Source organism: Malaclemys terrapin, chromosome 5 (genome assembly GCF_027887155.1).
Source record: "Malaclemys terrapin pileata isolate rMalTer1 chromosome 5, rMalTer1.hap1, whole genome shotgun sequence".
In the NCBI taxonomy this organism is placed as follows: domain Eukaryota; kingdom Metazoa; phylum Chordata; order Testudines; family Emydidae; genus Malaclemys; species Malaclemys terrapin.
The window spans coordinates 2,189,024-2,258,489 of record NC_071509.1 but is presented as its reverse complement, the minus strand read 5'-3'; the positions used below and the strand labels follow the sequence as shown (position 1 = coordinate 2,258,489).

The following is a 69,466-nucleotide window of genomic DNA, read 5'->3' as shown; positions in this document are numbered from 1 at the left end:
GCTGCCTTTGAGATGTGTGTGTGCGACTGCCTGCACGCGCGCGTGTGTGTGTGTGTGTGTGTTAGACTTGTGTGTGGATCTGTGTGTTTGTGCAGATATGTACGTGTGTGTGTGTGACTTGTGTGTGGATCTGTGTGTTTGTGCGGATATGTACGTGTGTGTTTGTGAGACTTGTGTGTGGATCTGTGTGTTTGTGCAGATATGTATGTGTGTGTGTGTGAGACTTGTGTGTGGATCTGTGTGTTTGTGCAGATATTTACGTGTGTTCGTGTGCATCGGAGGTTAGCCAGGGGCTCGTCAATCCTGCAGATAAAGATAGAGCAGGATCCCGTGGCTGGAAGTTGAAGCTAGCCCAATTCAGACTGGAAATAAGGTGTCATTTTTTTACCATTGGAACAATTTCCCCCGGTGGATTCTCCATCACCGGCGGTGTTTAAATCAAGACTGGCAGTTTGTCTAACAGCTCGGCTCTAGGGATTACTGTGGGGCTGGTCTCTGGCCGGGGCTAGGCAGGAGGTCGGACCAGATGATCACAATGGCCTTGGAATCTCGGAAGCTCTGGAGAAGTGCCCTGCTGGGGGGGAACACAGGAGAATCACGGCTTTTCATTTGAATTTCCTCCCCCTAAACACATCAGAGAGACTTAATTTTCTTCAGCTCCAACCCATCCCCCAGTTCCTGCTCACTGGTTGTGGCTGGCCTGAGTATGAATCCTTCCAAACATGGCTACAGATATGCCTGAGGCTTTGCCCTCCCTGTCTATCCTGGGCCGCTCTTTGCATGCCCCATATGTTTGCCCTCTCTGTGCTCTATGATGGAGGGATTCTTTCAGTCCGTCCCAATGGCACACCTGCCGTGGCAGACATACTGGCTTCATCCGTAACACAGCTCCAGATATTTCCATCTTCTTTTCTGGATCACGTTGGAGATAAGGGGTTGGTGAACTCCTTGATGAATCTCAGCATTTGTTATTCCATTTAATACCTACTATGTTCCTGTGGCATTTGCTTTTGAAGGCGTTTAGAGTCCGTCTGTACCTTTGGTGGACTTCCAGCTTTGTGTATTTGAAGGCTGAGTTGCAGATTCCTAGTTTGGGCTTCAGGCTGTAGGCTTTTGAGAACCAAATCTTGTTCCAGCTGGTGAATGCAGCTGCCACATTGCCTATTTTTGATGTTGTTTCCTTCTGGCCATCCCCACTGGCCAGCACGTCGGTGCCAACGAATGTGAATCGACTCCCATCTTGCATTCCTTGGCCTTCTAACGCAATGCTGGAGCTGGGAGCTGATGGGGTTCGTGTTAGATTTGTTTTTTCATAACTGATCATGAACCCCATCTTTTCTGTGAATCTGCCCCGTCTTTCTGTCTCTGCATCCATCATGGCAGAGCTGTCACTTAGATGAGCTATGTCCGTAGCGAAATCTAGATCTTCCGGGATACTGTTTGTTGAGCCATGCAATGCCTGTGTTGTATCCGACTGCACGTTTTCTCATAGCAAAGTCAAAGACCATGCCAAATAGGAGAGGTGAGAGGCTGCGTCCCTGTTTCACACCTGTTTCTATGTTAAACCATTTCTTGTTAAACCATGCTGAAACTTGATAGAAAGCTTTCATGATGTTTGGTGGCACCATAGCTCAGTGGTTTGAGCATTGGCCTGCTAAACCCAGGGTTGTGAGTTCAATCCTTGAGGGGGCCACTTAGGGATCTGGGGCAAAAATCTGTCTGGGGATTGGTCCTGCTTTGAGCAGGGGGTTGGACTAGATGACTTCTGAGGTCCCTTCCAACCCTGAGATTCTATTCTATGTCCCAGAGGGCCAGCTGCTAATGACACCTCTCCTCCTCTGGGCCATCTGTCAGAGAATCATCCCAAGTAAGGTGGACAAGACCTGATGAGTTCCATCCAGTGCATCCTCCAAGGGCTGGAGCAGACGTGTCCCCTACAGACCATTTTCCAGGGCTTTGCCCAGGCTGTTAATTGTCCCTAGCGCTGGAGCTCACGCCGCTCCCCTTGGGAGACAATCCACAGACATGAATTGATCTTTTGAGGCTTTTTTTCACCTTCTTCCTCGTGAGGCAATAAGTCCTTGATGGTTAGAAATGGCCCATGCCACCAATTCTCTATCTGGATTTTGAACACCCCAGGGTGGGAATGTTTGCATCTGGGGGTCTCATTTGACCCACTATAAAGTCAGGGTCCATTATTCAAATGACACTGTAAGATTTGAGAAGTGTCACTGTTAGGAGCCAGTTCTCTGCCCTGGTGCAAATGTCACCTTCTAAAACCTCCTTAGCAACAGGTTGATTCCAAGCCAACTCGGAGAACTAATTAGCCTGTTCATTCCTCCTTTGATGGGCACGTGCAGTGAAATACAGCGCAGGGAGCTTTTTAGTACTAGAAAATGTTGAGGCTTTAGTCTCTGTTCTGTGCCTGGTGGATTGAAACCTACAGCTAGCTCTGGCTGAATCTGCAAATGCACGTTTTTTTTAATCCAATGTCCCCCCCCTGTCCCCCATCCACCCCCAAAATCTTTACATTCCTTTAAGTGAGCAATTAACGTGATTCAGGATGTCAGCGTCTGAATGTGATGTGCAAATTCCTAGAATCAGTCAGTCCCAGATACCTGTTATTGAGGAACCATGTGGAGGCAGATGCATTGAAAACAGTAATTTGGGGAAAAGGCCTTACAGGTGTGCCTGAAACATCGGAATTATGTTTATTTACGTGTAGGGATTTGACATCTTAATATGCAGGGTCACTTACCTTGGAAAGGAACTAAATCCAAGAAGTAAACAGCTCTCGCTACGGTCGAGAGGTAGTTCCCCCCCACCCCCATCCCCTATTCCCTGCTTACGGCTAGAGCTGTGTGACGGAGCAGGGAGCGGGGCAGATTTAACCTGGGAATGTTGCAGGGGGGTTGCACTGGGGATGTGGGACTTCCCTTGAAGGAAGCTACCTGAGCTGTAACCTGAGCCAGGAACGGGGGTGGGGAGAATTAACACCTTCTGCCCGGGAGACTGAACAAAGGAGAGGAGGAGCTGGGGGGAGGGGGAAGAGAGGAGCTGCAGGAGGAGTTTTGGGTTGGTTTCAGTTTGGGCTGGGTGGTGCAAAGCAGGGAACCCCAAGCTGGGGTCTAAGCTCCCTGAACCTCCCAGAGGGACCTAATTGAGGGGGTCTGGTCGTACCTACACGCTCTGCTTGAGACTGTGTTCCTGTCCTTAAATAAACCTTCTGCTTTACTGGCTGGTTGAGAGTCGCAGTGAATCTCGGGAAGAGGGGTGCAGGGCCCTAACTCCCCCACACTCCGCGACAAGCTGGGATAAGAATTTACTGCAAAACCATAAAGCAAGTGAAACACACCTGGTATGGAATCGGCATGCTGCTCGAACCAGAGCTAAGGGAACCTGTCTGTCCTGTTGCCATTGTCCTAACTGAAGGAGGCACAAGATCTGACTCTAAGCCCAGACCCTCTCAGTGGAGTTGGTTAAAAACTTTCCAACAAAGCTTAAAAAGAAAAAAAGAAAGAAAATGCCTTTTTGACCAAAATAAAAATGTTCATTTTGGCCCAAAATTTTCAGTTTTCACCCAATTCTTTTCAAACAAGAAAGAAAACATTATCACACTAAAATGAATTTTTTGGATGTGTGAGAGGGGAAACCCTTTTTTGTTAATATATGTTTGTTTGTTTTTAATTTCCCACTGGAAAAGCAGGGAGGGGCATTAGAAAGTGGAGAAAAACACTCTCATTTTGCGCACAGACACACTTTTTTTCTGGAAAACTGTGTAGAAATAAGGGATTGAGGGATTTCCCTCTAATGAAATAGGACACACTTTTTTTAATGTAATTTTTCACTCTTTTGACAAAAAAAAACCCCACAGAAAGTTTTGAATAAAACAAAAACATGTTCATTTCTTTCTAAATCTTTGATGATCTATGCTGCCCTTTTCTCACTCTGCTCTTCCTCTCCCTTCACAAAGGTCAGAGCTTCAGGTGACCTTGGTTCAGACCCATCTCTCCAGATGCTCCTATACCTGGTGGATGTGTGAAGATTCAGTAGGAGCCAATTATCTTGCAATGGCAAAAGAAAGTGCATAATTACTGAGCCGTGCGTTGGGGCTGGATTCTCCAGTGGGGTCAATCAAAGTATGTTTTGGGAAGAAAATGGAGCTGAACCAAATGATGTCAGCAGAGGAACTGCTGTCTCCGTGCGCTTGTAACGTAAGTAAGGCATTTGTACTTGATAACTTGACAGTGTCTCTCTGAAGTGGGGCAGGGGGGCGGGGGGCACTGTGAAAGCACAGAGCAAAGGACAGAGCAAGTTAGCCAGTGTCAGGAAGAAACATGAAGTGAAGAACAGAAGCAGAGGATGCAGTCTAGCTCTTGTGTGCGCCTCCCCACCATAATAGCTGGGCCCCAATCAGCAAAGGATGCTAGCTTCACAACATTCCTCAGAGATGGGGAGCTATTATCCCCATTTTCCGGGGGGAGAGGGGAAACTGAGGCACGGGGTAGTTTAAATGGTGACTTGACCAGGATCAGGAAGTAAGTCTGTGGCAGAGCTGGGAAAGATCCTGCCCTTTCCTTTGAAGCGTCTGGTACTTGCTGCAGTTGCAACCAGAACACTGGACTAGATGGCTCAGGGTAGCAATCCTTATGTTCATCTGACAACATCCATCAGGCCTTTTCTCACAGTATTTCATAGAAACATAGAACTGGAAGGGACCTCGAGAGGTCATCTAGTTCAGTCCCCTGCACTCGTGGCAGGACTAATTATCTAGACCATCCCTGACAGGTGTTTGGCCAACCTGCTCTTAAAAATCCCCAATGATGGAGATTCCACAGCCTCCCTAGGCAATTTATTCCAGTGCTTAACCAGCTAGGAAGTTTTTCCTGATATCCAACCTAAACCACCCTTGCTGCAATTTAAGCCCATTGCTTCTTGTCCTGTCCTCAGAAGTTAAGAACAACAATTTTTCTCCCTCCTCCTTGAAACAATCTTTTATGTACTTGAAAACTGTTATCATGTCCCCTCTCAGTCTTCTCTTCTCCAGACTAAACAAACCCAATTTTTCAATCTTCCCTCCTAGGTCATGTTTTCTAGACCTTTCATCATTTTTGTTGCTTTTCTCTGGACTTTCTCCAATTTCTCCACATCTTTCCTGAAATGTGGCGCCCAGAACTGCATAGCTTTATGTGTAGCAGAGAGCAGGAAAGCACCTTGCCGCTCCTTGTCATTGCTAAGGTAACTGCAGGGAGCTTGGTTAGAATAGAAAGGCTTTTAGCAGGCAAGGCCCCCAGGGGGAAGCTGATATGACTGGTCTTTCATTCCTATGAGCCTCTCCCCGTATGGTGTCACTTTACGGTAACAGGGCCCAATGATTCTCATACTCACATGGGTTCAACACCCACAGCCTTCAGTGGGAACTGAGGGCAGAACTGAGCCTGTCCAGTCAATGGACCAGCCCTGCATGGTTTCTGCCATCACCAGAGATGTAGACCGGCCAAGAAGCCCAACCCACAGGAGAGAATAGGGCATGAGACGCCCTCCCACGAGGCACTGCGCCACTGCGTCACTGCGGGCAGATGCAGTTTAATGTCGCGCTGACACGAAAGGAAATATTTCCGTTTTCTCAGAAAGTTTGGGCAAAATCGACATCTTCCAATTGCGTATAAACTTCCTTTCCTGTCAAACAATCATTTCAGTGGAAAATTCCCAACCAGGTCGCTTTAATGAAGTTATGCCCTGTAGCGGGTGGTCACCCGCTCCTGCCCTGAAGGGCTTGAAGTCAGCCCTGGGGAAGGGCTAAGGCTGCGAGAGGGCTGCTGCTGGGGAAAGCAGCAAGCCTCGGCTGATTGGGGAACCAGCCACAGCTGCGGCCACGCCCCAATCAGACAGTAGCTGGCCTTATAAAGGCCAGGGAAGCCAGGAGCTAGGCGAGTCTCTCTCTAGCTTGCTGCGGGAGAAGGGCCTGGGGAGCTGAACAGAGTACCTAAAGTGGAGCAGGGCTGGGGGAAGGCTAGGGGAACTGGGGGAATGCCAGCCTGGAACCCCCCCCCCAGGCTGCAGGCCTTGTTAAAGGTCAGAAAGGGTACTGGGTTGCAGAGGGCAGCCCAAGGGTAGGCAGAGGGAGCAGGGCCAAACCCTCCTTCCCAGTGCTGAGTGGCATTTACACGGCAGTCTGCCCCAGTGAGCGGGGGCTAGATCGAGACTGGCAGTAGCCCACGACTGAGGTGGGGATAGAGGGTGGAGGTTCCCCGGGAAGGGGAGACCCAGATCTGTGGGGGTACTGCCAGGGGGCAGCACCCCAGCCTGAAAGGGGCCCCGGGGTCCAGGAGGGACTCGGGCCCAGAGGCAAGCAGGACACCAGCTTGCAGAGGGCGCTCCGGAGGCTGGAAACGCTAATTCCCTGGATGACCAGCAGGAGGCGCTGCAGGGGTGAGTCCCGCCCTGTGACATGCCCCATCCAAGCCGTAACACAGAACAACAGCTTTATGGAACCGACAGTGCGTCATATACCTGTCTGCCTGTATATGGCGCTCTTCGTTACGGAGGCGCTGGCGATCATGACTCCATGGTTAAGGCGGTGCAGGGTTTTCCACGTAAAGCAAGAATGCTAATTAAGAGCAGATCAAAACTTTTTTGAAACAAAAGGGATTTTGTTGAGTCTGAAAAGGCCTTTTTCAAAAGAAAAAAAACCAAACCTTTTTGCAAAAAAGTGTTGAAATTATTGATGTTTTTCCTTTTCTGAAATCTTTTGCAATACATTAAAATCACAATTATTATCAAAATTTCAAAGATGATTTTTTGACCAACAAAACATTTCAATACTTTTTTTTGAATTGTGAAATAAAAATTTAAAATAATTAATAAAAACAGGCCTCTTTTGAAAGGGAAACAACTTGGAAAATTTCATTTTTTTTTCCACAAAACCCTTTTTTCTCATTTATTGACCAGCTCTAATATTAATTAGCTACATACACAGCACATGGGCAGTTTTATTTTCAACTCCAAGAATTTAACATTCCTGCATCAGCCTGCCTAGCCCCACCCCGGAATCATGAGATTGGTTCAGAATTCACAGGATTTTATAAGATAAGGAATGCTGAGCACTTTTCATTTACCTGCTGGTTTTTGAGACTTTAGGGGTCACATTTGCAAGCTTTTTTCCTGCAGGATGGCTAGAGATATAGTCTTATTTTTAAATGCAAGCTGCTGTTCTCATGTCATCACATGACTCCAGGAACTGGGTCTTTAAGAAAAACACCCCAAATATTGTGAGATTCATGATAAAACAGCAAGAGTGGGCAAAATGCACATATTGCTGATATGTCGCACTGCTGTGACATGCACTAGCCCAGCTATAATCATGTTTAAAAAATTCTGCCCTCTGTTAACCCGAGGGGGAGCTCAGGGTGGTGGCACAGCACAGCAGGGATGGCAGGATGTCACGGAGTATTGGGGAACTCAGGGCCCTGCACCCCCGGCTTCCTGCGATTCACCATGACTCTCAGCCAGCCAGTAAAGCAGAAGGTTTATTTGGATGACAGGAATACAGTCCAAGACAGGTCTTGCAGGCACAGACAACAGGGACCCCCTCAGTTAGGTCCATCTTGGGGTCCCCGGGCATCCCAGCCCAGCCCCCCTTGGGAGGTCAGAGCCATCTCTGCCCCCAGCCCTCTCTCCCGCCTGCTTCCAGCACACTGCCTTCAGCGACCCCTCCCACAGCCTTTGTTCAGTTTCCCGGGCTAAGGAGTCACCTCGCCTTCAACCCCTTCCTGGGTTCTCATGTTACACACTCAGGTATGCGCCCTCGGGCGCCCTCGGGCAGATCCCATCCTCCAATGCAGACTATCCCAGCACACTCCCCTGTCAGCATTCACAGACCACAGTGAGAACAGGCCCAGTTCGTCACATCTCTCCCCCCTTCGAGACCGAACTGAGCAGGGTCACTTTAGCCAGTGACCCGGGGAAGTTCGAACCTACCCCCGTTCCCATGGATGCCCCCGCATCCCTCCCATTCCTTGGTGAGAATTACACCAGGACCCCCCAGTTTCACGCTCCCCCTTAGGTTGGGGGTGCTTGATGGCACTCACAGTTCGCATGTGGGAAGGTTTATGCGGCCTGCGCCCTTTTCCCACCCCCATATCTCTGGGGCTCCAACTGGGCTGTGGTCTTCTCCCAGCGCTCCAGTCTGGAGGTCTGTGCTTTGGGCTCTCTTGGTTTAGAGCCGCCCTTTTTACCTTGGCCACCCTCCGAAAAGGCTCCTCTATGCTGGGCAAGGGTCCTAAAGCTGTTTTCCCCTTGTCCCAGGCCTTCCTTCCCCTCTGACAGGGGTCACAGGATCGGCAGTACTGTCGGACAGTAACAAAGACCCCAGGCCAGTAAAAGCTCCGTAGCAGCCTCTGCTGGGTACGCCAGGTTCCCTGGTGCCCTGCGAGGGGAATGTCATGGGCCCGGCACAGCAGCTGGCGGCGATACTTCTGGGGTACCACCAGCTGCCTCCTGATCCCCCCTGACTCCATTTTCCCTGGGGGAGCCCATTCTCAGTACAGGAACCCCTTCTCCCACAGGAACCTTTTCCGGCCACCTCGTCCCAAGGCCAGGGCGCAGTGCCCCTCGCCGGCTCTGACCGCGGGTCACAACTAAGGCGGTCTGGGGGCTGCTTGGCCAGTCCTCAAGGTCCCCCCCCATCAACACCTCAGTGGGCAAATGGTGGTGCACTCCCACGTCCTTGGGGCCCTCCTTGGCCCCCCATTTCAGGTGTACCCTCGCTACGGGAACCTTGAATGGGGTCCCGCCCACCCCAGTCAGGGTCAGGAAGGTGTTGGGCACCACCCGATCTGGGGCCACCACCTCGGGCCGGGCCAGTGTCACCTCTGCGCCCGTGTCCCAGTAACCATAAACTTTCTTCCCATCCACCTCCAGGGGAACAAGGCACTCGCTCCGCAGGGACAGCCCCGCGCCAACCCTGTAAACGGAGAACTTTGAATCCGGAGCATCTGGCCCCCCAGAGAAGCTGGCCTGGGGCTCTCCTCCCTCCTTAGCAGGTGGTACTCTGCCAGCCCCCCTTCCCTGGGAATGCTGCCTTTCGCCGGGCTGGGTCTCTACCCAGTCAACCCTCTGTGGGTTCGGCCTGCTCAGTCTGTCCCTGAGCCTGGGGCACTGGGCCCGTATGTGGCCCTTTTGGCCACAGTGGTAGCAGCCCATGTCCCATGGGTCCCCTTGAGTGGGTCGGATGGTCCTGATGCCGGATGTTCCCCTCTGATGGGGTTTTTCTGTATTTTCCCACGGGGAGGTCCCATGGTGACTCTCTCTCTGCGTTGTGGTGGGATTGCTCCTTTGGGACTCCTCCCTTTTATCTCCTGACCGGCTCTTTACGAACTCATCGGCCAGCCGGCCTGCCTGTCGCGGGTTCTCTGGCTTTCTGTCCACCAACCACAGCCTCAGGTCAGATGGGCACCGCTCATACAGTTGCTCCAGTACCAGCAGTTTGACCAGGTCCTCCTTCGTCTGGGCCCCATCAGCCCACTTGCTGGCGTATCCTTCCATGCGGGCGGCTAGTTGCAGATATGAGATCTCAGGGGTTTTATCCTGACTCCGGAACCTTTCCCGGTACATCTCAGGAGTCAGCCCAAACTCACGTAGCAGGGCCTTTTTGAATAGTTCGTAGTCCCCTTTCTCTGCCTCTCCCAGTTGGCGGTACAATGCCACGGCTTTGGGGTCCAGTAAGGGGGTAAGGACCCGGAGTCTGTCCGCGGGATCAACCCGGTGCAGCTCGCAGGCCGTCTCAAAGGCCTCCAGGAAGTCATCCATGTCCTCCCCCTCCTTGTATGGGGCCATGATGCACTTATCAAAGCTCCGTGCAGTCCTGGGTCCCCCCTCACTCACCGCAGCCGGGGGTTCGCTGCCCTTCAATCTCGCCAGTTCCAGGTCATGCTGACGCTGTCTCTCATTCTCCTCCCGTTCATGCTGTCTCTGTCTCTCTTCACGCTGATGCTGTCTCTCTTTCTCCTCCCGTTCACGCTGATGCTGTCTCTCTTTCTCCTCCCGTTCATGCTGTCTCTGTCGTTCACGATCCTCCAGCTCTCTCAGTTTTAGCTCTTTCTCCCATTCCAGCCAATTCCGCTCCACGGATGCCGAACGTCGCCGGGAGGATCCTCTGCTGGCCGGCGAGCTTCGCCGGGAGGGTCCCCTGCTGGCCGGGGGGGTCACGGCGCCCTCGGTATTTGCTGGGCTCCTCCCCACCCTTCCCCTAGGCATAGGAAGGAGGGGTCTCGGGAAGCCCTCAGCAGCCGGCTGACCACTCCCAGCTGGGACAGACACTGGTGCCTGCGCTGCATTTGCCAGGCTGCTTCCCTGAGACACAGGGATCAGTTCATTCACGCGATCTTCCGCCTCCAGCTGGGCAATGAGCTGTTCTTTGGTGAGCCTCCCAATGCGCAGCCGCCTCTGCTTGCACAGCTCCACCAGGTCGCTCTTAAGCCGCTTGGCATACATCTTCCTGCTGGCCACTCACCGGCCTGTGTGCTCACAGGTCCCCACAGTTCCCAGGGGGACCCCTAGTGTGCCAGCCCTTCTCGAGGTCACCGCCTCTCTGCCAGGGTCAAGCTGCAGACTCCTCCGCCCCTGGGACCACTCGCTGCGATCCCCCCGGGGGACCCTGTTACTGCAAAAGTCCTTCTCGCTGGTCACACACTCCCAGGGGTAATAACCGTCTCTCTCCCACTCTTCAGCAGGCCTGGTCCCCGTCAATCCCCCTTCGTTTTACTGCTCCCCAGTCACTTACTGCAGGAAGCGCCGTCCACGGGGTGCAGTAGATCCCGCCGCTGCCACCAGTTGTCACGGAGTATTGGGGAACTCAGGGCCCTGCACCCCCGGCTTCCTGCGATTCACCATGACTCTCAGCCAGCCAGTAAAGCAGAAGGTTTATTTGGATGACAGGAATACAGTCCAAGACAGGTCTTGCAGGCACAGACAACAGGGACCCCCTCAGTTAGGTCCATCTTGGGGTCCCCGGGCATCCCAGCCCAGCCCCCCTTGGGAGGTCAGAGCCATCTCTGCCCCCAGCCCTCTCTCCCGCCTGCTTCCAGCACACTGCCTTCAGCGACCCCTCCCACAGCCTTTGTTCAGTTTCCCGGGCTAAGGAGTCGCCTCGCCTTCAACCCCTTCCTGGGTTCTCATGTTACACACTCAGGTATGCGCCCTCGGGCAGATCCCATCCTCCAATGCAGACTATCCCAGCACACTCCCCTGTCAGCATTCACAGACCACAGTGAGAACAGGCCCAGTTCGTCACACAGGATTAGAAATGGACCAGCACCAGAATGGTTTAGGTGGAGTTGGGAACCTCTTGGACCACAGATGGGACTGGAGTCTGCTGGGTTGGGTTTAGATTGGGAATCGGCTCCAAGGGGCCAAATTCAGATATGGGTCCAAATTGGGATGACACCCCCACCACCACCCCAAGAATTCAGGCTTGTTCAACCCCAGGGCTTGGGTTCAGCCCCCCCCCAGTAACTCGAAATGAATGGAGATTGACTGGCTCAGAGTGGGATAATCCAGCGTAGGGCTGAATGAGGTGAACGAGGGCGGGGGGATTGGACAAGATGCACTAGACTGGGGTTTGAGGGGGCTGGAGACGAATAGCATTGCCGCTGAAGAGAGGGGGCTGTTGCTGCAGCTGGCACGTTGCCCCAGGAAGACCCTGGGAGAATCCGTGAGCCTCCCCCCGAGCCCCAAGAGACAGGGGACCCAGCGAGGGCAGAGGATTCTCAGCCCAGCCCACAGGCCTCAGCGCGCCCCGCTGCTGTTTGGGGGGGGGGGGGGCTGCGGGGCCGCGAAAAGAGACTGTCTCAAAGGGGACCTCAAGAATCACCATAGCAACTGCTGGACCACAGCTGGCAGCAGCTGGGAGATGGCAGCCTGCAGGGCTGGTCCTGTGCTAGGGGAGGAGAACGCTCTGAGAAGGGTCCTCACCAGTCACCCCTCTGCCAGTGCCCCTCAATCCCAACCCACGCCCCCCCCACCTAATTATCCCAGCCCTGGGCTCCCCTCCCCCACTCTGCCAGTGCCCCTCAATCCCAACCCATGGCCCCACCTCTGCCATCCTTCTCATGTACACCTTGTATGTGGCAGATTGAATGTTATGTCTTTCAAGTACATTTCGATATACCTAGAAAAACAAAAAGAACAGGAGTACTTGTGGCACCTTAGAGACTAACAAATTTATTAGAGCATAAACTTTCGTGGACTACAGCCCACTAGTCCACGAAAGCTTATGCTCTAATAAATTTGTTAGTCTCTAAGGTGCCACAAGTACTCCTGTTCTTTTTGCGGATACAGACTAACATGGCTGCTACTCTGAAACCTAGAAAAACAGTACACAATGGACCAGGTGATGACGTCCTCTGACTCTGCATACATCTGCCGCTCCTCCCTGCCAAGGTCTGCCTGGTAGAGGTGTTATGAAAGGTTCTGTGCATTGTGTTGGTCTGTTAGTTCTGCAATGTTCACATGCAGATATTTTAGTCTTTACGTCCTTGTTGACGCCCGGCCCCCCACACTGACTGGTTGGGCCATTCGTGGCATTTAGTTGATCCTTGTTGTCCCTCTTGCATGAGGTTTAAGATTTCTCCTCTCATTCCGTTGGAATTACAATGAGTAGGCATAAGTCCATTTGACTCAATTGTCCACACACTGCAAAGTAGTCTCTTGTCACTTCCTTAGTGTCCTTTAGATACGTGGGCCAGCCGCCCCTGTGTAACTTAGAACTTCCGGAAGTGGCGTGTCTGTCAGGGATGCTTTTTGTAGCTGGTGTCGTCTCTTCTCTGACCCTGGTCTGTATGCGTCCACAGCATCCACGTACATCTTTACCCCATCTTCGAACTTACGGCTCCATGACAGAGTGTTTGCTACTGCAGGATTTTCCCCAGGAACACATTTAACAATTGGATTAAATCGCGTGACTTTAGCGGATCTCCGTGACTTCTTCCACTTCAGCCCCCACCGCAGCGGCAGGGCTGGAGCAGCGGCCGGGGCTGGAGCAGCGGTCGGGGCTGGAGCAGGGTTGGAGCAGCAGCTAGTGGTCGGCCCCCAGCAGGGCTTCGTATGCTTAGTCTTGGGTATAAGCCATAGACAGGTTGCAGGCTTCTGTGAATTTTTGTTTATTGCCCGTGACCTGTGTGTGACCTTTACTAAAATTACCCTCTACAAAATACAGACGTGGGCATCTCAGCAGTGCTTGATCCAGATCTTTTCTGTTGATGAGGGTCTCAAGTGGTTTATGTCCCTTATCAGCGTAAACGAATCCAGCCCACACAGATATCTAAAGTTCTCACAGGCCCAGATGCTTGCCAGGCTCCTTTTCACTCTCTGCAGATCATTTTTCTGCTTCTGTGAGTGTGAGAGCAAAATGCAGCTGGCTTCCACTCCGAACCCTGTTACTGCGACAAGACACCACCTAGGCCATAGCTGCTTGTATCGAACTGAGCATCATGGGTTTGTTCGCCTCGTAGTACCTGAGAACTGGAGCTGCTGAGATCATTTCTTTTACCATGGAAGGCAATGTCTTAATTTGGCCCCCATAGCCGAGATGTGTTGGACTTTAACAGTACATTCAATGGTTTGTCACTGCATAAGGAACTTGTAGGTATCAACCAAGGTAATTTACCAGCCCCAGTATGCATCTCAGTTCTGGTACGTTACTTGGTGCATTCAATTCTTGAATGGCTTTTACTTTCTCAGAGCTAGGACTGATTCCATCTCTGTATAGTGTATGTCCCAGGCGAGGGACCGACAATAGGGTCGCCTTAGGGTAGATTTGTGCCCCCCCCCTTCCCGGAATTCAGTAGGGCCCAGTGTAGGTGGAAAATGCACTTTTCCTTGTTTAGCTTCAGTCCAGACTTTCTTGAGGGTTTTGTTGTATTCTGCTATTGAAGATCCAATATCAAACTATTGTCTGTGAAAACTAAAACTCCCTTTGTGTTTGCCAACACTTCAGCCATCTTTCTTGGGGAAATGTCAGGGGCCGGGTACTCCCCAAAGGGAATCTTTGAAAGCAAAACCTCCCAAAAGATGTGATACCTGGAGTCAGTTTAGCGCTCTCTTTGGCTAAAGGAATTTGCTAATATCGGCTGTCGACATACAGCTTGGAGAATACCGTAGCTCCCTTCACTATGGGCAGGAAGGAACTCATCCAGTGTTGAGAGGATGTATTTATTTCTCACAACTGCTTCATTAAGTCTTTTAAGATCTACACAGATCTGTATTTTTTTTTCATTTTCCATTATAACCTCTAGCATTGTGGCTCACCATGCTGTTGGTTCAGAGATTTTCTCAATTAGGCTGTAGAGGTGTGGACTCACCCCTGCAGCGCCTCCTGCTGGTAGTCTCCGGGAATTAGCTCTCTCAGCCTTGGAGCGCCCTCTGCAGGCCGGTGATCCGCCTGTCCTCTGGCCCCGTGTCCCTCCTGGACCCCGGTGCCCTTTTGTCTGGGGTGCTGCCCCCTGGCAGTAACCCCACAGTCTTAGGGTCACCCCTCCCTGGGGAACCCCCACCCACTATCCCCACCTCACCTCAGAATAAGGCCACTGCCAGTCGCCAACTAGCCCCCGCTCCCTGGGGCAGACTGCGGTATAGGCCACTCATCACAGGCAAGGTTGGGTTTGGACCTGCTGCCTTGGCCTACCCCTGGGCTGCCCTCTGCACCCCCAGTACCCCTTGGCCTCCCACTAGGCCGCAGCCTGGGGCTATCCAGGCTGGAGCTCCCCAGCTCCTCAGCCTTTCCCCAGTACCCTGTGTCTAGCTCACTGCAGCCAGGCCCTTCTCCCTCTGGCTCCCAGCCTTTTTATACAGGCCAGCTGGGGCCTGATTGGGGCGTGGCCCTGATTGGGGCGTGGCTACTTTCCCCAATCAGCCCAGGTTTTAGCGCTGCAGCCTTCCCACAGCCCTCCTCCAGGGCAGTTTTAAGCCCTTCGGGGAAGGAGCGGGGTAACCACCCCGCTACTAGGCCAATAACTCAGCTTTTCAGTTTGGGGGGGATTTTTTTGCTCCATGCTCTGATTGACCAGCCACTTTTGCTCCGTTGATTGGCAGGCTGTTGGGGAAGAGGTTGGTTGTGGGGGGAGGGCGTTTGCTTGGCCGCTCGGGGTGGGGGGGCACCGGAAATGTTTTTTACTCTGATCAGCAAAATGTCTAAGACCACTGTTGCCTGCTAGACGGAGCTGCCATGGCAGACTGAGAGGCTGAGCTTAGGCCAGCCTGCAGGGACAGAACCTCTCCCGTAGGGTTACCATACGTCCGTATTTTCCCAGACATGTCCGGCTTTTCAGTTCTTAAATCGCCGTTCGGGAGGAATTGTTAAATATCTAAAAACCTCTGGGAAAATCCGGGCGTATGGTAACCCTAAGTCCAAAGTCCCGGGACTGGCAGCGCTCCCTGGGGCAGCTCCCAGCGCCCGCCTGCCGGCAGGAGCCTACAGTGTGGGCAGCCCCTAGGCACAGAGGCGGTGGAGGTCTTTGCGTGCTGCACCGGCTCCCTCCCACCCAATCAGAGCTGTGGGGGCGGGGCTTGCAGGCTCTGGCAGCGGGCAGAGAGCCCTTCCCTCCCCGACCTAACCCTAGGAGCCTGAGACCTGCCGGTCCGCCATGGTTCCCAGGAGCCGCCCCAGGTAAGCACTGCCGGGACTCCCCACCTCACCCCCCGGCAGGTCCCTCTGGCTCTTAGGGTCGGGTTGCGGGGGTGAAGGGCTCTCTGCGCGCTGCCGGCGCCTGCAAGCCCCACTCCGCAGCTCCGGTAGCTCCCGTTGGCGCTTTTCCCGGCCAAGGGGAGCCAGGGAGCTCGCGCTTGTGGCGGGCGCAGCATAGGGTGACCAGATGTCCCAATATTATAGGGACAGTCCCGATATTTGGGGCTTTTTCCCATATAGGTGCCTATTACCCCCCACCCACTGTCCCAATTTTTCACCCTTGCTATCTGATCACCCTAGCGCAGCATGTGGAGACCCCTCGGCTGCCCCTGATCCTAGGAGCCGAGGGACCTGCGGCAGGAGGGGTGAAGAGGCGAGCGGTGGGTGGGGGGGTGAGTAGGTGAGCAGGGTGGGATGAAGAGATGAGCGGCGAGGGAGCCAGCAGCGGGCAGGTGAGGAGGCGGGCAGCGGGCCAGCGGCCGGCGGGCGGGCGGGGGGGGGTGAAAAGGCCAGCGGGGGTTGAAGAGGTGAGCGGCGAGGGAGCCAGCGGCGGGTGGGTGGGCGGGCAGGGGTGACGAGGTAAGCTGGGGGCAGGCATGGGGGTTGCTGGCAGGGGAGTGACGAGGTGAGTGGCAGGTGGGAGGAGGTGAGTGGTGGGTGGGGGATTGAGGAGGGATGCAGCAAGCCAGCGGCGGGCCAGGGGGTGAGGAGGGGTGCGGTGGCGGGGCCAAGTGGGGAGGGGGCAGGACCTGGGGGAGAATGAGGGCGGCGTGTGGGAGGAGCGGAGGTGGACTGTGGGCGAGGCCAACCCCCCGTGGAGTGTCCTCGTTTTTGAATGTTCAAATATGGTAACCCTACTCCCACGTCTCAGTCTAGTGCCCCCTTTGCAAGCTCCCAAGCGCCGTGTCCTCCTGCCCAGCCCCCGGCTGTCTCTCTCCGGGTCTCTCGTCACCGCCGCCCGTGCTGAGCTAAGGCAAATCGTTCCCTTCCCCCGTGCACCGACTCGGGCCTTGCGTATGAGAATTAGCTCCAGCCTGGCAGCTCCAGCTGAGACAGACGGTCCCCGAGAGCCTCCTCTGCTGCTGAGCACAACCAGGGACGTTCCTGCGGCTCCCCAGCCCCTGCCCAGCAGCAGGACCAGCTGTGATTCTGGGCTGGGGGCGTCTGTCTCTCTCCACAATGCTCAGTCCTCTGGGCCCAGCCTTTCTGGGTCGCTTGGTCCCCGCTCGCTGGAGCGTATGGAGCCAGGCTCCCCCAAGACCCCGTCCTGCTCTCCCCGCAGACACTAGGTGGTGGGAGGGGACTGGGGCGGAGGCTCCAGTGGGTGACGTCTGGGCTCCAGGCCCATGGAGATTTGCTGGGTGCTACTGGCTCCCACCCCCACCCTGTGGCTGAGGGAAGAGGGTGCATGGTGGGCAGGGTGGGGGTTAGGGTGTGGCACCTCTGGGGCAGGGAATTCAGATGCCTGGCAGCTCCCCATGCTCCAGGAAGGAAGAGAGAGGGCAAGGCACTGGCATTCCCCCGTGGGTCTTGCTGCTCCAGATAGATGGGGCTGTGACGAACTGGGTCTGTTCTTACTGTGGTGTGTGAATGCTGACAGGGGAGTGTTGCCAGGATAGTCTGCATTGCGGGATGGGAGTCTGCCCGAGGGCGAATACCTGAGCCTGTAACATGAGAACCCAGGAAGGGGTTGGAGGCCAGGTGACTCCTTGGCCCGGGAAACTGATCAAAGGCTGTGGGAGGGGTCGCTGAAGGCAGAGTCTTGGAAGCTGGGTGGTGAGATGGTGGGGAGGCAGAGATTGCTCTGACCTCCCAAGGGGGGCTGGGATGCCCTGGGACCCCAAGATGGACCTAACTGAGGGGGGCCCTGTTGTCTGTGCCTGCAAGACCTGTCTTGGACTGTATTCCTGTCATCCAAATAAACCTTCTGCTTTACTGGCTGGCTGAGAGTCATGGTGAATCGCAGGAAGCCGGGGGTGCAGGGCCCTGAGTCCCCCAATACTCCGTGACAGGGGCAAGTGGCAGCTCCTCCTCCTTCTGGGAGTGGGGAGGACTGGGGGCGTTGGGAGCTCCCTTCGGGGATCTGAAGCCCTGGTGTGAGGCTGGGGCGCTGGCAGCTCCCCCCCAGGAGCCGGGTGCTCTGAGAGGAGGTGGGTGGGCCGAGTTGGGAGGGGGATCCCAGGATGGGTTGGGAAGCAAACCGTGCTTGGCAGAGTGGGGTGCTGGTGGGATTCCTGCAGGGAGAGAGACCCCAAGGCCCAGCAGCCGCTGTAGCCTCTGCCGCTGTTGGGGTACCCTGGCACCACCCCGCCTTGGCAAATGAGAGAGCTGCACCCCACGCACATCGGAGCTGGATGCACCATGCCCGTCCACCAGGGGCTCCAAGGCAGCAGGCGGGGGGCACATGCGGTGGTGACGGCAGGGCCCCAATGAGCCAACCCGCGTGCAGGGCTGGGGGGTCTAACGCCCACCCAGAGCCTGGACGGTGAGTGCCCCTGAGTCCCTGCTCCGCAGGACCAGCGTGCGGGGACCATCCACTCGGGAGCCTGGCTCGGGCTGCACCACAGCTGACCAGAAGCAGCCCCAGCGGCTTCCTTGCCTGGCAGCGCTTGGGACTCCGGTTCCTTGGATCCGGGCCTGACTCTACCCTCCGTGTAGATTCACAGCCAGTCCCTTGCTGTGGGCGGCTCTGGATTTCCACTGACCGGCGCTGGCCACTGGGTGATGCCCGGCTGGCTGTTCCAGCACGCTCGGTCCCTTATCAGCCACTCTGTCCCGCCCCGTTTATGGCGTGAATGAACTAAAGCAAAAGCGCTAACGCTGCGTTCCTCCTCCTCCCCAGAGAGGCAGCGCTCCCAGGACCCCATCATCATGCAGAAGGGTCCTGGGTGCGCAGACAGAGAACAGCTGATTTGTGCCGTCCCCATCCCGGCACGACCCCTCCAGGCACGAGTTCTCCACGCACCGAGGCAGGTAATTAACCCCTGCTGTGGAGGGGTCATGAAGACTCTTCCCCCTGGCCAGCCATGCAAAGGATCTAAGCGCTTGGCTTAGAGGAGAACGAGGGGGGATCTGATTGTAGGGGAAGCTCCAGTACAGACATCTTGCTCTGTGCTGGTCCAGTGCCTAGCACAAGGGGGCGCTGGTCAGGGACTGAGGCCCCTCCACGCTGCTGCCATGAGATGAACGATAATAGTGCCCCAAGATACAGTCTGAGCAAAACAGCCGCACATCTTGGCCATAATCCTCTGGCAAATCCAGGTTTGGAGGGTGTGGCCATCCCGGCTCATGACCAGGGGAGTTGGAAATTGGAGAAATTGTTGTGAACATTTTTTTCCTGATTTCTTTCCCCCCCCTTGTTGCGGAGTGTGGGGGAGTCAGGGCCCTGCACCCCTCTTCCCGAGATTCACTGCGACTCTCAACCAGCCAGTAAAGCAGAAGGTTTATTTAAGGACAGGAACACAGTCTCAAGCAGAGCGTGTAGGTACGACCAGACCCCCTCAATTAGGTCCCTCTGGGAGGTTCAGGGAGCTTAGACCCCAGCTTGGGGTTCCCTGCGTTGCACCACCCAGCCCAAACTGAAACTAAACTCCCAACTCCTCCCGCTGCTCCTCTCCTTTGTTCAGTCTCCCGGGCAGAAGGTGTTAATTCTCCCCACCCCCGTTCCTGGCTCAGGTTACAGCTCAGGTAGCTTCCTTCAAGGGAAGTCCCACATCCCCACTGCAACCCCCCTGCAACATTCCCAGGTCAAATCTGCCCCGCTCCCTGCTCCATCACACCCCTCCCCCCTCACATTTTTAATTTTGAATAATTCTGACCAGATAGAATCTCCAGCCTTAGAGGTTGTTAAGGTCAGGCTTGACAAAGCCCTGGCTGGGATGATTTAGTTGGAGTTGGTCCTGCTTTGAGCAGGGGGTTGGACTAGATACCTCCTGAGGTCCCTTCCAACCCTGATAGTCTATGATAGATCTAACATTGACCTAAAGCTGAGGGCAGGAGCGAGTTTTTAGCAAAAACATAAGCAGTTTTTTCCCCATTTTTTTTGGAGAAATTTTTACTCCCACTAGTTGTGCCAACCTCTGGCAGGAGGTTGAATTTTCTTAGCTTCTTCCTGGGTGGGAATTCATCATTTTTTGACAGTGCAAATGATCTTTGGCTTCCAAGGGAAAATATGGAATGAGCGTGAGAAGTTTTCTGCAACATCTCAGCAGGGAAATTGTGCTCTGGGCCTGGGAGTGCTTCGTTGGGGGGAGCTGTGGTGGACACCCCTGGATATACCTGTAGAGGGGCTCACCTCTAGGTTAATAGTTCAAATCCCATCCTGCCTGGTTTAAAGCACCCAGCTTCCTGAAAAAGAAAACACAAGCTCTGGTGAGTCCTCTTTGGAGCCCTTATAGGATTCTAATGAAGTAGAACGTCTTGGGTATGTTTCTTCTGCCCCCTTTACTGTGTACGCGGCAGGTTTCATAGGAATGCGTGCTCCTCGCATCATTTAACTGCCACTTTTTATTAGCAATAACATTATATTAGCCACATTGATGTATTTAGATACTGTGTTAGGCAGGTGGGCAAACTACGGCCCACGGGCCACGAGCCCTCCCCTAACCGGCCCTCCATACAATTTACAAATGCGGCCCTCAGGCCAAAATGTTTGCCCGCCCCTGGTGTTAGGTATTGTACATATAATATATATTATATGTCCTGTTTATTGTCCTTCTGCCACTCTTTTAACTCCTGCTTTATTACTGAGAAGGGGATCAGAGACTCTCGCCGCTAGCCTGGTTCTGACGCCCTTTGAGTCCCTATTTTCATTTACTAACTCGTCTCTCCCATTTTAAAGAAGGTTAAACTGTGTAAAAGCCTTCAGATACCCGAAGGTCTGATGACCCACGTTCTGACTGCCAGGGAACGCTGGCTGCTGGCTCAGCGTCGCACCCTCACAACCTTCGCACCCCTGAACGAAAGGTTCAGATGGATTTTTTGTGGAATCTTTTAAAAGTCAATTCGTTTTGCATTTTCTTTTTAAACAGGGGCTCCCTTGTTATGTTGTAAGCAGTTTATTATGAGAGACCAAATCAATATTTTAAACTTGCTCGGCTTGGCCTTGCCGGCTAACCTTCTTCTTTCCTAAAATGGTTTTACGATGCTGAAGTTTGCTTATTGTTCTACACATCGGTACCCAGGTAACATCCCCACTTGTACGTTCGGAAGCTGTCAAGGCGTCTAGAGATCCCTATTCCCTTTCTAGTGAGTTTAACTACCTCACCCACAGTCACACAATTGAAATCCAATTGTCTCTGTATCTGCAGCAGCCAGCACAATTGATCCTTTACAGACAGGTTCAGGAAGGGCCCATTTCTTTCAGCACGGCCGTAAAGGCCAACAGGAAATCCTCCCAAGACACCGGCCCTTGGCGGCCCAGGGCGGGGGGCATCGTCACTGCTGTCCTTCTCCTCCTGAGTCTGGCCCTGGCCACGTCCCTCCTGGCTGTGACACTTCCATGTAAGTGTCACGGAGTCCCCGGGCGATGCTCTGGAACTGCTCCCCACAAAGCCAGTCAGGACTTTGGGGAGCCTCCTCTCCCTCGGAGCAGACTGTCTTCAGGGCAAGAAGCTCACACGAATCACCTTCCTGGGTCTGACCTTGGAGCATTCAGCATATGCCCCTCTGTGCGCTTCCCACAGCGAGTTCCTCCCAGGCGGGGTCCTGGGGAAGCCAGAGGGTCCTGCACGCCCCCCCCCCCCCCCCCACACACACACACTTCGCAGTCAGACGTGACTCTCAGCCAGCCAGTAACACAGAGGTTTATTAGATGACAGGAACACGGTCTAAAACAGAACTTGTCGGTCCAGCGAAGGGGACCCCTCCACCAGGTCCATTCTGGGGCCCAGCAAGCCAGACACCCCCATCTTCTGCCCTCATTCCCCGTCCCCAGCCAGCCCCAAACTGAAACCCCCTCCAGCCCCTCCTTTCTGGCCTTTGTCTCTTTCCCGGGCCAGGAGGTCACCTGCTCTTTTGGTTCACTTTTAGCTATTCCCTTGCTGGGGGAAAGGGCCCAGACCATTTGTTGCCAGGATACAAAGTGTCGGCCATTTATGCACACTGGAGACTTAAGAAATGCATAGGGGAAACTGAGGCACCCACACAGTATTCAGAGGAAACATTAAGAACAGTCCCACTTCGTCACAGTAAGTTCAACTGCAGCTCCAAGCGCAGTTCCGATGGGGCTTGTGGGATGAGATCAAGGCCGAGCCGGCCCGAGTGGAGACCCCAACAGGTCTGGACACCTGTGTCGATCTGGTCATCTGAATCAACAATTGGCTAGGTGAGCGATGGTAAGAAAGAAGAGAGAGGTCACGACCGCCCGTTCTCAGATTCCTCTCCGCCAGGTGAGCCGGTGCCGGTAGACCCAGTCGCCGGGGACTCGCCCCGAGGAAAGAGAGCACTAGGAACGCTTTAACCTGGGCTTCTACTGTGGCAAGCTAGGTCCCGCCATCTCTGCTTGTTCCACAAGGAAGCCAGCCTGGGAGGGATCGGGGAAACGAGCCAGACCAGGCCCAGTGAAGGGAGCTGGCTGGGGCACCCTGACAAAGTGTTCCCCAGTCCCGAGCTGACGTCTGAACCAGTGCAAAGCCAATTCCCATCAACCAGCGTCCCATCTACTAATACTGACTGAGTTACAAATCCCCAGGCCATTCCTGACCATCCCCTCTGCAATGGACCTGTCTCAGCTCAGGCACAGCAGATAACTTTATCGACACAGAGACGGCCGATTTCCCTGCGGTCCAAGCTGTTTCAGACTTCATAGAGACAACTGACAGGTCCCTTCTCTCCTCCAGGCCGGTTCCCCAGTGGGTTACCCTGCAAGGGCAAGGAGAGAACTCCAGGTCAGTGAAACCCGTTCCCCATGTTTTCCCCTGATCCGGGATATCTCTTGGCTGGTCTTCACAATCCTCTTATCCACTGGCATGAGGAACAGTCAGCGCTGAGCACTGACCCCGATTCTCGACTCCCATCCAAATATAACGACGACACCAATGACGGTGAAACGAAAAACACAGACACCTGGCCCCCACCCCGGGATTACGATTGCCCAGTGGAGTTACAGCCAGGGGCGAGCGTTCAGCTCAGTTACATTTATGCCATGTCTGAGCCCGGACTAGCTGCTCTGCACTCCCAACTGCAAGAGAATCTAGCCAAGAGCTTTATGCGCAAGTCCACCTTGCCCGCTGGGGCGCCAGTCTTCTTTGTCAAAAAAAAGATGGCAGCCTCCAACTTTTTGTGAACGATTGGGCCCTAAATCAAGTCGTTATTAGTAACCGATACCACTACCCCTCATCCCCAAACTATTGGACTACGTGGGGGCTGCTCAGGTGTACAGAACGTTAGACCTCTGAGGGATGTACAACGTAGTCCATAGGAGAGCTGGGGACGAGTGGAACATTGCCCTCCAAACTCGTTACGGTCATATTGAGTATCTCATGATGCCCTTTGGTTCGATGAATGCACCCACCACATTTCACCATTTTATTAACAACAGGACCTTCTGGACCAATGCATGGTAGCATACCTGAATGACACGCTTATTTTTTCAGAAAACGCTGTTCCATCATGAAGAGACTACATCAACATGGCCTCTATGCTAAACTGGAGAAATCTGTCTTTGACCAGCCTTCAGTAGAATTCCCAAGGTTCGTCTTATCACCCAATAGTACTGAGATGGATCCTCGCAAGGTGAAGGTGCTCCTTGAGTGGGCAGCATCATGTAACGTTCATGAACTACAGAGCTTCCTGTTTTATTGATAGTTTATCCGTAGATTCTTCTAACATAATGCCCCCCTCACCGCCCTGCTTTGCAAAAACACCAAGTATCTCTGGTTCCCTGAGGCCTTCAAGCAGCTAAAATTCACATTCACCACTGCTCCTATTCTGGTTCATCCAGACACTACACAGGCCTTCATTGTTGAAGCAGATTCTTCCAACGTGGTGATCGAAGCAGTGCTTTCTCAGAGACAAGGTCCCCAACAGTTGTTACATCCATGTGCCTTTTACTCCAGAAAACTCACACCCACAGAGCAGAACTATGAGATTTTGGACAAGGAACGCCTGGCAATTAAAATCCCCTTTGAAGAGTGGCGCCACTCTCTAGAAGGGTCCCGGTACCTCAGCGAGGTGTATACAGACCATAAGAACCATGCCCTTAACCTGTGACAGCTTTGGTGGGTCCTGTTCTTTTCACGCTTCAATTTAATAATATCCTATCACCTGGGAGTCAAAAATAGCAAAGCCCACAAACCTGTCTGGAAAAAGGAAACGTTTCACTGACCTAGTGGATTTGAACCTTGAAACCTCCTGCATCCTCAAGCCTCATAATTTCCTGGGCACAGCTCCTTGCCAAGACTGCTCACCCTATAGGATCAGCCTCAGCCTGAGGGGACCCTCCCAGCAAACAGGAGCTCATAGGTAGGGAACCCCACAATGTCTAAGATGGGATAGCCTAAGTGGAAAGGGCATACATACATTCCCCCCAAATCTCCAAGAACTGCAATTCTGTAAATGTGTCGTGACTCAACCCTGCCGGGATATTTTAACCAGTTCAAGACTCAGTGCCTCATCTCTTGTGGTGTCCTCACATCTGAACCATGGTGCAGGCCTGTGGCAACTCTTGCAGTGTATGTGCTCACTCCAAAATGCCACACAATAAACCACTCAGACTCCTACAACCCCCTGAGACTGCATCTAGCTCCTGGTCAGTCATTGTCCTAGATTTCATAGGAGAATTACCCAAATATGATGGATTCACAACCATTGTGATGGTGGTGGTGGACCACCTGACAAAAATGGCACACTTCATCCCTTGTATTAGCTACCCTTCTTCCAGGAGATCGCCCAGCTCTGGATCAAATCCTCCTTTTCCATGGTCTCTGATCACAAAGTGCAATTCCTCTCCCATTTCTGGCATGAAGCCCTCCCAATGAAGGGCATTCGATCTTGTCTCCCTTCCGAATAGAACCCCCAGAGGAACGGTCAAGCAGAGGGAACCAACCAGAGTCTGGAGCAGTACATTTGATGCTATATAAACTACCATCAGAACAACTGGTCCTCGCTCTCTCTCCTGCAGCATTCGGGTACAGTAATGCAGTACATGACTCTAAAGGGCAAAGCCCCTTTTTTTGAACTGTGGATTCTACCCACAACTTCCCCCAACCCAACAGCCTTGGACCGCGAACAACAACTCCGTCAAACCCAAGATGGCCTAAAGATTCACCTGGAGGACACCAAGAGGAGCTACAAACAGTATGCAGACTCGCGTCAACAGGAGGGCAACAGGTAATTAAGGGCTGGACCCAGCTGCGGAGGAAAGAGCAGGCTGTTCCTCTAGAGCAGGAGGAAGAGGAGATCCGGGGAGTTCAGAGTTTCCTCTCTCTGGGAAAGGAACCACGGAGGGGCCTGCAGGAAGGAGCCGGTACCTGGGATTGTCCCTGCAGGGAGAAGTGAGACTGCGGGGCAGGAGCCCTGGGTCAGCGACTCAGGAGGAGCCGGGTGGCCAGGGAGGAAGCCCTGGGAGGCAGCGCTGCACGGTGGAGTGAGGAAGAACCGTGCAGGGCCTGGGAGAGAGGCCAGGAGCCTGCGGAGGTGTGAGCCGGGGAAGGGGGGAACGTTTCTGTTGGGAATTTGGACAGCGTCACCCTGGAAGGGGTGGAGCTGTTCGTGTGACCGGGCTGGAGGGCTGAGTCAGCACACAGACCACCGGAGGAGGAGGGCGAGCCAGAGGGGCTCCTACCCTGGGTCTTGCCATGAGGAGGCCTTCCAGGATGGTGAGTCTATGACGGGATTGAGACTAAAACATGGGTAAGCGCTTGGGTTAACTGTGCAGCCAATGTGGCTTTGAAAATATCACCCCATCTTCTGTTCACTCCGCCGGATAACAGGAACGCTCCATGAGATTCAAAGGTGGCAAATTTAAAACCGATAAAAGGGAAGACTTTCTCACGCAGTGCATAGGCAGCCCGTGGAACTCACTGTCACAAGATGTCACTGAAGCCAGGAGCTCAGCAGGGTTCAAAACCACACTGGACACACATGGATAATGAAAGCATCCAGAGCTGGAATAGCGAGGATTACAAAACAATCAGATGTTTTGGCAGGGATCAATATAAACTCTCATGCTCCAGGTCATGAGCCAGCCTCCAGTTATCAGGGGTCAGGAGGGAAGTTTCCCTCGGGCAGGTTATCTCACAGCTGCCTACTGCAGAGTTTCTTGCACCTTCCTCTGAAGCGTCTGGTCAGTGTCGGAGACAGGTTACTGAGCTAGGCAGATGGCAAGTCTGATCCAGTGTGGTAAATCCTAGGAGCTCTAGCTGAGATTGGGGTGAAAATTCAAGTCAACCATGTTAGATCTGGACCCCACAGAATAAAATCCATTCCTATCTCCAGTCCCCCCAAACTGTGTGTGCACGCCTGCCCCTGTAATGGAGAGCTACACAAGGCACTAGCTTCCAGCAGCTGTTCTTTCCCCCCCGGCACTTTGTCTGGACGCAGCCCCAGGGCGCCGGGAATGAATAGGAGACACGTCTCTATCAAAAGTCTTTCAAGCTTTTGACAGGAGCTGGAGAACAATGGAGTCACTGCCAGCAGTGGCGGCGGCAGCCTCAGATTAGTGCTTTGAAATGAAGTTTAATTGTGGTCCCCAGCCGGGGGATGGCACTTATCTAATAACTGCGGGTGGCAAAGGCTTTTGTTGGTGGCTTGGCAGAAAAGGCTGCAGCTGGACTGGGTGGGGGAACAGAGCAGAAAGGGAAACTGGAATGAACTGCTTTATGTTGCCCATGTACGGAACAGCCGAGTCCCTTTCCTAAAGAGACGAGTTTTAAGGGCTGTTTCAAAGTGAACCCTGGGACAGGAACCCCGAGTTAGAGAAAAACGAATTACTTAGATTACCACAGCATCCAAGGAGCCGCAGTCACGGACAAGGCCCCATTGTGCCAGGCGCTGCAATGGGTGGATACACACAGACGGGGGAGGACAAGGAAACAGGGAGATAAGGAGGGTGGGCAGCTGTGGTCTCTGCACGCCAGCACCCTACAAGCGTTTTGTCGGCCTCACCGCGAAGGTGAGTTCTGAGAAGGGATTGGGAGGAGAAGGGGCTTTGCAGGTGTTCACAGGGAGCATCCCCCAAGCGAGAGGGGCAGTGTGGGAAAAGCACAAAGGGGCTTGTTAGAAAATGGAACCAGCGGGCGGTTGAGGCTGGTGCCGGGTGGGAGCTGGTCTCTCGCTAGCGTATGAGAGACGACAGGTTGGGTGGGGAAGGGGATCGAACAGGAAGATGAGCAGCACACGTCTGATGCGACAGAGCAGGGGGAGCCAGTGGAGGGACGCAAAGTGGGGTGACATGGTCACCGTGCCCAGCTGGGACATGATCTTAGGAGCAGCCTTTTGAATGGGCGAGCGGGATGGCGTTTGTCCGAGGCCAGAGGGGAGGGTTTCTGTTGTGACTCTTATTAGAGTGTGGGAGCAGTGGCCAGCCCCAGGCAGGAGGCAGGGCCCTGTGGGGCCGGATGCTTCCTCCCTTCAGGGCCGGCTCCAGGCACCAGCCGAGCAAGCTCGAGCTTGGGGCGGCAGACTCTAAGGGGCGGCATTCCGCCCAATCCTAGGGCGGCACGGCTGCCCTCTTTTTTTTTTTGCTTTGCCTCCAGGTCTGGCCGCCCTGCGTCCTGGTGGTTTTTTTGTTTTTTTTTTCGCTTGGGGTGGCAAAAAAGTCAGAGCTGGCCCTGCCTCCCTTACAATGACCAGATGCTCCCCGCCCCACAGAGCTTGTGATCAATGTCTGTGGCAATCAGCAGGTCTTTTAGATCAGTGGTTCTCAACCAGGGGGACACCTACCTCTGGGGGCAGGCAGAGCTCTTCCAGGGGGTACATCAGCTCATCTAGAGATTTGCCTAGTGTGACCTAGTTGTACAACAGGCTACGGAAACAGCACTAGTGAAGTCAGCACAAACAAAAATTTCATATAATGACTTGTTTATATGACAATGGTTATATTCCAATTAATTTATTTTATAATTATATGGTAAAAATGAGAAACTCAGCAAATTTTCAGTAACAGTGTGGCTGACACTTTTGTATTTTTATGCCTGATTTTGTGATCAAGTCGTTTTTAAGCGAGGTGAAACTTGGGATACACAAGCCCAATCAGGAGTCTGGAAAGGTTGAGAGCCACTGGACTGGACCCCCTGGGCCCAGGCGATGAAGCGTGTTGCAGGTAAGGACTGAGAACTGGGACTTTCCCCGACATTCTCTGGGAAGCCAGTGCAGGGCGCAGAGAACGTGTTGCTGACGAGACGTGCTGCGGCATTCTGTGTTAGTTGGAGTTTCCTAGGCACTGAGGGTTTGCTGCTCAGGTATATCACAGAGCTGGAGTCCAGCCACAAGGTGAGGAAGGTGTGACTAGCTGAGACTGGGTCACCGTCTGCCTCATTGGCATGGAGTCGCCTAGCAACCGGAGATGGTAGAAAGCATGACTCATGGATGCTGCTAGGGGAGAGCTCAGGGAAGAATCCAAGAGCCGCGTAAACTACAGACCGCGTTGACCAATTGTGGGTGTGAACCTGCAACCAATGGAAACGGCCGCATGGCTGCAGACTCTTCAAAATGCTCTCCTCTGTATACTGCTGCCCTCTGCTGGATGGAATTAGAACTGCTGCAGAATGTGTCATACACCCCATACTGCCAGCAGAGATTCTCCTGTCACTCAGACAGTAGTGCCGTGAAGTTGTGAATGGCCCGGAATGCCCTATGTTATGTCTCCACAGCACCCTCTTTCCTAAAGCACTTTATACCTTATGCACAGGGATCCCTTACTTGCTTTTCCAACATAGTGAGCTCTGGGTTGGAACAGTAAAGCTGGAACTGTGCCCAGCAGAGCCACCCGTCTACCCTGGAGAGGAAGTGGGAATGATCTACATCCAGCTGAAACTGCAGAACTAGTCAGAGAGGCAAAGTCCAGTTGCCTGAGTTGGAATCTGGCTGGGCTGCAAAGTGCCATGGGATCGTTAGAGACTGCAAGCATGCAGGGTCTTGGTTTTACATCCCATCAAAAGGGGAGCTCCCCCCAGCACCACGGGGAGGGGGGAGCTATTTACCTCCCCAAACCCACATCCTGCAGGTTTCCCATCCGCGTACCGGCCAGACCTAGCGCTGCGTAATGTGCAGAGACAGTCACTGTCTGGGGTGCGGTGACCGGCACGGACAGTCCGTGTCCCAAAGAGCTTTCGGTCTAAGCTGACAAGACACAGGAAGAAAAGTAGAGGGACTGAGACGGGAGGGGTCTTGCCTAAGGTCACATGTCAGGACCAGAACCCAGGGCTCTTAAAACCCAGCATGCGGCGCTACCCACTGGGCCACACTTCTCCTCCCCAGGGAAAAGCCTCCCGCCAGCAGCAGGTGTGGTTCTGCTGTGACATTCTAAACAGGGCGGGGTTTGAAATTCTGGCTTATGAAGGGAACCCTCCTTACAACAGGAAATACAGACTGAACAATGAGGTGAAGAGGAAGTTAATCGGGTTACAGAGTCAAGCACTTGACAACTAGAAAATGCCAAATGTACAATAGCCTTCATTTTGCCCTCATGTGCATCCATCCTGCCCTGAGAGAGGCAGGAGTCCTGTGGAAAAAATAGCAGGTGGTTCTGTGATTACAGACAGGGCATACGCACAAGGGGGCACACTCAGACAGCCGTGAATCTGGCATGTCCTACCTTTCCAGACAAACAGGAGACCCCGTCTGTGCCCAAACGAGGGTCCAGTTTGCGTGTGACAGTTTGCACTAGTCTCTCGCTACAACTTTGCTCCCGGTTGGAGCATGCCGGGGCACTTTGAAGCATGGGTTTTCTTCAGATGTGGACTCGTAAAAAAGATTGTGTGATCAAAATGTATATACTTGCTTACGTCCGACGCTGAACAAGGGGCTTTGTTAGAATAAGGTGTTATGCCTAAGCCTGCTCTGTCTGCCTCTCTCGGCTTTGCTACACAACCTTCCCTGCCCCACTCCTGTCTGGCTTCAGGCTGCTGATTTAAACATCCTCCTACACTGAGTCCTAGAAAAGCGCAAGGGCTGGTGGACTGGATGATTCAGAGGCCTGTGACTTGCACTGGGACCCTTTGATTTTTGGACACCTCCCTTTAGAGGTGCCCATCTCCAACCTCAGAGCACTCACCACTCCAGGTGAAGCCAGTGGGGTCTGTGGGCCTGTCAGCCCCCTGAAAATCAGGCCTGGGCGTGTCAAGGTGAGCACCCAGAATCTGGATCTTTTTGGAAAGTGTCGGCCTGTCACCACTAGGTCATTGGTTTTACTTAGGCCTGGGCGTAAGTGAGGGCATTGCTGGGGAAATTAAGGTAAACTGACCACCGGAATGAAGGGATATGATTGATGTGCCCAATTTTGCTCCCAGCTCCCATGTGGCTGTCCCAAACTGAGGTCAATAATTCAGGTGATTTATTAGGTGTATTATGGTAACGCTTCAAGGCCCCAGCTGAGATCAGAGCCCACGTGACACTGAAAGACACTGGAAACCCTCAGGCATGGAGGACATGGTTTACGCCAGGCATTTTCGAAGCAACGTGTCTGAGAAAATGTTTGCCATATTCATTGGTGCTGGTTTGCCTGTTGCTTTCCCAAACCAGGCGATGTTAGGTACCACGTTACTGGCATCCGAAAAAAATGCCCCATACTGTCCATGAACCAACCGCACTGCTTGGACTCTCTGGTGGCTCAGCCCCCCAGCTCATCCGCCGGGTTTGAACATGGAGCCTTCAGCACCGAAGCTCTCCCAGGTGAGCTGAAGGAGGGAATTCCATAGGCTGGCATCAGTGGTAGGTTGTTCTCCTCGAGGCAGGAAGGCATTAGTGATGGGCAGCTGACTGCTAAAGCTTAAAAGCTGAGGTGTGCGAAAGCCAAGGGTCCGACAGGCCGGGGGGCGAGGAGGAATGGAAGGAGGAGGTGAGTGAATAGGACCAAGAGAACAGGGGAAAGGGAGGGAGGGGCATGACGAGGGCAGAGGTGGGTGGAGTGGGAGGGCAGGGCAGTGGTTAGGCCTTTAGCCAGAGACGTGGGTTCAGTGCTCTGCCTGTGTGGAAAAGGGGGGCGGAGAGGCTGTGTAAATGGCACCCCCCACCTGTCAGTGTGGTGCTGGGGGAGCCGGGCAGCCCAAGCCAGGCTGCTGCTGGAGGAACTGCTGAGATTCCCGGGCCAGCACTCAGTGACACATGCACGTGCCAGTCCAGAGAGCTCTGGGGACAAGAGGAAACACTCAGCACAGAGGCACCTCTCCACAGCGCCTGGCTGGCTGTCTCCCTGCTGCAAAGAGGGACTGTTCTAACGGCAGTGGTGGGGAAAACTGGTGGCACTCCAAGGCAGGCTGCACCCGGTCAGCTGCTCCTCCCCTGCACCAGTGGCTTTGCAGAATCGCCCAGGGTGCACTGCTTCTGGAGAGCCGAGCCGGGCATTGTGGGATAGCTACCCAGAGGGCATTGCCCTGCTCCAGGCCAGCGCTAGTCATGGGGCAAAACGTACATGGATTCTGCAGGGCTGGTGTGGACGCACCGAACCCGTTGCGCTTAAACTGGTTCTGTCCAAGTGGGGCTGGTCTCTGGTGTGGACAGGCCGTAGCGTGGCAGGCAGGGCAGACCAGAGGCTACAGAGCATGAGCGGACAGCGCTCCTGTGCAGTACAAAGCCAGAGGCTGGTAACGGGCTGTTTCTCAGCAGGAAGCCAATGCCCTTCCACGTGACTTATTTTTCATTTTTTTCAGTGACACTGGCCCCACTGGGAGCTGCCGCGCAGCCTCCAGACCCCGTCCTGCTGCGAAGCCCTGCACTGGAAGGACACCTGCGAGAGGGGAGTTCGGTCCCTGGCCACCGCTGGGATGCTGCAGTGGGCCCATGAGTACTAGCGGAGCTGATGCCTTTGGCTGGCCGGGATGCACTAGGCCTCTGAGGAAGCAGCAAGCGCTACTGATGGGAAGTGCCACCCAGTTTTTTGAGCTTCCCGCCTTGCATCCCTCCTGCTGGGGCCTCGGCTGGCTAAGAGGCACCATGCACTGCTGTGGCGATCGCTTCTGCGTTCCTCTGCCCCAGCCCAGGGTCACACACCTGGCAGACAGTCCAGCACGCAGCCTTCAGAGCAACAGCATCACCTGATGTGAGCTTGAAGACAGGCTCACCCACCGGCCCCCCAGCCTCGCACAGGATCAAACTCTTCCTCGGTGTGTTAATTGCATTGGCCTCTCTTCTCACGGGCTGACTCCGTTGATGGATTGTGCCGGTAATGCTCACTCACCACAGACGGGGCTGGCTCGTAATTGGAATGGAGATGGGTTCGCCGCCCGCAGATCAGCAGCTCTGTGACAGCTTAGGTGACAAGAGGAGAAAATGTAAAAAAGACAGAGAACATCATCCTCTCCTCCTGCAAAGCGACATGGTACCGTCTCTCTCTTTGGACACGGACAGGAGGAAACACGCGGAAAGGAAAATCTGGGTGCTCAGCAAAGGCCGTTTCTCCCTTTGAGCCAGTGCTGGTTTTTCTTGCTCTGCTCTACAGACACACTCGCCATAGGGCTCAAACAACCACACAGCAACAACATTCGCTCAGACCTGCCCAGAGTTGGCTGTTCCTGGGGATCCTCACTCAGCACTGCTCTGCCCACACCCTAGATCCTCTCTCCAGACAGCCACACCCACTGCCCTTCCATCTGGGTGGCAGAGTCAGTGAGTCAGCAGAGCCCCCCGTCCCTTCCCCAGCAGGGTCAGCCCCTGCTAACGGGGCGGAGTGTGTCAGGCAAACACTGCCGGCCTGTCACACACACATGCCACAGCATGGCGCTAGAGTGCTGTCCCCAGGCAGGGCTTCCAAACACCCCTGCCACACCCAGTCTCCTTTGAGAAGGTTGCGCTCTTCAAACAGGCAAGCCAACCAACAGCAACCAGTCTCTGAACTCTCCTTTTCTCTCAGGCTTCAGGGCCACCCCTCCCAGGGGTCTCTGCTCCTGGTCCTAGCAGCTTCCCCGCTCTAGTCAGGTCTGCTCCTTTCCTCACACCTTCTTTGAGACATTCCGACTTTGACAAAACCGGCATGTTTCGCTGGAGAAACGTTTCAGTGAAAAAGTTCTGGCTCCCTCTAGTTTTAATGGGAAGCCTGTTTTTAAGGAGTCGCCTGGCCAGCCTCACCAATGCTCTCTCCTGCGCCTTCCTCCACACGTCGCGGGGAGGGGCCCGGGTCAGAATCACTGGCTGGCCGGCTGAGGCTGGAGCAGACGCAGGGTGGAGGAGGGGCTGACTAGCCTGGGAATGCATTGGGTCTGTCTACACAGCAACTAGACACCTGTGGCTGGCCCGGGCCAGACGACTTGGGCTCGCAGGGCTCGGGCCACGGGGCTGTTTCGTTGCTGTGCAGATTTCCACCATCCAGTTCCACGCGCAGGGCCAGTTCCACAGGCAGAACTGCAGGGTCTCAATGCATGGGTGAGACGATGGTGTAGGGAGAGGGGTTTAGATTTATTAGGAACTGGGGAAACTTTGGGGAAAGGAGGAGCCTATACAGGAAGGATGGGCTCCACCTAAACCAAAATGGAACCAGATTGCTGGCACTTAACATTAAAAAGGTCATAGAGCAGTTTTTAAACTAAGGGCTGGGGGGAAGCCGACCGGTGTGGAGGAGCATGTGGTTCAGACAGAGACATCCCTTAGGGGAGGATCTGTTAATGGAGATTCTCTATGTCCTAGTAGGGAGGAGAGGAGGGAAGATGATAAAATAGGGGTAGAATCTGATGAAAAATAGTCAAATGAAAAAGAGGCCCATTCAATTACATCATGTCATGGCAGACAGCTAAAAAGTGACAAGTTTTTAAAGTGCTTATAAACCAGTGCTAGAAGTCTACATAATAAGAGGGGTGAACTAGAGAGTGCCTCGTATTAAATGAGGATATTGATAAAATAGGCATCACAGCAACCTGGTGGAATGAGGATAATCAATGGACACAGTAATACCAGGGGACAAAATATATCGAAAGGACAGAACAGGTCGTGCTGCTGGGGGAGTGGCACTACATGTGAAAGAAAGCGTAGAATCAAATGAAGTAAAAACCTTAAATGAACCAAACTGTCCCACAGAGTCTCTATGGATAGTAATTCCATGCTCTAATAATAAGAATATAGCAGTAGGGCTATATTACCGACCACCTGACCAGGATGGCGATAGTGACTGAAATGCTCAGGGAGATTAGAGAGACTATTAAAATAAAAAACTCAATAATAATGGGGGATTTCAACTATCCCCATATTGACTGGGTACATGTCACCTCAGAACGGGATGCAGAGATAAAGTTTCTTGACATCTTAAATGACAGTTTCTTGGAGCAGCCAGTCCTGGAACCCACAAGGGGAGAGACAATTCTTGATTCAGTCCTAAGTGGAGCACAGGATCAGGTCCAAGAGGTGAATATAGCCGAACCGCTTGGTAATAGTGACCATAATATAATTAAATTTAACATCCCTGTGGCAGGGAAAACACCACAGAGCCCAACACCATAGCATTTAATTTCAGTCTGGCCGTTCTTATGCTCTTAGGAGCCTATATAACCACTTTGGGGCGACCTGGGTGGGTCCTTGCCTGTGGATTGGCTGAGCCCTGCTTGAATGGCGTGGGGGCGATCACAGGCCCGGAAGGTAATTGTCTCTGATGAATGGACGCTCTCTGGCTCAAGAGTCACTCGTCCGGCTTCAGCAGGTTCAGGCTCACAGATATCTCAGGCTTGTGCGGGCTCAGGGTCTCACAGCCGAGCACTGAGTTCTCCAGGTTCTCCTGTCATGGTGCTGCTCCAGGGGGGCGAGGTAAGGCTGTGCGGCGTACTGGGGGCCGGGGTGAACTCAGCATTTCTGTCACTGGTGTCTGTCCCGGATCTCAGGGTGTCTGTCTGGCCGGGGCAGAGCTGCGGCCTGGCCGTCTGTGCGCCTCATTGGGCTGGGTTTTGATAGTGAGCTGCTAGTGCACACCAGGATCCCCTGGCTTCTTGCCAGCAGGCCCTGTTAGCCAGCCTGGCTCAGGCGTAACAGTCCCCGGGCCAGATTCGCTGCCGGTGTAACGCTGCGGAAATCAACGGAGATTTGGCCCCCAGCGACCCAGGGTGCTGTTGTGGTTCAGGCCGGGGCTGAGAGACCCAGGGGTTCACTCCCCCCGTGTTGTCGCTGACACCGGTGCAAAGCGGGGGTGAGAGGCACAAGGAATACTGGGTTCTTGGCATTTCTGTCGCCCTCCCGAAAAATTCTCCGGAGACCTAGTGCCACCTGCTGGATGGTCTGCGCCCTGCCAATCCCTACATTCACTGGGCCCAGTCTAACTTCTGGGATTTTCAACAGACTCAATTTTTAATGAAATTTAGTCCTCAGGAAAAGGGTCTTATTAAGAACATAAGAACGGCCAGACTGGGTCAGACCAAAGGTCCATCTAGCCCAGTGTCCTGTCTGCCGACAGTGGCCAGTGCCAGGTGCCCCAGAGGGAATGAACAGAACAGGGCGAGTGATCCATCCCGGCTTCTGGCAGTCTGAGTTTAGGGACACCCAGAACATGGGGTTGTCTCCCTGCCCATCTTGGCTAGTAGCCATTGAGGGACCTGTCCTCCAGGGACTTACCTAGTTCCTTTTTGAACCGAGTTACACTTTTGGCCTTCACAACATCCCCTGGCAACAAGTTCCACAGACAGACTGTGCGTTGTGTGAAGAAATACTTCCTTTTGTTTGTTTTAAACCTGCTGCCTATTCATTTCATTGGGTGACCCCTGTTTCTTGTGTTTTGAGAAGGGGTAAATAACACCTCCTTGTTTACATTCTCCACACCAGTCATGATTTATACACCTCTATCATATCCCCGTAGTCGTCTCTTTTCTAAGATGAACGCTTCTGGTCTTTTTAATCTCTCCTCATATGGAACCCGTTCCATACCCTTAATCATTTTTGTTCCCCTTCTATGTACTTTTTCCAGTTCTAATATTTCTTTTTTGAGATGGGGTGACCAGAACTGCACACATTATTCAACGTATGGGCGTACCATGGATTTATATAGTGGCATTATGATATTGACAGTCTTTTTATCTTCCCCTTTCCTAATGTTTTCTAACATTGTTCACTTTTTTGATTGCAGCTACACAGTGAGCTGATGTTCTCAGAGAACTATCCAAGGAGACTCCAAGGTCTCTTTCTTGCGTGGTAACAGCTGATTTAGATCCCATCATTTTGTATGTACAGTTGGGATTATATTTTCCAATGTGCATTACTTTGCATTTATCAACACTGAATTTCATCTGCCATTTTGTTGCTTAGTCACCCAGTTTTGTGAGATCCCTTTGTAACTGTTCGCACTTAACTATCTTGAGTAATTTTGTACTGTCTGTAAACTTTGCCACCTCATTGTTCATCACTTTGGAAAGTGTAGGGGACAATTTCCTGGTGCAAGTCCTGGAGGAACCAACTAGGGGCAGAGCTCTTCTTGACCTGCTGCTCACAAACAGGGAAGAACTAGTAGGGGAAGCAAAAGTGGATGGGAACCTGGGAGGCAGTGACCATGAGATGGTCGAGTTCAGGATCCTGACCCAAGGAAGAAAGGAGAGCAGCAGAATACGGACCCTGGACTTCAGAAAAGCAGACTTTGACTCCCTCAGGGAACAGATAGGCAGGATCCCCTGGGAGAATAACATGAGGGGGAAAGGGGTCCAGGAGAGCTGGCTGTATTTTAAAGAATCCTTATTGCGGTTGCAGGAACAAACCATCCCAATGTGAAGAAAGAATAGTAAATATGGCAGGTGACCAGCTTGGCTTAACAGTGAAATCCTTGCTGACCTTAAACGCAAAAAAGAAGCTTACAAGAAGTGGAAGATTGGACAAATGACCAGGGAGGAGTATAAAGATATTGCTCAGGCATGCAGGAGTGAAATCAGGAAGGCCAAATTGCACTTGGAGTTGCAACTAGGAAGCAGGGCCGGCTCCAGGCACCAGCCCACCAAGCATGTGCTTGGGGCGGCGCCTGGAGCGGGGCGGCGCGGCGGGGCCCCAGCTGGGCTCGCCGCCCTCCCCCCGGTGCTCTGGCCACTGGGAAGGGCGGAGAGCCCCAGCCGGGCTCTCCGCCCTCCTCCCGGCACTCTGGCCGCTGGGGGCTCTCCGCCCTCCTCCCGGAGCTCTGGCCACCGGGGGCTGTCCGCTCTCCCCCCGGCGCTCTGGCCGCCGGGGAGAGTGGAGAGCCCCAGCCGGGCTCTCCGCCCTCCTCCCGGCACTCTGGCTGCTGGGAGCTCTCCGCCCTCCCCCCGGCGCTCTGGCCACCGGGGAGAGCGGAGAGCCCTGGCCAGGCTCGGCACCCTCCCCTGCCACGCTGGGGTGGGGGGCAGCGGGTGGCTTTTTTGCCTAGGGCGGCAAAAAAGCCAGAGCCTGCCCTGCTAGCAAGAGATGTTAAGAGTAACAAGAAGGGTTTCTTCAGGTATGTTAGCAACAAGAAGAAAGTCAAGGAAAGTGTGGGCCCCTTACTGAATGAGGGAAGCAACCTAGTGACAGAGGATGTGGAAAAAGCTAATGTACTCAATGATTTTTTGCCTTTGTCTTCACGAACAAGGTCAGCTCCCAGACTGCTGCACTGGGCAGCACAATATGGAAAGGAGGCGACCAGCCCTCTGTGGAGAAAGAAGTGGTTCGGGACTATTTAGAAAAACTGGACGTGCACAAGTCCATGGGGCCGGATGCGATGCATCCAAGGGTGCTAAAGGAGTTGGCGGATGAGATTGCAGAGCCATTGGCCATTATTTTTGAAAACTCATGGCGATCGGGGGAGGTCCCAGATGACTGGAAAAAGGCTAATGTAGTGCCCATCAGGCCAGTCAGCCTCACCTCAGTCCCTGGAAAAATCATGGAGCAGGTCCTCAAGGAATCAATTATGAAACATTTAGAGGAGAGGAAGGTGATCAGGAACAGTCAGCATGGATTCACCAAGGGCAAGTCGTGCCTGACTAACCTAATTGCCTTCTATGATGAGATAACTGGCTCTGTGGATGAGGGGAAAGCAGTGGATGTGTTATTCCTTGACTTTAGCAAAGCTTTTGATACAGTCTCCCACTGTATTCTTGCCACCAAGTTAAAGAAGTATGGGCTGGATGAATGGACTGTAAGGTGGATAGAAAGCTGGCTAGATCATCGGGCTCAACGGGTAGTGATCAATGGCTCCATGTCTAGTTGGCAGCCGGTTTCAAGCGGAGTGCCCCAAGGGTCGGTCCTGGGGCCGGTTTTGTTTAATATCTTCATTAATGATCTGGAGGATGGTGTGGACTGCACTCTCAGCAAGTTTGCAGATGACACTAAACTGGAGGGAGAGGTAGATACGCTGGAGGGTAGGGACAGGATACAGAGGGACTTAGACAAATTAGAGGATTGGACCAAAAGAAATCTGATGAGGGACAAATGCAGAGTCCTGCACTTAGGACGGAAGAATCCCTTGCACTGCTACAGACTAGGGACTGAAAGGCTAGGTAGCAGTTCTGCAGAAAAGGACCTAGGGGTCACAGTGGACGAGAAGCTGGATATGAGTCGACAGTGTGCTCTTGTTGCCAAAAAGGCTAACGGCATTCTAGGCTGTATAAGTAGGGGCATTGCCAGCAGATCGAGGGACGTGATAATTCCCCTTTATTCGACATTGGTGAGGCCTCATCTGGAGTACTGTGTCCAGTTTTGGGCCCCACACTACAAGAAGGATGTGGAAAAATTGGAAAGAGTCCAGTGGAGGGCAACAAAAATGATTAGGGGTCTGGAGCACATGACTTATGAGGAGAGGCTGAGGGAACTGGGATTGTTTAGTCTGCAGAAGAGAAGAGTGAGGGGGGATTTGATAGCAGCCTTCAACTACCTGAGGCGGGGTTCCAAAGAGGATGGAGCTCGGCTGTTCTCAGTGGTGGCAGATGACAGAACAAGGAGTAATGGTCTCAAGTTGCAGTGTGGGAGGTTTAGGTTGGATATTAGGAAACACTATTTCACTAGGAGGGTGGGGAAGCACTGGAATGGGTTACCTAGGGAGGTGGTGGAATCTCTTCCTTAGAAGTTTTTAAGGCACAGCTTGACAAAGCCCTGGCTGGGATGATTTAGTTGGGAATTGGTCCTGCTTTGAGCAGGGGGTAGGACTAGATGACCTCTTGAGGTCCCTTCCAACTCTGATATTCTATGATTTGCAATGGCCATATCTTCCTTGAGTGCTCCTTTAGCACCTCCATCGTCCAGTGGCCCCACTGATTGTTTGGCAGCTTCCTGCTTATGATGTACTAACAAATATTTTTGGTGTTAATTTGTGTGTCTTTTGCTAGTTGCTCATCCAATTCTTTTTTGACCTTCCTAATTACACTTGCCTTGCCAGAGTTTTTGCTCCTTTCTATTTTCCTCAGTGGGATTTGACTTCCGGTTTTTAAAGAAAAGCATCTTTTTGTCTCCAGTCTCCTCTTTTACTTTGTTGTTTAGCCATGGTGGCATTTTTTGGACTTCGTGGTGTTATATTTAGGGGAGGAGGAATATGTTTAGTTGAGTCTCTGCCATGGTGTTTTTAACAAGTTTCCATATTGAAGTGCCTCTGTTTAGCCCCAAACAGGATTGAGCAGGTGTGGCATTGGTAGCTGCTACGCAACCCCCCACTCCTCCCCCATGCACACACCACCCCCTTTCCTCACGGGGACTATCTCTAAAATAGGGATTCATCCTCTATGCCCTTTCCTCCCCTGGCATCTGCGCTGAGACTCTCCAACACTGCACTTGTGCACTGATAGAACCGTGGCTTCACTTGGCCTGTTCGGACCTGGACTGAGACTCACCAACTTGTTCCACAAAGGCCACTCTCAGCCACCAGAAGATGGTGCCTTTTGGTTACCACCGATCTGTGCCAGATGTGAACAGGTGTCTCCACATCCCAACATTAGAACCCCAGAGCTAGGCACTCCCCTCTGGTTCTGCTTTCAGTTTGCCCATGTGACCTCTGACCTTGGCTCGCCTCAGCGTTTGCTGCCACCTCTGCAGAGGTTTCACCCCGTTACTTTTCTCCCTTCCACGGTGTCTCTTCTCCAACTTCACATCACCTGTAAGCATCGCCAAACTGCCTATTTAGCCCCCTCTCCCAGACCATGAATACTCCTCTACCTCCAGCACCTTCTCCTCCACCCTTCTGTTTCTATCTCTCTGTCATAGGCAGGGGGGCTGGAACAATGTGAACAGTGGGGTGCTGAGAGCCACTGAACCGAACTGTAATCCCTGCATGGCATGGAAACCGCTTCCAGACGGGGGGTGCGGCAGCCCCCCCAGCACGCTTAGTTCCAGCACTTATGATCATAGGACTGTTGTGACCCAGGGAGCCCTGCGTGCCCACTGGCAGTGTTACCCGCCCACTATAGTATGGGCGCCAACTCTGTGGGTGCTCCGGGGCTGGAGCACCCACGGGGAAAAATTAGTGGGTGCTCTGTACCCATCAGCAGGCAAGCTCCCTGCCTCCCCTCCTCCCCTTCCCTCCTCCCCTGAGCATGCCACGTCCCCGCTCCTCCAACTACCTCTCAGCGCTTGCCACTGCCAAACAGCTGTAGCAAGCTCCGGGAGGGAGCGGGGAGGAGCGGGAATGTGGCGCGCTCAGGGGAGGAGGCGGGGAAGAGGCGAGGCCAGGGCGGGGATTTGGGGAAGGGGTTGGAATGGGGGCGGGGCAGGGGTGGAGTCAGGGCGGGGACGGGGGCAGAGAGGGGTCGAGCACCCACTGGTGCCAGTAGAAGTTGGCACCTATGCACTCTAGGGCACTCCATGTTTACCCTTCTCTGGGCTCAAAGCGTAACCTGGTGAATCTAGGCACCTCCACGCTTTCCCAGTTCCTAGGGCTCCGAGCGTAAACTTCTTGTGGGGCCTTTAACCAGTGCAAGAGCCTTGCACAGTAATATCCTTAACCTCTAGGTGTCAACAGTTATCAGACAGAATACGCAGACAATGCTCCCCACTCCCCTAAGGCAGACAAACTTTTCCTGGGGGCCAGTCAGGACCAGGTTGTCCAGGGACTCCAGTTTCTGCACGGTGTGATTGGCAGGTGTTGAGGTCTGGCAGCTCTGATCTCGGGCCGTGTCCTGGAGTTGGTTCCAATGAACTTTCTTTTGGACCCCAGTTTATATAGTGAAACTTGAGTCCTGCTTAGCTACACCTTAACCAATCATTGTAAACTAAAGTCCTACAAAATAGTGTTTCTCACCAATCCTAGCCCACTACTAAACATTTTAACCAATCACATCCCACCACCTTAGTTGATTTAAATCTTGCAAAATTAGTTATGTAACAAAAACAATTAAAGAATCAGACAGAGACCAGACAGATAAACAATAGGGAAGTGGGGACTATAACAAAACAATAAAGAAGTGGGGATTTTACAACCACAACGGTTGATAAGTGATTCCTTGCCAGACAGAATGCCACCAAACAACGTTTTCTTTAACCATCTTATACTCTGGCTCTCCGCCTGGTGATGGGGGGGGCTATTGAGACAGGAGCCTCCTGACCAGCCCGATATGACATCGCTTTGATGCAGTTTAGATGGAATGGGAGGATGTGACTCTCTGCTTCTTAGCTTATGCCTGATGCTGCTTACTGCAGAAAAAGGCCTGAGACCTTACAGCACAGGTCACAGCGGTTTACAGGGATCCCCTGGGTTTGAAATCTACATAAGAGGTAAGCCAAAGGGGGATGTAAGGTATCTACTTACAGCCCATAGTCCACTGGTCACCCAGCCTAAACATTGCAAAACATTTCCCAGAAACTGGGAATGCGCGACAGGGGCTGGATCACTTGATGATTCCCTGTTCTGTTCGTTCCCTCTGGGGCACCTGGCACTGGCCACTGTCGGCAGACAGGATACTGGGCTAGATGGACCTTTGGTCTGAACCAGTCTGGTCGTTCTTATGTTCTTAAAATGTATCTAAGGCTATTATTTAAAAAGTTATGTATCTATACTGAAAACTATGTTCTTAAGATATATCAGCTAAGACAGGTCACCAGAAAATGATAAACAGGTGTTGTGCGTCTTCCAGCGTAAGTCTATTTGCATACGGATCCACCAGCTAATCTAGATTGCGAAGTCGACAAGAGATCACAACATGTTCAGGAAGGCTGCACAGCAGGAGGGTGTCCTGTTTATGACTAAAATCAAAGCATTAATCTGGTATATCAGGAGATGGCAAAGAAACACACGGTGTCCGTCTCCTAGGGGACAAGTTGAGAGCGTGGCTTGTTTCATGAAAAGGGTCACAGCCTCTCTGGCTGGAAAAAGCTACGAAGACTTTGGATGGAACTTCATTAGATAAGACAGTCCCTTGTTAGGTAAGTCGAGTCTCTAGAAGGCGTATTATGAGTTTGTATTAGATGTAACTAAGTGTTTCCAATACTTTCACCTACCTGCTATTCCGTTAATCTCTGTTCTTTGTGATAGAAATGTATACTTGTTTTCACTATAAATGAATCTAAGTGCTGTGAGTTGAGCAGAACAATGATCCTGGTGTAGCTTTCTCGCCCAGTTCTGTAGCACCTAAGCACGGCATTCACTGCACCCCCTCCTCTGTCCTCTTCCACCTCCCCTTCCCCTGGCTCCTCCTGCAATGCAGCCCCTTGTAGCCAATGACTGTAGTTTATTATCCATTTAATGTGTGATGTTTATTCATAGATTCATAGATTCATAGATTCTAGGACTGGAAGGGACCTCGAGAGGTCATCAAGTCCAGTCCCCTGCCCGCATGGCAGGACCTGATAGACATTTATCTAACCTTAAATATCTCCAGAGATGGAGATTCCACAACCTCCCTAGGCAACTTATTCCAGTGTTTAACCACCCTGACAGTTAGGAACTTTTTCCTAATGTCCAACGTAGACCTCCCTTGCTGCAGTTTAAACCCATTGCTTCTGGTTCTATCCTTAGAGGCTAAGGTGAACAAGTTTTCTCCCTTCTCCTTATGACACCCTTTTAAATACCTGAAAACTGCTATCATGTCCCCTCTCAGTCTTCTCTTTTCCAAAGTAAACAATCCCAATTCTTTCAGCCTTCCTTCATAGGTCATGTTCTCAAGACCTTTAATCATTCTTGTTGCTCTTCTCTGGACCCTCTCCAATTTCTCCACATCCTTTTTAAAATGCGGTGCCCAGAACTGGACACAATACTCCAGCTGAGGCCTAACCAGAGCAGAGTAGAGCGGAAGAATGACTTCTTGTGTCTTGCTCACAACACACCTGTTAATACATCCCAGAATCATGTTTGCTTTTTTTGCAACAGCATCACACTGTTGACTCATATTTAGCTTGTGGTCCACTATAACCCCTAGATCCCTTTCTGCCGTACTCCTTCCTAGACAGTCTCTTCCCATTCTGTATGTGTGAAACTGATTTTTCCTTCCTAAGTGGAGCACTTTGCATTTGTCTTTGTTAAACTTCATCCTGTTTACCTCAGCCCATTTCTCCAATTTGTCCAGATCATTTTGAATGATGACCCTGTCCTCCAAAGCAGTTGCAATCCCTCCCAGTTTGGTATCATCCGCAAACTTAATAAGCGTACTTTCTATGCCAATATCTAAGTTGTTGATGAAGATATTGAACAGCGCCGGTCCCAAAACAGACCCCTGCGGTACCCCACTCGTTATGCCTTTCCAGCAGGATTGGGAACCATTAATAACAACTCTCTGAGTACGGTTATCCAGCCAGTTATGCACCCACCTTATAGTAGCCCCATCTAAATTGTATTTGCCTAGTTTATCGATAAGAATATCATGCAAGACTGTATCAAATGCCTTAATAAAGTCTAGGTATACCACATCCACAGCTTCACCCTTATCCACAAGGCTTGTTATCCTATCAAAGAAAGCTATCAGATTGGTTTGACATGATTTGTTCTTCACAAATCCATGCTGGCTGTTCCCTATCACCTTACCACTTTCCAAGTGTTTGCAGATGATTTCCTTAATTACTTGCTCCATTATCTTCCCTGGCACAGAAGTTAAACTAACTGGTCTGTAGTTTCCTGGGTTGTTTTTATTTCCCTTTTTATAGATGGGCACTATATTTGCCCTTTTCCAGTCTTCTGGAATCTCTCCCGTCTCCCATGATTTTCCAAAGATAATAGCTAGAGGCTCAGATACCTCCTCTATTAGCTCCTTGAGTATTCTAGGATGCATTTCATCAGGCCCTGGTGACTTGCAGGCATCTAACTTTTCTAAGTGATTTTTAACTTGTTCTTTTTGTATTTTATCTGCTAAACCTACCCCCTTCCCATTAGTATTCACTATGTTAGGCATTCCTTCAGACTTCTCGGTGAAGACCGAAACAAAGAAGTCATTAAGCATCTCCGCCATTTCCAAGTTTCCTGTTACTGTTTCTCCCTCTTCACTAAGCAGTGGGCCTACCTATGTTATGATTAAGCAATATGTTATACCATATATAGTCAGTGAATGTTAACCAGAGTTAATTTGTAGGAGTATAAAAGTATAAGATTGATCAGTATTTAGAGGAACCAAGTATTAGACATGAGTAAGACGAGCTGAAACACAAGAACCTGCAGGCTGAGGCCTGCAAGACTTTAGCTCAGCTATTTTAGGCCTTGGAGACAAGAAATGATGGTGTAAATCAATGACCGAGAACTAACCCGAAAGATTATGGGGAAAGAGGTACCAACTGGTAATATTGTGAAAGTGAAGCCGGGAAGATTAAATTTAAATGATAAAATGTTGTAACCACAAATATTGTCTCCAACATGTGCCTTTACCACAAGATAAAGGTGGTACGTCAATGTTAACGAGAACCTACCCAGCCTCTAGAATTCGGGGTCCCTTGTGTTTCTAAAGGCCACAGACCAATAAGGAAGAGCGGGGTGACACTTCCATGTACATGTGCAGAATGTAAATAAAATAAAATAAATAAAAAATAAATTAATGGAGATATCCTATCTTCCAGAACTGGAAGGGACCTTGAAAGGTCATTGAGTCCAGCCCCCTGCCTTCACTAGCAGGACCAAGTACTGATTTTGTCCCGGATCCCTAAGTGGCCCCCTTAAGGATTGAACTCACTACGCTGGGTTTAGGAGGCCAATGCTCAAACCACTGAGCTATCCCTCCCCCCCTAAGCTGTAGGATTAGACAGACTCACAGAATAAGAAGGGGTGCCCAGAACAGGAAAATTGAGCTTTCTATGGGAAACTCCAACAGGAACCACTCCCATACTGATGATCAATCCATGAGAAGGCCAACAGACTCTCTAACACCATCTAGGAGGATGTGAGTGTCTGTAAGTGTAACTGGTACATGGTGCTTATCTTTAGGAATTGTATATGTTGTGACACTTATAACTTGGTTGGTAACTTTAATAAAACTACTAAAAGATAGATTCTCTTGTGAGTGTATGTGTTATTTGCCTATGATTTCATGTGTTCCTGCGGACTCTAGATCCAGAACAAACAGAGAGAACTCTGTTGAAATTGAGACTGTAGCCGCCAGAGCTGAACCCACTGTAGTATAATTAACATTAACTAGACTAAAAGACTCCACTCTTCACCCTCCCCTGCCCCGCCCTATCACTGTCGTTCTGTATTAGCAGGGCTGCTGCAGAGCCTTGCGCCCCAGTCACACACCAGGGCCTGGCTGCTCTAGGCACAGTATAGCCACAATACAGGGGGCTGACAATGGAGGTGTAAGACAAGGGGTGTAGGTGGCTGCAGCTAGGCCAATGGGGGAGTGGGAGGGAGCAGGGAGGCCCTGCTGTAGCCTGTAGGGCTAGCCTGCTTGCTTGCCGATCTAGCTTTTCTTATGGGTTTGATCATTTGTTTTATTAGAATGGGTTTATCAGTTTGTATTGGCGTATTCTTGGCTGTAATGCAAGGAACCTACGGGTCACGTCCTGTATGTTGAGCTAAAGCAAGTTAGCAGACACTCGTTGGAGACCTTTAGTCGAGATAGGTGCTGCTGAGCAAAGGCATAAAGTATATGTATGTGTGTGACCTTTAACACGGAGAAGTGAGCAAGTTAAAGCAAGTTGGTGTGGATAGGGCCACCTACGTTCATGGCCTTTTTCAGACTTACCCGGCACACCATAAAGAACATAGAAATAACTGGTGTGGCCAGAAATAACAGAGGAGAGAATGAGCTAAATGGTCATCGAGACGCACGAAGATGCCAGCCTATAGAGTAAGTGCACCTGATATTTCTGTGGGTGAGGAAATTAAGTTTGGACATGGAAGGTGGGCACGTAGTGCTCATGCTCTGTCAGAAGGACAGTCCACCGTGTTAGTGCAGGTCAGTTCGTTTGTTGTTTAGCTTGTCCTGGTTAGTTCTTAAGTAAACTCGAAGTTAGCTCCTATCGTCTTTAGCTTTAGCTCTAGTTTCTACTATGATCTTCACCTCCCACTCAAGATTTAAGAAACCTGAACCATCGGACTCTCTTGGCATGCCAGAGACGAGGCTGGTCCTTTGTCTCTTATCACCAGGTTATCAAGGAAGGGTGTGAGTGTGTTAATTGAGAAACCTTTATCATATATAAAACCATGTGTATTGCTAGAACAATATTATGATTTTGTAATTGATTGATTGTTTGATTACTATTCCACTTGTCTCAATAAAAGTCTTTAAGGCTACATTTTGTTCTCAGTGTGAGTGTCCTTGTCATACATCCTGAGGGTCCTTGCAAACTCTGTGTAGCCTGATTCTGGGACAAGAACCTTATTATCTTCTGATCAGATTAATTGATGAGCCTATAATCCATGTTATCTAAACAATATTATTAATCTCCTAAAATCAGGCAACACTGCTGGGCCCTGCTCCGGTACCACATTCTGGCCTGCAGCTGCACGTGCTCTGTTGGGCCGCCCCCCACCAGGATCAGCCTCCACTTGCGGCTTAGGCTCCAACTCGGTTCCCTGACACCTGGGCACAGGCCTCAGGCTGCCCGCCCGGCCTCCCTGACAGCCTGCAGGCACCTGGGCAGCCTGAGCCGGGCAAAGCTGGAGGCACAGTCACAGGATGGGGACATGGAGGCCCTCATCCAATATGGCAGCCTCTTGAAGCCTTAATCAGGCTGCCCTCATCAAAGATGGTCGAATGCCCTTATCCAAGATGGCTGCCCCCTAGGCCTTAGGCGGTCTGCCCTCATCCAAGATGGCCACTCCTTCAGCCCTTAGGGCATCTGCCTTCATCCAAGATGGATGCCCCTTGAAGCACTAGTTGGTCTGCCCTCATCCAAGACCTGTCTTACTCAGGCTGCTCTCATCAAAGATGGCCACTGCGAACCACTCTCATCCGAGATGGCTGCCTTCTGAGTAGTAGAGCTAGACTGACAGTAGACACTCATTAGTAGCAGCGTATCGGTACCCTTTTGCTATGTTGCTCCTAAGAGGCTGTTGCTGTTCTGGGGGGTGTCATCTGACCAAAGGCAGCCTGCTTTTTCTGATCTGTCAAGCAGCGACAGTGCAACGATCTAGAGTTGTGACAGTACAGGGTCTGTTTACTATTATGGCTACAGTATTGCATTAGTGCACATACTGTACATTTTAAACACACGCTCTGTTCCGCATTTGTAGCCTACGCCCAGAAAGCAGCATTCACTGAGTAACAGTTATAAAAGTATCAACTTTTGTGTTTTTTTATGTTTTAAGAACAATCAAACATCAACCATGACAACAAACAAAACCTCTTGTAAACATTTTTTGTACCGGCATTTATTGTAATACTTTGTACGCACTGTAGATCACCCTGGATAAGGGCATCTGCTAAGCTAACAATACGGCAGTAACCTAAATTAAAGAACTGTTCCACATCAGTGTATTTTATTTCTACAGTGAGTATCAACCTGTACACTAAGCATGGAGAAACTCACTCATTTGGGGTGAAAGAACTCTGTTAATTTGCTCTGCTTCTTCTCAGTCACAATTTTGTTCTGAAGGTGGGATTCAATGTCCCAAAGCGACCTGTAGACCCTGTCCCCAAGCCCCTCTAGCTGCGAAAAGTGCCGAAGTGTGTTCAAAGCCTTCAACAGCTCGGAGTTTGTCGGGGATGGACCTTCATCAAAATCATCCTCGCTCTCCTGAGTATCCTCTGCATTATGATACGTTTCATCCACACAAGCGCGTTTCTCCGGCCTTGCAGCAGCTGCAGTGCGCAGTAATTCCTCGTGGGTTAGCTCTCCGAACGTCAGCAAATCTTCGTCCGCAGCCACAGCAGTTACTAAGTCCTCTTTTTCCATGTTGCCTGGAAGTGGAACATCGTTCAGGGGGTCGTCAATATCCTCGTCTCGCCCACCTTCCTCTGCCACAACAAATTTGCCTTTCCGGAAACAGTTGGAAATTGTTGTCGGCTTTACATCTTGCCAGGCCTCAGCAACAAGGTGAACGCAATCTAGCAAGTTCACAGTTTTCAGGACTGTCTGAACATCGGCGCTGGGGTCCACATGGAGAGCAACATTAATCCGGCTTGCGATTTTTGATCGGTAATGTCCCTTCATGTTCTCAATGACACCTTGAGCCATAGGTTGCATCGAAGACGTAGCGTTAGGGGGTAAGAATTCGAGCTGAATGTTAGTGAGAACCACTCCTTGCGGATGTACGGAGCAGTTAGCCAGGAAGAGGCATATCTGACGGCTCTGCCAACAAAGCTGACGATCCCACTTTTTCAACCACTTGATGAAAATCTCACCTGTCATCCAGGCATTCGCTGAACTGACATAATTGAGGGGAAGTTTCCTGAAATCCACCGGAAAGCATCGGGGTCGTTTTGACGTCCCGATCATGACCAGCGGGCGTTTGTCACTCCCATCCATGTTGGCACAGACGAGCACTGTTACCCTGTCCTTTGAAGCTTTCCCTCCTTCTTGCTTTTCATTTTTTTCTCCAAGTCCTCTGTCCCAGAGCCCTTTCAGATAAAGCCCTGTTTCATCAGCATTGTAGATGTCAGCCAGAGAAAACTTTTCAAGGAGACGCGGAAGTTTTTCGCACTGCCACTGCTCAGCGGTGGGTTTGTCCGCTGACTGTTTTCCACCCTGCTCTTTTTCGCAAGCAACATTGAAGCGTTTCTTCCATCTGGTAAACCAACCGTCGCTTGCCTTAAAATCATTCAGTCCAAGGGAAGCGGCGAGCTGACGGGCTTTTTCCTTGACTGCGGGTCCAGCCAACATCGCTCCCTGCGCCCTCTTCTCCTTGAGCCACGTAAAGAGAGCCCGGTCGACAGCAGGGGCTTTTCCTTCCCGCCCGCGCTTACGGCAGCCGTTCGACTGGCCGGCTTCGTAGTCCGCCAACAGCTTTTCCTTCTGCTGCCAGATCCGGCACACGACCGACCGGTGCAACTCCCACTTGGCGGCCACTTGGCTCTGAGTGGCCCCCGGCCGCTGGCACTCGCGGATGATCTGCACTTTCTCCGTCAGCGAGAGGCTTCTTGGCATTTTGTCTGGGTTCGCCCCACACCACGCGATGCCAGGGGCGGCGGGGGCGACGTCCCCACAGCACAGATGGGGCCTGTACCCGCCAATGCCCAAAGCGCTGTTGGGGGGAATGGCACTCATTCACTGGGGTTGCTCTTACACCAGGCTCTTGTTGCACACAAGCATCGCCTGCAGCTTCAACATGGCTGCCCCCTGCCTTGCCCTCACCCAAGATGGCGGCTTCCTTCTCACGCATCACCTGCAGCTTCAACATGGCTGCCCCCTGCCTTGCCCTCATCCAAGATGGCGGCTTCCTTAGCACGCATTGCCTGCAGCTTCAACGTGGCTGGCCCCGGCCTTGCCCTCACCCAAGATGGCGGCTTCCTTCTTACGCATCACCTGCAGCTTCAATATGGCTGTTCCCCGCCTTGCCCTTATCCAAGATGGCCGCCCCCAGCGTCTTCTTATCAAAGATGGCGGCTTCCTTAGCAAGCATCACCTGCAGCTTCAACATGGCTGCTCCCTGTTTGCCCTTATCCAAGATGGCCGCCCCCAGCATCCTCTGATCAAAGATGGCGGCTTCCAGCTTGGCTTAGCCTCGCTAGCCCCCGAGAGCTGCCCTTGCCTGAGATGGCCGACGAGGCGTCACTGGGAGCCTGCGCCAGGCTTTCCGGCGGGGGCGGGACCGGGAGAAAGTGAAAGTGACAGAGAGGCCGCCGCGCCGCGGGCAGGGAACGGCCCCCCCGCCCCCCCCCGTTAGGGAGAGACCCCCCCTCCCCCCCCCCCGGCGTGACCTGTCAGGTGAGAGCCGGCGGGGGGACACGGGGAGACCCCCCCGCTGAGAGCCTCCTCGCGGGACAGGGACCCCCCCCCGCTCAGCGCCCCCCCTCCTGAGCTCCCCCCTGCGGGACAGGGCCCCCCCCGCTCAGCGCCCCCCCCGCGGGACAGGGCCCCCCCCCGCTCAGCGCCCCCCCTCCTGAGCTCCCCCCTGCGGGACAGGGACCCCCCCACTCAGCGCCCCCCCTCCTGAGCTCCCCCCTGCGGGACAGGGACCCCCCCGCTCAGCGCCCCCCCTCCTGAGCTCCCCCCTGCGGGACAGGGACCCTCCCCCGCTCAGCGCCCCCCCTGCGGGACAGGGACCCTCCCCCGCTCAGCGCCCCCCCTGCGGGACAGGGACCCCCCCCGCTCAGCGCCTCCCCTCCTGAGCTCCCCCCTGCGGGACAGGGACCCCCCCCGCTCAGCGCCCCCCCTGCTGACTTCCCCCCTGCAGGACAGGGCCCCCCCCGTTGATGTCCCCCCCCCCCGTGGGACAGAGCCCCTGTCTCCCACTGAGCCCCCCCCCGGAGGTCCCCCCTTGGGACAGCCCCCCAGTTGAGCTCTGCCCCCCAGAGAGAGACCCCCATCCCTGGGACCATACCTAGGGGAGGGAGACCCCCCCGGTTGAGCCCCGCACCCCCAGGGAGGGAGACCCCTGAGACCGCCCCCCGCACCCGGGGGAGAGGCGGCTCCCTCCCCCCCATTGGCTCCCCTAGGTTGCCCCCCAGCGGCCCGGCCCCGGGGCCCGGCCATGCCGCGGCTGGAGGAGGTGGCCAACGTGGTGCTGCGGGTGCCCAGCATCGTCCTGCTGGACCTGCTCTACCGCTGGGACGTCCAGGCCTTTGCCGAGCTGCTTCGGCCCAAGCAGGAGGAGGCGTCGTGGCGCCGCCGCGCCCTGTGGCACGGCTACTACCTGGGTGAGGCTGGGGGCACGGGGGAGCGGTCCTGCTCCGGGCAGCGAGGTCTGCGCCCTCCCAGGGAGCGTCCAGGAGGGGACGGCGAGGCCCGGGGAGGTGTCGGGGCCGCCCACCCTCGTGTTTCATCTGGACGCGGGCGGGAGGTGCAGACTGAGTCCCAGCATGCATTGCTCCTTGGCGCGCGGCATGCTTGGGCCGGCTGTCTGCATGCACCATAGCTGGAGTGGGGCACTGTCTGTATGGGGGCGTAGGGTCCTGGGCGGAGACTGGGTGCTGCCCCCCCAAGAGGTATGTGTAGATAGTGGGCGGCACAATTTAAAGGTTTGGCCGCTTCCCCAAACAGCTCAAGTCAGTCAGACCCCGTCCCCGGGCACAACCCTCCCTTGCCCTCACCGTGCTCCCCCAGAAAGCGGCGCCCCCTCCCTGCAGCGCCCAGCTGCTGTTCCAGCCTCTCCCCGGGGGGCGCAGATTGCCTGGCCTCCGAGATCAGGGCTCCACCAGCTCCCGTGCATGGAGGGGGCCCACCGGCACCATGTGACTGAGTGGGGCTGGCTGAGTCAGCAGGAAACCCATGTGCGGGAGTGGGGAGCCCCCGCCCCGAGCCCCTGGAGGCTGGGTGGTTTCCAGCTGTGGCTTCCAAGGCGCCCCCTCCCCCCCAGCTGGGGGCTCCTGCATATTAGCCACCCCATGGTGTTCCCTATCCCCCCCAAATACAGAAGTCAGACTAGACTGTGTGCGTGGCAGGCCGGCTTGTGAGAGCGCTCTGAACGGGCCATACTTTGGGTGGAGCTCTTGCCTGTCACATCGCTGGGGGATCGGCTGCAGGAGTGGTGGATCGATCCTAGCGCAGCGGGACCCTGCTTCCTTCGCTGCCCGATGACAGTAGCTAACTATGGGCCAGGACAGAAGGGCACCCCAGCTTCCCCTGCCCCCAGATATCTGTCTAGGCAACACCTCTCACAAGCTTTGATGTGGCTGGCAGGCCTGGGGATCTCCGTGTCCTGGGTGCTCCAGTCTCCGGCAGTTTGACAGCAGGATAAAGGTCTTTGGGTTGCAGGTTGTCCCGGGAGTGCTAGCTGGGAGCACGGCTGCAGAATAGCCCTTTCCTCCTCAGGTTTGGGCATGTAACTAGCTCCGTTTGGCTCCTTCCCGGGCCAGCGGGAGCTGGTCTGTTGGCTCGTGAGCTCTGCAGGGTGGATGCTGCCTTGGGCGAGGGAGCTGGGTTTGGGTTCAGAAAAGAACCAGGTAAGTTCCTGGAGGATAGGTCCATCCATGGCTATTAGTCCTGGCTGCAGCCCCGTGCTCTGGGTGTCCCTAGCCTCTGACTGCCAGAATCTGGGAGTGAACGATGGGATGGATCACTCGATAATCGCTCTGTACTGTTCATTCCCTCTGAAGGCAATTCCCTGGCGTTGGCCCCTGTCGGCAGACAGGGTACTGGGCTAGCTGGAGCATTGGTCTGACCCACTCTGGCCGTTCTTATGGGTTTGACTCGTGCATCATCCAGAGAATCATTAACCACGTTCTGAATGCAGACGCTTTCTTGTTGCTGTATGAGGAGGAAGGACCTGGCTTGATGGTCGAGTCCCAGGGCAGTTTGCGGGGCTGGCAGGTTTTGTTAAAACCTGTTCACTTGCAATCCAAGCCCAGTGAATCATAGAATATCAGGGTTGGATCTCAGAAGTCATCTAGTCCAACCCCCTGCTCAAAGCCGGACCAATTCCCAGGCAGATTTTTACCCCAGTTCCCTAAATGGCCCCCTCAAATGGCCCCCTCAAGGATTGAACTCACAACCCTGGGTTTAGCAGGCCAATGCTCAAACCACTGAGCTATCCCTCCCCCCAGGCATCCCTGAGAGGCAGTGAACAGAGTCCCATGGTGCCATTTTTACTAGCGCGCGCAGGTTTTTCCCTTCTAGTCCAGTGTTGGCTCCTGCGTGGAGAAAGGATTTGAGTCCAAGGCTGCCAGAGAGAGGAAGTGAGGCCCAGAGCGGGTAAGGGAATCACACGCTGAGGTGCCCACGCCTGAACGCACTATTCCGGGCCTGGCTTTGCAAGGCCAGGTACAGAACGACTCACCCTGCCGCAGACAGACCGGTTGCCTCCAGTGTCTTTGGGCCTTGCTCTGTGAGTTAGGGTTGCAGGGCGGGGACTTTGTCGGGTGCGAGACCTTGGGCCCAGGCTGCTGGAGGCTGGTCAGAGCCCCGAGGGCCTACAGGAGAGAGGCAGCTGCCCCCTCCTGGCCTGCTGGATGACCCACACTAGAGCACCTCTGCAATGTGTGATAGCCCCTTCCTGTTGTTCAGTGTCGCTGTTCAGCAGCTGCCGCATCCTGCTCCAGAGGTGGCTGCATTTCAGTGGTGGGCGAAGCCCCCGCTGCGTGTAGCGGATCGATGGAGTTGTTTGGGAAAGCGCAGTATCTTAATACACGGGGCTGAGTTTGAACTGGTTTCTCCTTTCGTCGCTAAGGTAAGAGGATGGGGGCCGGGGCAGAGAGACTCCAAGGAAAGGCTTGAAGAGGAGAGACCGGAGCGCCCACGGGGCTAGCGCTAAAGGCTGGGTGCCATTTCCGGCTGTGCCCTCGGGCATGGGTGGGCAGCGCAGTGAAGGGATACGGCAGGCATGGCTGGCTGACCTGTTCTCTCCCTTTCCCAGGCCACGTGTTGTGTGTGGTGGTGCTGCTGCTTCCAATCAGATCCCTGGTGAGACTGTACCTGTACGGCCTGACACTGCTGCTGCTCTTCGTGGGGCACCAGACGGCCAGGTGAGCCCCCTGCCGTGCCCCGAGGGCCCTGTCAGGGGCACGCAGCGTACGTGGCTCTCGCAGGGCTGTGGGGACTAGCAGTGCGCCTTGCAGCAGTGCTTGGTACCCTGGGAGGAGAACCCCGGCTCCGGGGGAAGCTGTCACAGGGACTGGAGGCGCGTGCTCTCGGGCTGTGACTTCATGGCTCTGACTCCTGGCCCTGGGGTAGCGCTTGCCCCTGCGGTGTGATCAGGAGAGGAAGGTGGGCTGGGTTTCGCTGGCGCGGGGACTCGGTAGAAGATCGCAGGTGCATACCTGGGGCTCTGGCTAACTAGAGTGAGTGTGGAGCTGACAGGCGGGGGGGTGGGGGGACGGAACAGGCACCTGCTGCTAAGACCCCACCCCTCTCCTTCCAGGGACTACATGCGCCTTGAGATGGAGGGTGAGTTCCAGGGAGCTGTGTACCAGGACCCTGTGGTGCTCAGCCGCTTCGTGACCGCCCTGACAGGTAGGCTGCCCCTGTGGCCCCCCCTTCCTGAGACGCCTCTCTGCAGGGCCACCCCATCTTCCCCTTCGGCACGGGGAGCAGATGGAAGCCCCCCAGCCCGAGGGAGGGGCGTGTCCCCGGGTCAGGGTTTTCCCATGGGATCCCTCCCACCAAAACCGGAATGGCCGCAGAGCATGCGGGGCACGCTTTCCCCACCCCCAGCGCCTGTCCAAGGAGCGGAGCGGAACCGAGACACCCACAGCTGGCACCGGTACGGATCGGGGGGCCCTTTAATGGCCGCTCAGTGTGACCACGGCCCACCCACTCCCGCAGCGCTGTGGGGAGCCCAGCCTGACTGCCGGCTGACCAGCCGCTCTCAGCGACTAGCACCACCTCGAGTGAGTTTGAATCCGAATCCTGACCACATCTCGGCTCGCCCTGGGGCGTGTGACTTCACCCCTGCTTTGGGCTTCCAACGGGGCCTGGGTTTGGACGCAAGGGCCGGTCTGCGCCCCATGCTGCGGGTTAGCTGGCCATGCAGGCGATACACCCGTTCAGTTACACGCCGCAGCCCTGACTCAGATTTCAATCCGGCTTCTCCCAGCGGAGTTTGTCAGTGAGTGGCGGGTGGATACACCCGAAAGGGGTGTCTCTGCACAGGGGTTGGTGCGGGTGTCAGTAAACCGGGGCGAGGCTGTGCATAGAGCAGACCGAAAACTTCCCAACTGACCTCAAACGACACAGACACAGCTCGGGGCTAATGGCTACCCAGGGGGACAGCGCCCTCCGGTGGCCATTTGTAACCTGAGTGGGGAACGCTTCCTTGCAGGCAGGGTGCAGGTCGAGCCCCTCCCATACAGCCTCTGTGCCGCTGGGTGGGGGCCGTGGGGAGGAGGGTGAGCCCAGGCTTGCTTGCAGCAGTGGCTGGGAGAGCTGGTGATGAGTCGAGTCTCCCTTCACGCAGCACCTCTCATCTGAGGGTCTCAAAGCACCATCCACGCTCACTGAATAGCAAACGTCCCGCTGGTGGCGGGGGGCAGCATTAACGGCCTGTTCTAGGCGGGGAAGTGGCTCGCCCACGCCCAACAAGGAGACGGTGGCAGGTCTGGGAACAGCACCCAGGAGTCCTGACTCCCAGCCCCGTGTTCTAAGCACTAGGCCACGCTGCCTAGGCTGTGGGCTGAGCCATCGTGCCAGCTGGACATGTGCATGCCGGGAATGCTGGTTGTACAGGGGAGCGACGTGGGACGTGGGAAGGGAACCGGCAGGGGCCGGCTGTGAGCCACGGCCACGCTCCAGCTGCACTAACGGGCCTGATCTCGCCTTCCCGCCAGGCCAGATCTTTGTGAGCACGCTCTGCGCCCTCCTGATGAAGACCAAGCAGGTGTGGCTGTTCTGTGCCCCGCTGCTCCCGCTGCTGGCCCGGCTCTGCGGCCTCCCCCTCCAGGCGCTTCCCGTGGTCAACACCTTCGCCACCTCCGTCACTGTGGTGGAGGTGCTGTATGTAGCCGCCTCCCACCTGCTGGTTCCCTTCCACCTAGCCGCTGCGGCGTGCAGGGAGGTGGCTCAGGTGAGCGGCTGGCATGCAGGGAGAGGGCGGGTGAGGGGAGATGACTGAGTCTGGCAGTGCCCTCAGGCGGGCAGCTCGGGGCACTTCACAGTGAAACCAGACTTGTCCAGGGGACTGGCCCGGTCAGGGGGTAGGAATGGGACATGGGGCCTTGCCCCTGTAGGGGGCGCTGGTTCCAATCCAGCTGCAGGGGAAGGGACTGGCCCAGTCACGGGGGTGGGAATGGGACACGGGGCCTTGCCCCTCTCGGGTGGGAGACTAGCTGGCTTGGGGCGGGTGGGGGAATGAGTAAGGCTAAGATGAAGTCATGGAATCCATGACTTCCAGCGACCTCCCTGACACTGGGGGCCCCGCAGCTGTTCAGCCGCTATGAGCAGCCCCACACCGCCCCCCACTCCCAGCCTACGGCAGCAGAGGAACCCTGGAGCTGCTCAGTGCTCGCAGCGGGTCCCACGCAGCTCCCAACCCCGCAGGGCAGTGCGGGGACCCTCGTCAGCTATAGCCCCGCAGGGCAGCAGGGGGACCCCTCCCAGCCACTGTGAAATGGGGTCCCTGCAGCTCCCTGCCGCTGCGGGGGGCAGGGTGCCGGACCCTCCTCCCTAGACATTCTGTCAGGGATGTTTTTAGTAAAAGTCAGGGACCGGTCACGGCTTCCGTGCTTTTTGTTTATTGCCCATGACCAGTCCCTGATTTTTACTAAAAACATCCCTGACAGAATCATAGCCTTAGGAATGAGACATGGGGCCTTGCCTCTCGAGGGGGTGTCCAGGCTGAGGAGACTGGCTGGTGTGGGGGGAGGAGATACGGGGCCTTTTCCCCTCTAGGGGGCGCTGGCTCCCATCGGGCCCCAAAGCGGGGCAGCTGGCTAGCTCAGGGGCTGGGGAATGGGACACGGGGCCTTTCAGCTCAGAGCCTAGTTCCTGTGTAGCCCAGGGTGGCTGTGAGGTGCTGGGTGTGAGACAAGCTGATGAATCTGAGTCCATTTTAATGTGAGCCCCTTCATGCAAACCACCATCAGAACTGGGCCTCTTCGACCTCCTACGGACAGTCCCCAGGGACTCCCCTCTGGCCCTGGGGAGCCGGGCTGTGGCTCGCTGGTGGGGACAGGGCACTCTCCGGGAGCAGACGGGGTTCTGTCTCCAGGGCTGGGAGCCCAGAGCTTAACACACTTCAGACACTGCCCCCAGGTGCCCTGTAAACCTGCCGGCGGAGCTGGTACAGGAGTCTGACTGCCCAGCCCAGTGGTCCCTCCAGTCCAGTGTCTGACTCCGTCACTCAGACCAGAGGGGGGTGGAGGCAGCGGCTGGCGATGGGCGTGATCAGACACCCCCTCCCTGAGCTGGGCTGGGGCTCTGTCCGGCACACAGAGCTGGGCCACCCAAAAGGGGGAGGGACTCCTCCGTGGTAGATCCCCGCTGCAGCCCCCCGGCCCAGCTGTGTGACAGCGCTGGCTAATGGGCGCCTCCTCCCCAGGGACTGGAGATGTACAGGCTGGTGGCCTTGGCCATGTCCCTCTGGAGCCAGCTGGCCGTCCCGGTGCTCTTCCTTGTCTTCTGGCTGGTGCTCTTCACCCTCCAGATCTACTCTTTCCTGGCCTCTTCCAACAGCCTCCTCGCCCAGCAGGGACTGCTCTTCATCTTCCTCAGCAGGTAGGAGGGGCGACCCACGCTGGGGCAGGGGGCGGAGTGGCCTGGAGGGCCACCAGGGCTGATCCAGGGAGCAGTGGGCCCGGGTTGCCTATGGGGGGGGGATCTAGACCGTTCTGGGCTGGAACTCATATAATGCCCGGGCTTGAGATAAGGGACGTCGCATACCCGACCTGCTTGGACCCCAGTGATTCAGGTCTGGGTCCCTACTGCCCCCTGGTGTTCCTGCTGCGGTGCTGTACCTGCCTGCTCTCCTAGCCCATTCACTGGGACCTGTCCGTATGGGCTAGGGATGGACCCGGGGCCTCCCGAAGGAGCGTCTCACCCTGCCGTGTGGTCTCTTGGCAGCGTGGCGGAGTGCTGCGGCACGCCCTACTCCCTCCTCGGCCTGACCTTCACCGTCTCCTACCTCGCCCTGGCCGTGCTCAACCTTTGCAAGTTCTACCTGCTGGGCTACGACGCCTTCCAGAACGGCAACGTCATGCACAGGTGAGGGGCCCCCGGGGGCGCGGGCATGGCTGCCGTGCTGGGGCCGAGGAGGCCGCATGCTTGGCTTCTGGTCAGGCGGCTCTGCCGGTGACCGTGCTGCAGTCAGAGGGGACGGCGCCACGGATGGACGTACCCTGGCTGGCTTGGATCGAGCTCACTCCAGTCACGAGCAGTGGAGCAGCGGCAGCGTGGACGAGCTGCTCGAACACGTACCCCGGCGGGGCTTCTCCAGCCCATGCTGTCGTGGCTTCCCAGATACTGGTACTGGAGCGAGCAAGATGCAAGCTAGCTCAGGTCTGTCTACGTGTGCTGCAGTCACCGCTCTGATCGCCGGGGACACCCCCCCGGCAGCTGCCCGGCTCCAGGGGCAGGGCTTCCCGCTCCGCCTTGGGCAGCAGGATGGCATCGTGCCGTCATCCTCGGGTGTGATGCGGGCGCGCTCTCTGCTCCCCCTTCTTGTCTCTGTGATCCATGAGCTGGGTCCGACTCTCTCCTCCCCACGATCACACTCCCCTGGGCGGGGAACACGCGTGGTTAATTGTGACTCCAGTAGTGCTGCATGGCAGAGAGAGCGCCTGCCACAGCCGGGGCAGCTTGTTATCGGCCTGAGGCAAAGCGCTGGCAGCTGTCAGGAGAGGAGGGGGGTGACTGATGCCCAGGATCCGTGTGTGACAGGTTAACCCCCTCCGGGGTGCCACTGAGCCCGCCCATTCCACCAGCCTGGGCTCCCTCACCCTGTCCCGCTGTGCCAGGCCCTCAAGCCTCCGCCAGCACACACAGGTAGGGACACGCCCCACTGCAGAAAGACACAGACACGGAAATCAGCTCTGCATGGGAAGAATCAGCTAGGGGATCGCCCAGCACTCCAGTGCACACCCCCTCTGGGGAGCAAACCCCATATTGTACCGTCTTGCCCTGCCCAGAAAACGGTACAGCGTAAGCTCATGACATTCGCTCCCTCCCTCAGTGTGGAGGAAGTTATGCACGGCTTTCTGCCCCTCCCGCCCAGTTACGGGTTCCACAAACTGGTTTTAGAGAAAACAAAGCCAAGTTTATTAACTACAAAGGATAGATTTGAAGTGACTATAGGGATAGCAAATGGATCAAAGCAGATTACCCAGCGAACAAAACAAAGATGAAATCTAAGCTGAAGATACTACAGAAACGGGTTACAAGTAGGAGTTTCTCACCCCAAATGTTGTTTTAGGCAGAGTGCCGATTGCCCTGCCCCAGATGACCGGCTGGGTGCTGAGTCTGGGCTGTGAGCACCACTCCCCCGGGTCGAGGGCTGTGTCACTGATTTGGGCAGGGTCTGAGTCCCGGCATGCAGCACTGTGTGTGCGTTCACGGCTGGTCGCTGCACGCGTGGTTACCATGGCTGGCTGCTCAGATAGCCGGCGACGCGCCTGGCTGTCTGCACTAGCGGGTCCTGGCTTTGAACACGCGGTGGTGATCGCATGCCTCCAGCGGGCGCGCGGTTGTTGGTTGAAGCCCCATGCCTCCTTCTGCTCGCCTGGCAGGGGTGTGACGGAGGGCGTGACGCTGCTGCTGCTGGCTCTCCAGACGGGGCTGCTGGACCTGCAGATCCTGCAGAGAACCTTCCTCCTCAGTATCATCCTCTTCATCGTGGTGACGTCAACCCTGCAGTCCATGATCGAGATAGCCGACCCCATTGTGCTGGCACTGGGGGCTTCGCAGAACAGGTAGCGCCTGATCCCCCGGCCCTGCCTGGTGCCCTGCAGCCTGCCCTGGTGGTGTGGCACAGCTTCCACCCAACCAGAATCCCAGCGCTCCCCATGGCTGGGGCTTGCGTGGGGGTCTCCCCAGACCAGGCCCAGTCCTGGCCGCCCCTCGGGACTGCCTGGGGCTTGATACAGCACCTCTTCTCCCAGGGCCCACCCCAGACAGGGTCCCGTTGACGTCTCAGGCCCTCGGACAGGCTGTTGCTGAGTACAGCGACGCCGCTGCCTTCCCCTTCGCCCCTCGCGGGGCTGCGGAGACCCCTGGCTGGGAGCCGGTGCCATGGCTCAAGGGAGCGTCCCCAGCGGCCACGAGGAGTGAGGGCAGAACTGGCTGGGCCCTCAGGCCTCCCTTAGCTCCACCTGCCCAAGCGGGGACGGGCAGAGTGTCGTGCGTCTCCCTCACTCCTTACCGGTCCGGCAGGCTCCCTAGCCCTCTCCTCCGGAGTGGGAGGGACCCCTGGGTGCTGCGGGGGGCTCTGGGGAAGTGCCGGAGCCCTGCAGGCCGAGCTGTGGCCTGGCCAGGCCTCTGACGTGTTCCTCCTCCCAGGAGCCCTTGGAAGCACTTCCGCAGCCTCAGCCTGTGCCTCTTCCTGCTGGTTTTCCCCTGCTTCATGGCGTACAAGATCGCTCGCTTCTTCCACATGGACTTCTGGCTGCTGATCCTGGTCTCCAGCTGCATGCTCACCTCCCTGCAGGTACGGCCGGGCCCGCTTCTCCTGTACTGACCCCCAGCCGCGCGCTCACCTCCCTGCAGGTACGGCCGGGCCCGCTTCTCCTGTACTGACCCCCAGCCGCGCGCTCACCTCCCTGCAGGTACGGCCGGGCCCCCTTCTCCCGTACCGACCCCCTCCCCGCGGGAACGGCTGGGCCCCCTTCTCCTGTACCGACCCCCTCCCCGCGGGAACGGCCAGGCCCCCTTCTCCCGTACCGACCCCCTCCCCGCGGGAATGGCCGGGCCCCCTTCTCCTGTACCGACCCCCAGCCGCGCGCTCACCTCCCTGCAGGTACAGCCGGGCCCCCTTCTCCCGTACTGACCCCCTCCCCACGGGAACAGCCAGGCCCCCTTCTCCCGTACCGACCCCCAGCTGCGCGCTCCCCTCCCCGCGGGAACGGCCGGGCCACCTTCTGCCATACCGACCCCCAACCGCGCGCTCCCCTCCCCGCGGGAACGGCGGGCCCCCTTCTCCCATACCGACCCCCAGCCGCGCGCTCCCCTCCCCGCGGGAACGGCCGGCCCCCCTTCTGCCGTACCGACCCCCAGCCGCGCGCTCCCCTCCCCGCGGGAACGGCCGGGCCCCCTTCTCCCGTACCGACCCCCAGCCGCGCGCTCCCCTCCCCGCGGGAACGGCCGGGCCCCCTTCTCCCGTACCGACCCCCAGCCGCGCGCTCCCCTCCCCGCGGGAACGGCCGGGCCCCCTTCTGCCGTACCGACCCCCAGCCGCGCGCTCCCCTCCCCGCGGGAACGGCCGGGCCCCCTTCTGCCGTACCGACCCCCAGCCGCGCGCTCCCCTCCCCGCGGGAACGGCCGGGCCCCCTTCTGCCGTACCGACCCCCAGCCGCGCGCTCCCCTCCCCGCGGGAACGGCCGGGCCCCCTTCTGCCGTACCGACCCCCAGCCGCGCGCTCCCCTCCCCGCGGGAACGGCCGGGCCCCCTTCTCCCGTACCGACCCCCAGCCGCGCGCTCCCCTCTCTGCGGGTATGGCTGGGCCCCCCTTCCCTCAATCCCGGTCCTCGGCCATGTGCCTCCCTCCCTGTGGCTACGGCCAGGTCCCTCTCCCCCCAGTTCAAGTCCCCAGCCACGTGCTCCCCTCCCTGTGGGTATTTCTGGGTCCCCTTTCCCCCATCTGGGTCCCCAGCCATGTGCTGCGCTTCCTACTGGTACAGCCGGGTCCCTCTCCCCTGATCCAGGTCCCCAGCTGCGGGCTCCCCTCCCTGTGGGTACAGCTGGAGTCTGCTAACGAGCCCTGCCACCCTGGAGTCCCAGCTCCCGTGGTGCTGCGCTGGCTGGCTTGGGACCCTCTGAACTTCCTCGCAGCCTCCTGCCCTCCTGGCCAACCCACGTTCTGTGCCCTCTGCACATGCTGGGACTTCCCTGCCAGCCCCTTGGCAGAGCATGACTGCCTCTGTTCAACAGCGACCACAGCACGGAGCCCTGTGCCCTCGCTGGGAACCCTTCGCCACCTGAAACCTGGCCACTCAGTGTCCCCCGTCCCTGGGCCGGTCCCTGACACCTCGCCCCCTTCACACCCACCCTGGGGTGGCACCTTGCCAAGGGGCATGGGACAGTCGTGGTAACCAGAGTCACCTGGTTTTCCATCATCTGCCCCTTGCGAGGGGCGTGGGGCCGACTGGCCTGGTTGCCATTGGCAACGGAGCATCGCCTCCACTCTCTGACCCTTTGTGCCAGGTGATGGGCACCCTCTTCGTCTACGCGCTCTTCATGATCGAGCTGCTCCAGGACGCGCCCCTGGAGAAGACGGACGAGATCATTTACTACGTCAACGCGGTGAGCCGGGTGCTGGAGTTCCTGGTGGCCGTCTGCGTGGTGGCCTACGGCACCTGGGAGTCCGTCTTCGGCGAGTGGAGCTGGATGGGCGCCTCCGTCATCATCATCCACTCCTACTTCAACGTGTGGCTGCGGGCCCAGTCGGGCTGGAAGAGCTTTCTGCTCCGCAGGGAGGCCGCCAAGAAGATCAACTCGCTGCCCAGGGCCACCAGGGGGCAGCTGCGGGACCACAACGACGTGTGTGCCATCTGCTTCCAGGTGAGCCGCCTCGCCCGCAGGATTGCGCCGTGGTGCCAGCGCTCAGCAGCGGGGGCGGGGACTCCCTCTCCGGGGCACAGGGGGTCTCCAGCGCCCTCCTCCTGCACCGGCCCCACTGCCCCGCGGAGTAGGTCACTGCTGGGGCGCCTTCCCCTGCTTTTCAATGAGCCAGCGCGGGGGACGGGGCCAGGTCTCTTGCAGATCAGAAACCCCTTGAGTGCACTGCGTGTATCTCAGGGGCCCCCTCCCCAGCCCACCCTGCTCTGCGCTAGGAGGTGGCTTCTCGGGGCGTTGTACAATCCGAACTCCTCAGTTGGCCTTCACGTGCCCTAGATCGGGGGTAGGGTTGGATCCACTTCGAACAGGCTGCAAGGGCTGGGGATGGGGGTGTGTGTGTCACTGGGCGGTTCACACCGAGATCAAGGGCAGTGACTGACCCAACGGACCCCAGACTTGTCGCCTGCACAGCCCCCTTGTCGGATGTCTTGCTCCCTGCGGCCCCAGGCAGCCTGGAGAACACCGGCGTGACCTGGCGTGCACCGTCGGTGCGAGGTCACGATGTGCGGAGGACGCCAGTTTGTAAAATGCCATCCTCCACCCCCTCGTGATTGCTGTGACCCCTCCTGCAGCTGGTCCGACCCCACGCGGGCTCAGAGTGTGGGACCCGCTGGGCTAAACCCTGGGCAGTTAGTTGCTCAGTTCATTCGTCCACTCAGCATTGCTAGGGGGCAGAGGAGTTTCCTGGGTTCAGGCTGCCTGCAGACTCAGGCGGACGCTGCCGCTCCCGTTACACTTGGGCCCGTTTGGCAGGTGTACTCCAAGGCCATGAGCGTGAGATTCGGCTGAGTCTGGTTACGCCACTTGGGCCCTGTAACTGCCACAGGCCGTGTGCTCACCTGCCCTGGAATCCAGGCCCACGTGTTCCAGGCTCCATGGCCACGGGCGGGCAGCAGAATTGCACGCTGACAAGGATTCGAGCCCTTACCGTTGAGAAGGGAAACCTAGGAAACCTGGCCTGAGGGGGAGGAATGCAGCACCGACTGCCTGAGTCTGCAGACAGCCTGGAACAGGAGCTCGCTGATCTGTGCTGAGACCCGTGACTTGTGCGGTACAAAGGATGCCAGTGGGGGGGCCTCCGGTGACAGCCCAGGCTGGCAGGTGCCTCCCAGCGCAGCTGCCCAGCAGGATGGGTGGCTCACATCTCCTAGTGACTTCCTAGGGGCCCTGAATGCGAAGGCCAATGGGCAGGCAGAGGGGTGCTGGGTAATGGGGCATTTCCTGGCCTCGTCTTGGGGTGCCAGCCATGCTGGAGAGGCTGGTGTGAGGTTGGCAGCACCCCTATAACACCGCCTTGCCCTCGATGGCACCAGGAAGCCTGGGACGGCCTCTTGAAGCAGGCTCTGCCCCGGGTAACTGGAGACTGGATCTTCGTACCCCCGTCCCGTTTCAGCCGGGACAGCGGTGTCTGTCCCAGCTCTGGCTGTGCTGGCCGGCTCCCCACTAACCCTCCTTCCTCTGCCGGGCAGGAGATGAACGTGGCCGTGATCACCGACTGTGGCCACTTCTTCCACACGGGCTGCCTCCGCAAGTGGCTGTACGTGCAGGACACCTGCCCCATGTGCCACCAGCCGGTGAAGCCCTCGGCCACCGAGGGGCCGCAGCCAGACGGGGGAGAGCGGGCGGAGCCAGGGCCCATCCCAGAGGAGCAACCGCCTGAGAATGCAGATGCCGAGGCTGCGGGAAGGGCAAGGACCCCGGGTCCCAGCAGGACCGCCGAGGAGCAGGAGAACCCAGCACTGGCAGAGCCCAGCAGGGCCGGACTGCTCCCAGAAGCTGTGCCCAGTGAGGGGGGCAAGCCCATGGACCCAGCTGGGAGCAGGACTCCCCAGCCAGTGTCTCAGGGCTGCACTCAATAGCCGTGTGCCTATCTGGGGCGCACAGCCCTGCCGGGCACCCTGCCCCCTCAGGACCGAGGAGCAGGCTCCTTCGGGAGCCCCAGCCCGGCGCCCAGGAAGCACGGAGTGGGGCGGAGATCGTGGAGTGGGGCAGGAGCCGGGGCCGGCACGGTCTCCGACGGCAGCCCCTCTTCAGCCTGCAGCGCCGGCCCCCCACCCCCGGAGCCTGGGCTGGGGCATCCCTGCGACCCGAGTGCCCAGCGAGTCAGTGCCAGGCATGGCCAGTGCCAGCAGAGGTGGCGTGACGGCCGCTGCCAGGCTGGGAAGTGTAACTGCCCGTGCGCTGCCCTGGAACACGCCCGCTTAGCCCCACAGGACAGGCCTGAGTCTGCAGACTTGCTTCAGCTCCGGAGTCCCCGGTGCAGTGCCAGGGAGGAGCACGCCTGGCATTTAGAAAGGCAGCAGGGCCCAGCCCAGCCCTGCTCCGGCTGCACGGAAACAACCGGGAAGCACTTTGCTGGCTCGTGCTCCACTGCGAGCAAGCACCACCGGGCTGGGCTGCCCCTGTTATAGAACGGGGGTGTTACCGCTGGCTCCCCAGTCACTCGCTGCTGGTGCCAGATCTGTGTGGGCTCTGCCCCAGCGCAGGGGCTCTCGCACCCGCCCTTCCCTTCCCTTTCCCCTGCCGGAATGGGAGAGGCCGAGACGCACTGGCCTGATGGCTCTGGGGTGACTGGGGCATCGTGCAGCTGCTTGGGACCATGTGCAGGAAGGGGGAGAACCTATCTGGGCAGGCCCTGTGCTCGCCAGGCCGGGCCTGTCTGCTCGGGCACGGGCGGAGGTGGCCTGCTGCACCACTGGTATTACAAGGCTCCTGGGGGGGACCTTGGCACACCCCAGGATTGGGCCCTGGGCAGGGCAAAGTGCCCTTTCCCTCTGCTGGTTCAGCCTGCAGCATCCCCCGCAGAGCCTCTCCCTGTACCAGGCCAGTTCTGCTCTGAGAGGAGTTCGCCCTGGCAGGGGAGGGGCCAGGCTGCTGCTGTGACACAAGGACGCGTAGCTATGCACTAACAGCAGCCATGTCTCACCCCAGAGGTGGCTGCATACCAGTGGTAGGCAAAGCAAAGACAGGCCGTGAAGTCTCCCCCATTCTGTACGCTGCCCTCTGTGAAGTATTTCTCCACCACAGGTCGATGCCCCTTTCCCATGCAAGGTCCCAAGGGAATGTGATGAAACTTGAATAGAAAACCCCTTTCGTTTTTAAAGCCTCAGGGATTAGTAATTCCAAGGAAGCCGTGGCTTCTCCCGGAGATGGCCGGGCCTTCGTACAGCTGGGCTGGGCATGTCTGCGCAGCGTGTTGGATCCATTGGGAGCGAGGTGTTCGATCACCGTCAGCTCTCTCTTCCCTTCAGAAGGGACCCCGTCCAGCCTTATTCGTGGTACCTTTGGGCGATCAAAGCGCCTGGAATTTGCAGATTCCCATTAAAGCTGTCGCGCTGTGTGGGCCGTTTGCATTCGGACCGGCGACCAGCACAGGGTGGCTACGAAAGTGCCATTAAAAACACAGAACGTTTGTGTGGATCGTCACTGTGAACTGGGGGGAAGGGGGCAGGGCGGGTCCCACTCCGCTCCACTGCGTGGGTAACCCTGAGCCAAAGGCAATGATCGCAGCCTAAACGGCCACCTGCCCTCAAAAACCAGGGGCCAGGACTGCCTGGTGCCGGTAACCTGCTCCTTGCCCACTGGTCTGGCCAGGTCCCCTCCTGTTCTCAGCTCTTCGGTGTGCCCCAGTCCCTGATCTGCTCCAGCCCTCCCAGTGCCGCTGCCCAGCGTGCTGCTTGGCTCAGCCAGCCGCAGGGCCCTGGGCTCGGTGGTGAGGCAGGGGCCGGTGGAGGCTGTCGCCCATCCCGCTCAATGCCAAGGGTTGCCCCTGTGCGGGCCTGTTCCTCCGTGCTGCTGAAGTCACTTAGCCGGGCCTTGGCCACTACTTCAGAGCTGCGGGCGCGGGGCTCTGGAGAGCAGCAGGCTCAGGGCAGGTTCTTGGCTGGCGGGATCGTGGAGGAGAGACACCGCTGCCCACCTGCTGAGGCATGGAGCTGGCGCAGTGTCCCGTGCTGAGGATCAGGCGGGGGGAGATCCAGTGAGGAGGTCTCTGTCACCACAAACCAGCTGCAGCCATGTTTCTGCTTGTTTCTTGGAGCAAGTTTGATTCCTTCCTTCAAACCTCTTGCGGCTCCCTCGGCCCTGCCAAGGGGATGTTGGCTGCTGGCCTAGATCCTCTCCCAGTCCCCTCTAAATCCACTCCCCCAAATCTGGGCTAAACCTCTGTGCCAGCACTGTGCTGTGGGGGGGAGGGGGCTGTTCATTTCATTCCAGGTGAGGATGTTTAAGGCCAAACCAGCCAGATCTCCTGGCTCCTCGCTGCAGGGACTGGGCAGGCAGTGGCCTCGGGTCTCTGAACTCAACGGGTGAAGGCTAACGGCATTTTGGGCTGTATAAGTAGGGGCATTGCCAGCAGATCGAGGGATGTGATCGTTCCCCTTTATTCAGCATTAGTGAGGCCTCATCTGGAGTACTGTGTCCAGTTTTGGGCCCCACACTACAAGAAGGATGTGGAAAAATTGGAAAGAGTCCAGCAGAGGGCAACAAAAATGATTAGGGGTCTGCAGCACGTGACTTATGAGGAGAGGCCGAGGGAACTGGGATTGTTTAGTCTCCAGAAGAGAAGAATGAGGGGGGATTTGATAGCTGCTTTCAACTACCTGAAGGGGGGTTCCAAAGAGGATGGATCTAGACTGTTCTCAGTGGTACCAGATGACAGAACAAGAAGCAATGGTCTCAAGTTGCAGTGGGGGAGGTTTAGGTTGGATATTAGGAAACACTATTTCATTAGGAGGGTGGTGAAGCACTGGAATGGGTTACCTAGGGAGGTGGTGGAATCTCCTTCCTTGGAGGTTTTTAAGGCCCGGCTTGACAAAGCCCTGGCTGGGATGATTTAGTTGGGAATTGGTCCTGCTTTGAGCAGGGGGTTGGACTAAGTACCTCCTGAGGTCCCTTCCAACCCTGATAGTCTATGATTCAAGTTACTGGGATGGGGATTTCCCGGACCGTGCCCCTCAGGCAGGGGCGGGGGGGAATTATGACTAGTGTGACCCTTGCAGGCTCTCTCTGCCACCATGGACATGAAAGGTCCTGCCCAGGTTTGAGGTTTGCTCTGGAATCCCTCCCCCCCTTCAGTCCCTTGTTCCAGGTGCCACACTCCACCCCAGAGGTGGCTGCACACCCAGACTAGGGGGCGCCTGCCATGGCCCTCCGCAGCAGCTGAGGTGCAGCCAGGTCAGGGCGATGGTGCTGTGAGTGGGTCACTCCCGGGGCTGGCAGCGGGGGGGGGGGGGGGTGTAGCTGGCACCAGGCCAAGCATTGGCTCCCAAGCCTCTTGATTGTAAACCCACCTCCATGGTGCTGCGGCGTCTCCCCCGTCCCCCTCCGGAGGGGCCGGGCCGGGCCTGGCAGCTGGAGTTAAAGGCCAGAGTGGTGGGGTCCCTTCCGGCAGAGGCTGGCGCCCTGACAGTGTCGGCTCCCCAGCGTGGCCCTGCTCGGGTGGAGGCACTGAGGGGGGGCTGTGTGCCCCAGTGGAGTCTGGGCCCCAGAGGGCTCCGAGCCCCTTTCCTCAGGGGCCCGCTCCTCTGGCGGATGCCTGGCCTCCCAGCGGGCACAGCGCCTGGGCGCACCCCAGCGCTAACGGGCCTCGCTAGATGGGGGGGCGCCGGGGAGCCCCTCGAAGGCCTGGGCAGAGCAGCGAGGCCTGGTGTCGTTTTGGCTTCTGCCACTAGATGGGGGAGAGGCCCCGCTACAGAGGGAGCCGAATTGCGGGTGGCGGCTTTTCTGGCACTTAAACTAGTCGAGTCAGCAGCTTGGCCGCCAGCCCGGGGGCCGGGGGGGGGAGGAAGGCAGGCGGTTGCCCAAGCCCTCAGGAGCACTTGGGATCCCTCAAACGCTTGCAAGTGTGGGCCCGGCTTCCCCTCTGGGTTACAGCCCTGGGCTGAGCGTCGGGTTCTCCCCACGCGTGGCAAGGCCCCCCCGGGCCACGAGCTGCCATCGCTGTCCAGTCATCGTTATCCCAACGCTCGCAGGCCCAGGAGCCCTCGCCCGCAGGCGGCGGTTCCCTCGGGCAGGGCTGGCTCCGCGGCTCGCCTGGCTCTGTTGTGACCTGGCAGCGCTCGGGGGGTGCTGGGAACCAGCCCAGCCCTTCTGCATCCCAGGGCCACAGCCTCTCCATCCTCCCTGGGCCAGCCCAGCCGTCCTGGCTAGCGCACGGGCTAAAATCTTCCTCCGTTGGCACCAGACCGAACAGGGCTGATGGCTGAGCTGCCGGGGGCGCTACAGGCACTCAGCCCCCGCCACGCTGGGCTCTGGTTTGGGTGCAGACGCCCCGGGGAGGACAGAGAGCCGCAGGCGCAGAGGACGGAGCCTTTTGCCTCTGGCTCTCCCGTAAACCCGGCCCCGGGTGGCTCCGGCTGCCTGGCCTGTGACTTGGGCGGCTGGGACGTGCCCACGCCCATAGCCCAGCTGGCAATGCCAGCGCCCCAGCTGAGCGGCCAGGGACTGAGGGGGGGAAAGGAAGTGTGAAATGTTGGATCCGTCCCCTCAGGCTCATTTCAGCTGGGGCTGTAATGTCCCCATCAGGGCTCAGGCGCTGAGCGTGGCTGCCCCGGGCCTCGTGGAGTCCAAGGCCGGCAGGGACCGGCAGGTTGGTCCAGGCCAGGAGTTCTCAACCTTTTCCTTTCTGAGCGCCCCCACGCCCCCCATGCTATAAAAACTCCACGGCCCAGCTGGGCCACAATAGCTGGGTTTCTGCACATACAAGCCAGGGCCGGCATTAGGGGGTAGCGCGCAGGACAATTGCCTGGGGCCCCACCCCACAGGGGCCCCCACAAAGCTAAATTGCTCAGGTGGCGGGGCTCAAGGCCCTGGGCTTCGGCTTTCGGCCCTGGCCCCAGTAAGTCTAATGCCAGCCCTGCTTGGCAGCCCACCTGAAACCTACTCACAGCCCCCCAGGGGGCCCCGGCCCCCTGGCTGAGAACCACTGGTCCAGGCTGCCCAGGCCAGAGCCCTGCCCCCAGTAACCCCTGGAGCAGCTGTTAGAGGGGGGGCTCAGCATGGGGCGCTCTCCCCTCGCAGCCAGTGCTGGCCCCAATTTGCCCCTGCAGCTCCAAGACCAAGAGCAGGTCCCCCCTGCCCCTGGCAGGGCTG

At 55.8% G+C, this 69,466-nt stretch overlaps 2 protein-coding genes across 4 annotated transcripts; one reads left to right on the top strand and one right to left on the bottom strand.

Annotated features, from left to right (window-relative positions):
• Nucleotides 1-47,435: 47,435 nt before the first annotated feature.
• Nucleotides 47,436-49,354, bottom strand: CENPB (centromere protein B). The gene has a single exon (XM_054029345.1). It carries the CDS (start codon nt 49,283-49,285, stop codon nt 47,609-47,611), a length of 1,677 nt encoding a protein of 558 aa, XP_053885320.1. The 5' UTR covers nt 49,286-49,354; the 3' UTR covers nt 47,436-47,608.
• Nucleotides 49,355-50,496: 1,142 nt separating this feature from the next.
• LOC128837797 (RING finger protein 145-like) lies at nt 50,497-65,786 on the top strand. 3 transcript variants are annotated; one of them, XM_054029339.1, is made up of 10 exons: nt 50,497-50,877; nt 53,532-53,640; nt 54,036-54,127; nt 55,441-55,676; nt 57,150-57,325; nt 57,671-57,811; nt 59,332-59,514; nt 60,101-60,248; nt 61,961-62,317; nt 63,844-65,786. In XM_054029339.1, exons 1-10 carry the CDS (start codon nt 50,712-50,714, stop codon nt 64,231-64,233), a joined length of 1,998 nt encoding a protein of 665 aa, XP_053885314.1. In that variant the 5' UTR covers nt 50,497-50,711; the 3' UTR covers nt 64,234-65,786. The 3 variants fall into 3 exon arrangements, with proteins under 3 accessions (XP_053885314.1, XP_053885315.1, XP_053885316.1); XM_054029340.1 differs by having other exon boundaries at nt 55,446-55,676; nt 63,844-64,137; XM_054029341.1 differs by lacking the exon at nt 50,497-50,877 and adding an exon at nt 51,932-52,870.
• Nucleotides 65,787-69,466: the final 3,680 nt, after the last annotated feature.

Excerpts from the sequence above, each read along its gene's own strand:
- CENPB (XM_054029345.1), bottom strand. The coding sequence starts at position 49,285 with ATGAGTGCCATTCCCCCCAACAGCGCTTTGGGCATTGGCGGGTACAGG.
- LOC128837797 (XM_054029339.1), top strand. The coding sequence starts at position 50,712 with ATGCCGCGGCTGGAGGAGGTGGCCAACGTGGTGCTGCGGGTGCCCAGC. Across the intron at positions 53,641-54,035 it reads GTGGGGCACCAGACGGCCAG|GGACTACATGCGCCTTGAGA; the intron begins GTGAGCCCCCTG and ends CTCTCCTTCCAG. Across the intron at positions 57,326-57,670 it reads CTCTTCATCTTCCTCAGCAG|CGTGGCGGAGTGCTGCGGCA; the intron begins GTAGGAGGGGCG and ends GTCTCTTGGCAG.